Source organism: Humulus lupulus, chromosome X, assembly GCF_963169125.1.
Source record: "Humulus lupulus chromosome X, drHumLupu1.1, whole genome shotgun sequence".
Taxonomy (NCBI): Eukaryota; Viridiplantae; Streptophyta; class Magnoliopsida; order Rosales; family Cannabaceae; genus Humulus; species Humulus lupulus.
In genome coordinates, this window is record NC_084802.1 from 26,007,837 (window position 1) to 26,078,436 (window position 70,600).

At 39.2% G+C, this 70,600-nt stretch overlaps 6 protein-coding genes across 9 annotated transcripts; 3 read left to right on the top strand and 3 right to left on the bottom strand.

Annotated features, from left to right (window-relative positions):
• Positions 1-5,076: 5,076 nt before the first annotated feature.
• On the top strand, positions 5,077-8,400 carry LOC133805083 (uncharacterized). The gene is made up of 3 exons (XM_062243183.1): positions 5,077-6,363; positions 7,246-7,507; positions 7,666-8,400. The coding sequence occupies exons 1-3, from the start codon at positions 5,303-5,305 to the stop codon at positions 7,837-7,839; spliced, it is 1,497 nt and encodes a 498-aa protein (XP_062099167.1). The 5' UTR covers positions 5,077-5,302; the 3' UTR covers positions 7,840-8,400.
• A 3,666-nt stretch (positions 8,401-12,066) lies between these two features.
• On the bottom strand, positions 12,067-13,691 carry LOC133805084 (large ribosomal subunit protein eL43). Of its 2 annotated transcripts, XM_062243186.1 has the most exons (5): positions 13,587-13,691; positions 13,048-13,087; positions 12,572-12,660; positions 12,371-12,453; positions 12,067-12,289 (listed from the first exon to the last, which is right to left on the bottom strand). In XM_062243186.1, exons 1-5 carry the CDS (start codon positions 13,587-13,589, stop codon positions 12,226-12,228), a joined length of 279 nt encoding a protein of 92 aa, XP_062099170.1. In that variant the 5' UTR covers positions 13,590-13,691; the 3' UTR covers positions 12,067-12,225. The 2 variants fall into 2 exon arrangements, with proteins under 2 accessions (XP_062099170.1, XP_062099168.1); XM_062243184.1 differs by lacking the exon at positions 13,587-13,691 and having other exon boundaries at positions 13,048-13,093.
• Positions 13,692-15,507: 1,816 nt separating this feature from the next.
• On the top strand, positions 15,508-19,384 carry LOC133805085 (metacaspase-1). Its single transcript, XM_062243187.1, has 5 exons — positions 15,508-16,114; positions 18,069-18,399; positions 18,606-18,726; positions 18,820-19,038; positions 19,171-19,384. Exons 1-5 carry the CDS (start codon positions 15,724-15,726, stop codon positions 19,228-19,230), a joined length of 1,122 nt encoding a protein of 373 aa, XP_062099171.1. The 5' UTR covers positions 15,508-15,723; the 3' UTR covers positions 19,231-19,384.
• A 1,711-nt stretch (positions 19,385-21,095) lies between these two features.
• On the top strand, positions 21,096-26,087 carry LOC133805136 (uncharacterized). The gene is made up of 4 exons (XM_062243235.1): positions 21,096-21,733; positions 22,361-23,215; positions 23,299-24,246; positions 25,293-26,087. Exons 2-4 carry the CDS (start codon positions 22,361-22,363, stop codon positions 25,368-25,370), a joined length of 1,881 nt encoding a protein of 626 aa, XP_062099219.1. The 5' UTR covers positions 21,096-21,733; the 3' UTR covers positions 25,371-26,087.
• Positions 26,088-30,554: 4,467 nt separating this feature from the next.
• Positions 30,555-45,285, bottom strand: LOC133803433 (eukaryotic translation initiation factor 4G-like). Of its 3 annotated transcripts, none has more exons than XM_062241480.1 (4): positions 45,010-45,277; positions 42,528-44,446; positions 31,179-31,373; positions 30,555-31,077 (listed from the first exon to the last, which is right to left on the bottom strand). In XM_062241480.1, exons 2-4 carry the CDS (start codon positions 44,438-44,440, stop codon positions 30,849-30,851), a joined length of 2,337 nt encoding a protein of 778 aa, XP_062097464.1. In that variant the 5' UTR covers positions 44,441-44,446; positions 45,010-45,277; the 3' UTR covers positions 30,555-30,848. The 3 variants fall into 3 exon arrangements, with proteins under 3 accessions (XP_062097464.1, XP_062097463.1, XP_062097465.1); XM_062241479.1 differs by having other exon boundaries at positions 42,528-44,471; XM_062241481.1 differs by lacking the exon at positions 30,555-31,077 and having other exon boundaries at positions 31,347-31,475; positions 42,528-44,471; positions 45,010-45,285.
• Positions 45,286-45,841: 556 nt separating this feature from the next.
• On the bottom strand, positions 45,842-48,865 carry LOC133803434 (eukaryotic translation initiation factor 4G-like). The gene is made up of 4 exons (XM_062241482.1): positions 48,714-48,865; positions 47,216-48,315; positions 46,409-46,598; positions 45,842-46,307 (listed from the first exon to the last, which is right to left on the bottom strand). The coding sequence occupies exons 2-3, from the start codon at positions 48,307-48,309 to the stop codon at positions 46,505-46,507; spliced, it is 1,188 nt and encodes a 395-aa protein (XP_062097466.1). The 5' UTR covers positions 48,310-48,315; positions 48,714-48,865; the 3' UTR covers positions 45,842-46,307; positions 46,409-46,504.
• Positions 48,866-70,600: the final 21,735 nt, after the last annotated feature.

Sequence of the window (70,600 nt, forward strand, 5' to 3'; positions counted from 1 at the left end):
GCAACTCCTGTGACACCAAACTCACCCATACAATTAATGTGCATCTTGCTAACAAAATAATATTGAATGCCATTTTTATGATCAAACAAAAACATCAAAAATTGAATAATTTCTAAATGCTTTTTTATTTATATATATAAATTAAAATTACCAATCACAATATGAATTCAAAATTTCTTATTTTCATTTCCCAAAATATAAAAACTGTATTTTCATAAAGTTATTTAATTTTTTCTTAATTTTAAGTAATTATTGGATGGTGCATTTGTACAATTCATCTTTAATCTCACATGATTAGTGCTAAGTTTATGTTTTGAGGTATAAAATGAAGAATCGATATATCAAATTTTTTATGTATTAATCAAATTGGTTTGCATTTCTTATTATTACTAGATACAAACAACTTGCTTAGTTTTATGTATATACTTTTTTAACTATTTTTATTAAATTTATATTATTATCATATAAATTTCAAATAAACAAACAATATTATATATATAAAAAAATGACATAAATATATTAAATAAAAAATTAAACCAGAACATTATTTATAATTTTTAAAAATATATATATAGTATGATGATAACATTTTTAAATATAAATAAATTTTTGTTAATAAAAATTATGTATTATATACTATTGTTATAATAATATTTTATAAAATTTAAATTTATACTAATATAAGTTTTAAATATTTTGTCTTGTATTAAATATTATTATCATAATAATATTTTATAATATTTGAATACATATTTATATAATTAATAAAAAATTAAGATTACATATTATTATCAAAATAATATTTGAATTTGAATTTGAATTTAAATTTATATTAATATAATTATTAAATGCGTAATCTTATATTAAATATTATTATAATATTTAAATTTATATTAATATAATTAATAAATATATATTTTTAATTAATTTTAAAAGTATATTTTGTTAAAAATAATAAAAAAATCCATTAAAACAAAACTTTTTCGTTATCTACAATTTTTTTTTTTATATAAAGAGATATTACATTTGTATTGATATAAGTTACAAAGATAAGTTTGCATTTTGGGTCTACATTTTTTCTTTCAAGTATTTTTGTTTTGTTTTCTTCTTGGATAAGAGTTGTCTTATAAAATTCCATAGAATTTTTTTGCAAAAGAAAATTTCTAACCCATTTCTATATTTGGTGATGACACGTGCTCATTTAAACACGTGCTCATTTAAACACATAAATAGCTTAATCTTTATAATTGAATATTACTAAAAATAGTAGATGTTATTTACTTTATTTTTCAGTGCATGATAATAATATTTTAAGAATGTTATTTAGGATTTTAATCCCGAATTATATGATGAATACATTATTGTGATTTTTGCGGGTTGTCAAAAATTCCTCTAAACTATTTACAATAATATAACATGACACTTTTATTAAGGTTTATTAAATGTAGTTAACGAATTGCCGAAGTGATTCTTTATAAACAATTTTTAACAAAAAATTCAAAAAGTGTATTTTTTTTTTTAAATTATTTATTTTTGACAAAATTAAAATTAAATTCAGAAAATAAAAAAAAATTGAAAACTAAACAAATCTATTCAAATTCACTAAAAAAAAAATTATACATTTTCTTTTCCTAAACTTCATCTTCTCTGTCCCATTCTCTTCTCAAATCCATAATTTTTTTTGCTTTCTCAAAATTAATTTCCTAGACATAATTTTTTACCTCAGTGCATTTATACCATCCTCGTGATTAAGTAGTGTCAATATGCAATTTTCATTAGGCGACTGAGGTGTTCTTTTAATATTAAAACTTTGTTTTAAAAAGTTGGTAATAAATTATTACCATAGTGAGTGTAACCTCCACTGAATTTGTTTGAAGATTGTAATTATATGATACATATATCAGTAAGATTGTTAGATGGAAATCATCCAGAGGAAAAAAAAAAGCACTAGTTGCAATCCTTTAATATATCATCCAATTTTTGCTGGGTAAAGTTACTTAGAATGCAACTCCAGCGCCTTCGAATTCGTATGATGATGCACCCAAAACCAAAGAAATTTTCTTGAAAGATCTGAAAATAAGATATAAATCAAAGAGACTGAATAATTAGAACAATTTGAGAAATAATGAATATATGGTTTTATGATGAGATGATGAAATCAACTTGCCTGTGTACAGATTGATATACACAGTCTAAATCACAGTTATTAGTAATCAAACACCATTCAGATCTCTCCAGCCTTCGCGATCCCTGCAGAGCTTCAGATCTGTCGCAAAGGAGGCGAATCAAGCTCGCACATCTCGATGGTTTCAGAACTGGCGTCGGTCTTCAGATCCGCTCGCGAGCTCCTCCGCCGTCGCAGTGCCAATATCCACCATCGCAGTGCCCAGATCTGTTGGAAGAACGCGAAGAAGAAGACTAAGAGAGAGACGTGGAAGAATGGGAAGAAAAAAGTAAAAACATTTTTTTTTTCTTTTCTAAATTTAATTTTAATTTTGTCAAAAATAAATAAAATTATTTAATTTTTTTTAAGAAAATAAGTTTTTTGAATTTAAAAAAAAATTATTTTAAATTATTCCTATGTTACATAATTATGAATAGTTTAGGTAGAATTTTTACTGGTCCGAAAAATCAAGGGATACAATGGTGTATAGAGCTGTAAATACGTGTCGGGCTTTCTAGCACGGGACGAAACCGGCACAAGCACGATACGACACGAAAAAATATAGGCTTGGGCCAGGCACGACACGAATTGAAATTTGGCACGGCACGACACGACACGAAAGAACGAATAAACTAGCCCGAAAGTACGACACGATAAAAAAACCGACATTTTGATATTAATAATCATAATAAATTTTTATTTGTCAATTATTAATAAATTAAAATAATAATAAAAGTCTTATTTTTCTCAATGTTTATATTTTTATAATTATATTAATTTATTTTAAGATTTGTGAGTTAAATTTAACATTTATTAGTATGTATTAAAATTCTAATAATTATCTTGGATATAATTTTGTGTAAAATATTGTTAAAAAGTATATAAAAATATCTAAAATTATAATTTAAACAAACAAATGTATTTTGTTTGGTGGTAAGTCCATTGATGGTTAAAGAGGAGGTAGAATGTTCAATTCTCCATCCATATATTTTTTGGCAAAAATAAAGTGGGCTGGCTCGAATAAGGAAAGTGGGCCAGCACGAGCACAGCACGACATGGGCCGTGCTGACCCTACTCTTTCAAAATGGGCCGGCCCGGCCCGGCACGAATTAAATATGCCCAGCCCGAATTTACCGAAAGCACGAAAATGTGGGCCGGGCACATTTACAGCTCTAGGTGTATACTCCATAATTTGAGGACAAAAATCTTAAATATCATTTTAAGAAATGCCTTCATTTTGTTTTTCTTGTATCTCAGTAGATGCTCTACTCCATTTTTTAAAATATATCTCCAAAATATACATTTTTCTATTTTAACTCTAAGTTTTACATTATACCATACATCAACTTCTCTATATATTTCTCTACATAAAAAATAAAAAATAGATATATATACTAAATGGGGGAGAGAAAGCTTATAAAAAAAAAATAATAATATTAAAATATTATATAAATAATATGTAAATATAAATATGTATTAATTGGAGTTTGTGCATAACTATTATAAATATATGTATAAAGGAGCTGACATAAGATGTTTTTGTGAGTTTTAGCTAAATATTATAGAGAAAGTGTATTACAAAATACATCACTAAAATATATTTTTTTATAATTTACCTCAAAATTTTATATTATACAATACATCAGCTTCTTTATTTTTTTCTCTACATCATTTAAATATTATATATTTTTAAAATATTTTATTCATTTTAAAAAATAAAATAATTAAATATAATAATATCACACTTATATATATACAAAAGTTTATAAAAAAATAAAAAAATATTTATAGCTTGATGAATTGTGTTTCACTGCATATAGAGAAATATTATTCATTTAGGTAAAAAAATATAAGTTTACATCATCCATTGGAAAACTATTTAACAATTTTTTCTCTATATTATAAAGAATTAGATATTTTACCTCCTCCATTGGGAGTACTCTAAGGTCATATGAATGATGAGCTAGACATAATAATTTAAAAGGGTAACCTTAATTCACACGTTATACCTCTCTTTATTTTTGTTATATATATAAATACATAAAATTATACTATACTATAGATATTTAATTTGCGGGGCAAATCAAAGAGAGCCAACTTTGATAAAGTAAGTATTTTTTTCCCATTAATTGAACACACATCATTTAAATTTTGACCTACATATTTTGCAAATAAGAATGAAAATAGACCACTATTGAAAATAAAAGGTTAATAAAATGAATAAATTTGACTCAAAAATCTAGAATTATGCCTTATTTACAATTAAACATATAGAGATCATGAATTAGTCTGAACTCTAAAGTTGTATGAATAAAAATATATATAAAGTATAGAATTTAAAGTTGAAATAAAAAGTGTTAAAAAACATCAACTGAAATAGCATTTTGGTGTGCATGAATTTTTTGTGCAATAGTATAGAATCATCACAATAAAAAACATAAAATTAATCTACCAAATTTTCAGTACCTAAAATAATAAACTTAAATAAATAAGGGTAATCAATATGAATGTTTTTGCACTCTAAAAAAAAATCCCATTAATCCGATGTCATAGTAAATATAATCTCACTATATATAAGTTTTCTATAAATTAATAACTCATAAATAAAATTCATCTATTGTGGTCATGTCCAAAATTATTTTTTTCTAAAAAAAATCAATGTAACGGGCATTGTATATATTAATATTTTTACTATATTTAGAAAATTAATCCTAAATTAAAAAGAGAAGTAAATAGCATTTACGTAAATAACACAAAAGTCCAAGGTCATTCTCTAAGAAAAGTAATGTTTCTTCGCTCTCATCGGCTTCAAAATTTGATGTTTAAATTAATAATTTTAAATTCTTTTATTTAAAGATATTTTATTTTAATTATTATAATAATTATTATTATATTAATAGCTATTTTAAACTCAACGCACACAACGCTCTCGAAAAAACTCATAATACAACTTCCTCTTTTTGAGCCCAGAAAAGCAGACGAGAAAGAATCGCCAAACCCCACACTTCTTTACCCCAACCAATCGTTATTCCCCAGCCCTAATTTTCCCGAGGAAATCCCAGTAAGAAAATCCCAGAACCAACTAAAGAAAACAACAATACTTTCTTCTTTTTTTTTTTTTTTCAATTTCCTTATGTGATGCATCAGAAGAAATCAGAAGCTCAGATCGGAAAAGAAAGCAGCGGCGTCTCTTCCGATTTCAACCCAGCCCCTCCACTTTTCTTCCATTCTCATCATCAACATCATCATCATTATCCTCGCAATCCGTCTTCTTCTTTGTCTCATTCCTCAATCTCAATTCAATCCGTTACGAACGACGATATCAACGCTCAGTTTCACCCCAAAATTCAGTTACCGCCATATCCATCTCAAGGTCTTGCTCCTAATGATCTAACGATCCCTCCCACGACGCCGTATAAGCGTCCCCTTCTGACCCACAACGCTTCTTCTCTCTCTAAATCGCCGACTCTTTACAAGTTCCCCACTGCCAAGCAGAACCCATCTCTCAATTCCCTCTCTTTCTCCGCCAAGACCGCCGCTTTCCGCCTCGTTCGCCGCCTCAACCGCCTCCGCCGGCTCGTGATTCTTCTCTCTCTGCCTTTCTTTTATTTCCTCGTCTCCCATCCCAGCCACTCTTTCTTGCTTGATTTTCTATCCGCTTTCGCCTTCTCTGCTGCTCTCCTGTTCTCGCTCAATCTTGCGCTCCCTCGCCTTCCGTCGATTCGATTGTTCCTCTCGCGGTCTCTCCCGCTAAAACTCAAGTCCAGACCGCCTTTGCCGGTGTTTTGGTCAATTGGTTCTCGGCCGAAATCGGATAAGAGAGTGAATTCCGGTTGCTGGGTTCAGGTATACCGAAACGGCGACATTTACGAGGGTGAATTCCATAAGGGAAAGTGCTCTGGGAGCGGAGTGTATTATTATAACATGAGCGGGAGATACGAAGGGGATTGGGTTGACGGGAAGTATGATGGCTATGGGGTTGAGACTTGGGCTCGAGGGAGCCGTTACCGAGGCCAGTATAGGCAGGGACTGAGGCACGGATTCGGGGTTTATAGATTTTATACCGGTGATGTTTATGCCGGGGAATGGTCTAATGGGCAGAGTCATGGGTGTGGTGTTCATACATGTGAGGATGGGAGCCGTTATGTTGGCGAATTCAAGTGGGGCGTTAAGCATGGGCTTGGTCACTACCATTTCAGGTAATTCTCCCCATAAGTCTGTAGGATTCAATGTTTAAGTGGACAATTTTGGATATGTGATTGTTTGGATTTTTTTTGGTCTTGTTTATTTGATGATTTTTAGCTCTGATTTTGCCACAGTTTATTTCGATTTCGTTGATGTGCTTGATTGAATTTTTTGGTGCTGCTAATCCAGAAGAATTAGCACAAGCTTTCGAAAAAGAAAGAATCTTCCTGTGGTGTTTGGTGACTTCATGCAAGTATTTCTATTGGTTGCCTAAGTAGATATACATATTATATGATTATCTTTCCCATTGATCGTTTAGTTATCACTCTTTTAATAAAGACTACCAATCATGAAGGTGGTTTTAAATTTTATGCAGTTATTATAAACCTTAAAGATTTTCAGTTACTACCTTTTCTGATAAATAAACAGTGGCATCTCGCTAAGAAGGGAATGTACATGAATTCTCGAGGCATCTTATAATTATAGGACTCCTTTCCTTTTGAGGCTAAGTTAAGATTCTGTTTTTGGGCCCTACTCTTACCATAGTTTGAAAAAAGAACGTTTCATGTGTTTAATCCAGTGTGACATTTTGAAGTTGGGGCTTATTGCAATGGAGTGAATGAACTTTGTTTAATTATGCAATATATTATATATATTTTTTGTTATTTGGCTCAGCGGTGGCTGTCAATTTTAGTTTCTCCCTTGCTTACATTCTTGTTCAACATAACGTTGCTGTGTTAGATTTGCATTTTTTAATACGTTTCTATTGTAGCCACAAAATTGTTTGTGTTGGATTGAGATCAGTGTATGGTACTGCTGTACAACACTTGCCTTTATATGTTTGTATTAGATTTTTTTGTACCTTTTATACCAAGGCAGCTGCTTCTTTTATTCAGAAATGGGGATACATATGCTGGAGAGTATTTTGCTGACAAGATGCATGGCTTTGGAGTTTATCAATTTGCCCATGGTCACCGTTATGAGGGAGCCTGGCATGAGGGTAGAAGACAAGGCCTTGGGATGTACACATTCAGAAATGGCGAAACACAATCTGGCCACTGGCAAAATGGAGTGCTTGATATTCCAAGCACACAAAATACAACTCACCCTGTTTCTCCCGTTGCTGTTTATCATTCCAAAGTACTCAATGCAGTCCAGGTACTTGTTATGTGTATATAATATTGTTTCATTGAACTTTCTAAATGATGCTTGATATTGAAAGTGTAGTCAAGGAACCGTGATTTCAAACATTTTTTGTCTGAAAATGATAAAAGATTGTTTAACAAAATATGCTTTTGTTCCTTTTTTACAATCAGGAAGCAAGAAGAGCAGCTGAGAAAGCTTATGATGTGGCCAAGGTTGACGAAAGGGTGAGCCGGGCTGTGGCAGCTGCGAACAGGGCAGCAAATGCAGCTAGAGTAGCAGCAGTTAAAGCTGTCCAGAAACAAATGCATCATAGTAATGAAAGCACTCCTATTCCCGTCATGTGAGAACCCCAACAGAGTAACAGCAACTCTCGACTAGTAAAAAAAATCCATCACGTGGTAACATTAAGATTCCGGCTTCTGCGGTTTCTTTTTCCGAGTAGCTTCAGCTTCATGTTCTGTCCTCAGCATCTCGCTTTGAGAGGATAAAATTTGAGTGCCTCTCCGACTCGTTTGCAGTGAGCACGGAAATAGTAATCTGAAGAGGTGTAACAAAGCCCATCTATATTGCCTTTAGAAAAATCTTATGTATACAGTCAAAATATATAGAGCGAAAATGGCAGCCTCTACAAGTTCATAGGGAGAGGGATGGCGATCATGGCATCCTTTTTTTTATTATTTTTTCTTTTCTTCAAGTGTCACTAATTTTGCTTTTCAATATTTTGGTTCATTTTTGTAAAGATGAGTTAGATGTAATGTGAGGGAGCTGGCGCCTAGGTTAAGTCTGGAGTCAGCCACTGTTATATGTGAAATTGTTGCCATTTTAACCAGTACTGTTATATCCCAAAGAGAGTTATGAAATAATAACAATGGTATATAACCAAAGAGCATTTGGTTAACTGTTCATTACAATATCTTATACAACCTACCACGACAAAAATAGAGATGAAAACCTACCACAACAAAAATAACCAAGCAAAAGCATCTGACTCTTGATCTTTTAATCATTACAATAAACTTAGTGCTATGCTTAATGCTATGTTTGGTAGAGATGAAAAGAGTGGAATAGTAGAAGTGACAAGAGCTGGAGGTGAGGGAAAAGCCTAAACTCTCGTGAAGTACTACAGGAGAGGAAAGTGAAAGTCTGTTGTTTTTATTTTGTTTGAGAAAATATAATTGTTAGAGATGATAAGAGTTTTAATTAGAAAATATTATTAATTGTATAATATTTTTATATTTTAAATTTAAGATTTTGTATAATTTTTAAAATATATTTTTTTTGTGTACAAAAAAGATAAATCTAATTTTAATATTAGTGTTTTTATTTTGAATATATTTAATTATTTGTTGACCGATTTTTTCGTCAGACTATTAATTAGTCCTAGTCCACGAGTCAATTGTATTGATGATGAAATATTTGCGAAACTCATGTTCTCTAAGAATTTAGGCCTAGCCCTATTTATAGGTGGCTGATGGGGTTATGCTCATTAATGGGGACTGATTACAATCAAATATTCTCATAATGGGATTAGTTACACGTAAACAATGATTTCATTCCCAAAAGATAGGCTTGTGGGCCTTATTTGTTATTTTGCGGGCCCAATGCGAGGATGTCAAACTCACTCCTTTATTGGGAGAGCTGCTTTCTGATATTTGTCAAAAGGCTAGTTGCATGTATCCTCATATCAGGCAGTGTCTTGGGACATATTCTTTGTCGCTTGTATGGAACCAACAACACGATCTCTGTAGCCACTAGATGTGTCAGACACGTGTCTGTGGTCCCTAGTGCCTCTATGGCTAACACTTGACAAGAGTGTTCTCCTTAGTGAAGAAAAGTCCTCGGGGTTTAACAAGTTGATCACGACCTAAGGAGCTTCGTTGGGCCGATGTAACCACTTAGAAGGCAACTCCCCGTCTAGGCTCTCGAAGAGGTGACTTTCATTAATAATCAGTCGGGCATGTTCTTTGGTAGTGATATGAGCGACAACCACAATTTATGTTCTAGGTTTTGAAGAGGGCTAAACGACATAATCCGTTAACGCCACATTGTCATATGCAGAAAACACGAACAACATTATTGTTTTAAAAATTATATATAATAAAGTGATAAGAAATAATAATATAAACATATAAATATATATTTTTAAAAACTCTTTTAATTAACAAAATATTTATTGATAAATTATTAGAGGTAAATATATAAATTTGCTAGAGTATATAATTAGAAATAGACATGTAAAGGGAAATTTTAGTCTCTATGCTTCCTGGTACCCCATAATTTAAAAATATGCCAAGTTTAAAAATTCTCTCAAAATTATGTTTTTTCATTAAATTGGAATTAAAATATCCCTCTCACAAATTCTCTACTCTCTCACTCTCTTGGCACCACATCCTCACCAACACCAACATCGTTTTGGCCATTAACACCACCTTCTTTCATCCACCACCACCACCACCATATCATTCATTTATTTATGTTTTCAAAGATTAAAATTTCAATCCAAAACTTAACACACAAAAATGTTTATATAAAACACTAGTTTATATGTTTTCGAACACATCTGTGTATACATTTTTAGTTTTGATCATGATTTTTTCAAACCTAAAAATTTGAAATATGCATATTTTCAAGAAAAACGATAGTCAACGATAATTTATAATGGTCCCATGAAAATGTGGCCTTTAAAATCAAATTTTCATAAGACCATCGTTAAACTTAACCTCTTAAATCAAGTTTACATTGTTAACCATTGCTTTAGCATCATTTTGATCTCTAAAATCAAATTTTCATGGGGCATCATTAAATATCGTTGCATAAAATTTGATAAAAACTTTAGTGAAGCATAACTTTTCACTCGGTTTTCGGTTTGAGGTGATTTTTTTTTTTAATTTTGGTATTTTTTTTAGATCTTTATGTTTAGAATATTTAGAACCTTAAATTTGAAGTGTATAGAACATAAAATTTCAATTATTAAAGTCTCAATTTTCATTATGGCCTTAAACAGACAAATTTTGAAAGTTTCGTTTTACACCCCAAATTCAAGGTTCTACACATTCTAAACATATAAGTCTAAAAAAAAATACCAAAATTAAAAAAATAAATAACATCAAAAAGATAATCGAGTGAAAAATTATGCCTCACTAAAGTTTTTATCAAATTTCATTATAAACCATAGTAGGACCATCACAAACCATTGTGAACCCATCATTTTTTGCCTCTACAATAAACTTTTCATGGGACCATCATAGGAACATCACTAACCATCGATTTATAATTTTTTTTGCCTAAAAATCAAGTTTTCATGGGGTGATCACATGATTATCACATACCATTAATTTAGCATCGTTTTTGCTAAAAAATCTGAATTTTTTTCGAGTTTTAGATCTGGAAAAGAAAATGCAAACAAAACAAAAAAAATCTTATACTTTAAGTGTTCGAAATCTATGAATTAGTGTTTTGAGAGAAAATTTTCTTTAGTTTAAGTTTTGGATTGGATTTTTATCATTAAAACGTAAAAAAAAAAAGATAATGATTGGTGCTTCATTAAAGGTGTTAATGGTGGTGGTTTTTTTCTTCGATGGATATGGGTAAAGAGAAGGAGAAAATGAAGAAGGACATTTTGAGAAAGAGAGAAAGAGGGCTTTAAATGACAGGAAAATCTTGTCTAATTTTTTTAAAAAGGCTCAATTTTCCAATAATCATAGAGTTAGCATATTTTCAAAATAGAGGGATGCATATAAGGTCAAATTTCACTATATAAATTTGCTAACAAATGTATGTCTCTTTATCTAATCCTTCCTTCAAAATAGGGTACTCAAAATCCAAAACCAATGTCTCTTTATCTAATCCTTTCTTCAAAATAGGGTACTCAAAATCCAAAACCAATCTAATTATGCCAACCAATCCAAGTTGGCGGATTGGACATTGAAAATCTAATCTCAATCTATCCAATCTAACCTATATAGACATATATATATAATTATTTTTATATTATTTAAACAATAATTATATTTAATTTATTAATTTTGTATTGCCTATTACATATTTTACCCTACACCCTACCACACACAATAATAGGAAAAATCCTTTAAGTGTATCTCATTCATTTGATTTTACTAGAGCCTTCCCTCTCTCAATAGTCACCACCTCATCTCTTATTTCCAACTCTCATTTTCACTATACTCACCACATGAATGCTGAATCACGAAGGCAAAAGCTCCTTAGTTACAAAATTACCTTCTTAATAGCAGCTTGGATTAGATTAGATGATCACCCTACTTCAAAATATTAAGGATTAGAAATTTTTCTTTGAGAGGGATATATTTCCCTTCTACTCTTACCATTCCTACAAAATAACCAAAGGATTTAACACCTCCCGCCACTCTCCCTCAAAGGATTAATGTTACTGTTTTTCTACACTGCATTATCCCAAAAAAAAAAAATCTCTCATTCTCATTTTCAATTTCCTATCTTTTTTTCTTTTTTAACCTTCAATTTCATAATCTCCACCAGATATGCTTATTCAAAACGGAAAAGTTGTCGAAAAATAAATAACATAAAAGCTTATAAACTGAACAGCTTAAAGTAGACACCAATCATATATCAAAATCGAAAGCAATCTACATAGTCAATAGACAACAAAATTTGGTCCATTAGGTATTAAACTTCTTGCGACACAAATAAGACTTAGTTGGTGATCAAAAAACAAAGAAAAATAAATCTGAAACTTTCTAGCTCTCAGTCTGCTCCCTGAGCCTTCTGATGGTGCTCCTAACTGTCACAGCACTGGCGGTACTGCAAAAAATAAGGCAGGATGGTTAAGAAACTGATCTTAGAAAATTCATCCTAGAAAGGGGAAAAAGATTAGGTACTAACTTGAGGGTGTAGGCTCCTCCAGCTTTAACTTTGCCGCAGTCTTTGCAGCCCCAAATTCCAACAGCCTTCCTCTTCACTGCGTACTACAAAAGCACGGAAGTTTTCATTAGATGATTTGATGCATGTAAAACTAACGTTCATGAACTTCATGCATACGCCACCTGAAAATTTATCTTAGGGAAACAGGGATAAGAAGCCTACCTTCCCGCAAAACTCGCAGAAGTACTTGCTGTGCTGACTCACTTCCATCTTCTTAATCTGCTTCCTCAAACTAGCACCATAACGGGTACCTAAAATAATACAAGGCCATCATTAACACAACTGTAGTACATTCACACATTAATAAACTTAGCATTTAGATTATGCTATAGAAAATTCCAGTTTTAGGGGTAAAACAAAAATCTTTAATCTTAAAGAGAAGAAAATAGCGAGTTTTGATTATGTTGTCCCCATTGCAGGCCCCAACATGATCCCTATAATTCTTCTTTACACCGTAAACAAATCTCTAGCTTAATTGAATATTTGTAATAGCTCCCCATTATTATGCAATCATTCTAAAATATCAGCTATCAAAGTTTAATGTCCCACCCATCATTTATTTTTTAACAAAACTATTTCGTTAACACTTTTTCAGGACAGCTCAAAGAAAATGAAGATAACTAAGACAAAGCACTTACCATATTTCCCAACAATACCGGCCTTCTTGGTTCTCTTCGTCTGCATATACCATAAGATTAACTATGTTAAACCAGAAAGATAATAATATTACCAAAAATCTTTAGGCAAAAATCAACAACATAAAAACGCAAAAAATAAAAAACCCCACTTGCGCAATGTTTCATACTCCTAGCAAGCTCAAGCTCCATTATATATACAAGTACTTTTTTTTGGTGGCACAATGTGGCTTAAATTAAAATCAATACAAAAGCTGAGATATCCTTCACATATTTACAATTGATAACTAAACAATCTCTGTTCTTCTATTCAGTCCATTCTTTCTGTTCTGCAATTCCCATACCACTATTTTAACAACAGATTAAGCTGAATTTCAAACATTTCCAATAACTTAATTAACAACCTAAGAAATACCCAAAAACAAATTCAAGATCTAACACAAAATAAAGTATAAATCATGCTCCATAAACAACATATCAATCATAACTATACATCAAAAATTAAAATCTTAACTTCAAATAACAATAAAGAGAGAGGGTACCATTTTGGATATGGAATTCGGAGAAGCAAAAATCCTAGAAAACTCGGAGACTTTGAGCGGCCAAAGTGAAGGCTTTACAATTTCAGTACTACCTTATATATTGACTCCCAAAATTGCAGTCGGAGTCCGTAGAAGTTGCCCTAAAGTCCATGGGCCTGACTTGATTAGATGGAGGCCCATGTTGGTCTAAACTTGGGCCTAATAATAAGTCAGGCCCAAAATTGCAACGGCCACACGCAACCGCAAGCGCGTTCTTTCGTTTATACGTTTTACTTACGTCACGCGTTGTCTATTTTTTCCTAAGCATGCATTAATGCAATATATACCAAAATTCATACCTTATTTGAATTTTTCTTTGCAAGAAAAAAATACATTTGAATTTTTCATTATCCGAATTTTGATTTAAATTTTTGTAAATAAAACAATTGTGATAAATTAATTTACTTACGATAATATTTACCTAAAAAAATCCAAATTCAAATTTTTTTCTTATCATGCATGAATTATTGAGTGTTATTAACTTTTTTTTTTTGTATGACACATTTTTTATATGTGAGGAACCTAAATTTTTTTAAGGAGAAATACTATTTAATGGTTAAGTAGCAAAGTCCTAGAGGTCATACAAAGTTTAAAAAATTGTACAAATCTCACCAAAGAAATGACAAAAATAAAACAAATTACTTGTATTACAAAGATAGACGAATAACACAAAAAATAAATCACACTCCAACAAGAGACATACACAAATAAAAAGGATCACAACCCCCACAAAGACACATATAAGAGTAGTTCGCTTTTTAAAAATCTTACAATTAGGCAACAATGCTTTAAACCGACATCACCTCAATAAAATTAAAACACTAATAATTAAACTTTAATTTAGCTAAATATAAAATCAAGCATTTTTTTTAATATTAGTGCTAAATACTAAAATATATTCCCAGTGAATTATTTTTATTAATTTATACACTTTTTATGCTAATTCCTTCTTTTATAATTACTTTTCACCTAGGGGCCATTTGGTATGTAAAGTTCAAAATTTTCACTTTGCTGGGAAAGCTGAGCAAGGTCATCTGATTGTCTGGGAAGCTACATTATTGTGTTTGGTTGTGTACTGAAATCATGTCCTAATTTATGGGAATATTAGTTTTCTGTGTTGGGTTTGTGCACTGGAATGTTACCTTGATTTTTAATGATATTTGCTTTTTTTATGTTTTGTTAGACAAAATAATTAAATTTATAAAATTTGAGTATATATATATGTATATATACAGTCTTAACAAATTTTGTATTTCTTGAAAAAAAAATCAAACATATACCATATATATATTCTCTACAAATTTCACATATTTAGAAAGAAAAAAAAAAGAAATCAACTCACCTAAATATGCTGATTTTTTTTTTTAAATCAACCATATCTTGAGGAATAGAAGCCACAAATGCTGTTGAGCAAAAAAAAGATGAGAAATTTTTTTTTTAAAACAGATGGAATCGTCGATGAAGAAGAAAAAAAAAGTTCTCACCTTTGAAAAGGTAACGAGAGAAGGAGAAAGAGAGAATTGGATTCCTAAGCATTTAAAACTCACTCTTCATAATATTTTTACTTTACCTTATAAAAGAAAGACCGGAGTTTACTTTCTCAATTTTAAAAAATCTAAAAAGTGTACCAAACAAAGTATTGTTAACCACTTTACCATTCCCACTCACCTAAACTACTATAACAAACAAGCCCCTAATTCAATTGCTTATACATTGTCTTTGACCTCCACTTGGATGACAAATTATATAGTATTAACTTTATTTATATATAGAAATATAAATTAGTGAGTGATGTTTATTGAAGGCAATAATGCCTTTATTATTCTAGTTTATTTATTATATATATTTTTGGTTGCACATTAAAAAAGTGGTAGCTTAATTAATTCAATAGAAGTTTTCTTTTTGTTTTATTTCAAATTATAAATATTTATTTTGTTCCAATCAATCGATCCATCAAAACTAAAATCTCAAATTTTTTTTCTCTTTGAGCGTTCCTCTATCTAATCTTCCACTCTATTATCGGAAATATATTTCTGTTATTCCGATTCTGCCCCTGACCACTCCATTATTTACAGTCAACACCACCGCCGCCGGCATCATGAATCCTATGTTGCTGGTCAACTGCGCCGGCTGCCGTACTCCGTTGCAGCTACCGCCGGGAGCCCCATCCATACGCTGTGCCCTCTGCCACGCCATCACTCACATCGCCGATCCACGCGCAGTCCCTCCTTCTCAACCATCGTCGACCTCACCTTACGCGCCGGTACCTCGTCCCTCCTCCCACGCGCCCCCTCCTCCGTCTCCGTATGGACACGCGCCTCCGGGACCGCCCCCGAGCGCGCACGGGCGAAAAAGGGCTGTGATTTGTGGGATATCGTACAAGTTCTCGAGGCACGAACTCAAGGGGTGCATCAACGACGCCAAGTGCATGAAGTACCTGCTGATCAACAAGTTTAAGTTTCCGGCGGAGTCTATTCTCATGCTCACAGGTACGTCGTTTTGTATATGAAATTACGCGTTTTGATGGTTATGTGGTTCTTGGATCGAATGAGTATATATGTTGGGTTGGGTTAGAATTTGCCGGTGGGAATAAGAAGCTTTTCGATGATATGGGTCTTGAAATTTTTCAAAGAGAAAGGAACATAGAATCAAACAGAGGTTTAAACGTTAATGATTTACTGGTGTTAATATATATATATATATATATATATGTATATATAAATATATGCCCTTGATTAAGGTTTTAGGAACTTTTGGGTTGATGGGAATTTTTTTTGGAAGTATGGGTCATAAAAGTTTTGAATGAGATAGGCATATGGAATTAAATAAAGGGTTGATGATATAGTAAATTTTTATTTTTCGCTATTTCTTTATTTCATGGGATTCGATTTTGGGGTGAGCTTGATGGCTGTTAGTGATTGGTAGCAAGTTTGCTGAAAAGGGTTTTTCTTGGTTGGTTTGTTTGTCATTAGGAGTTTTCTTTTTCCTTTTCAAAACTTGAATAGTATTTCTGAAGTTACTACACGTTCTGTTGATGTTACTGTTATTTCCATTGAATTGGATTTGGGATTAGGAATTGTTCTTATAAGTACCAGAACTTATACTTTGTTCCGCTAATCAGCATCTTAATGTCTTATGATCACGTTTGGAAAGTAGGATTGGATTGGATAGGCATAAGTTACTACACATGCATATTTTGGCACGGACAATTATGAGCTGATTAATTAGATTTTTTCCTCTAATTTTGAACCGCACTTCTTGTAAGACAAGTAAAAACATGGAAAAAGATCACTGAACATTATAGAATAAGTTGAGTCCCCATAATCGACTCAATAAACTCTTTTTGATTGAAAAGAGCACAGATGCATTTAGATCTGATTAACTTGTAAATTTGTGCCATGGACCAACTGGTTTGCTCATATTCCCAGTTCCAACTGCACTGCATGAGTTTATGTTAGAATCATGTCGGTTCATATAAAAACTACTTTATGTTGAGCAAGAATCTCACCATTCAATTTTTCTTGAGGTTTTGAATACTTGGCTTTTATTGACTCCTTCATTTAGCTTCTCACACTGGTTAGAAGTCAAGTTAAATACCATCATCACATTACATAGGTGTTCAAAACTGAAAACACCATGCTTCATCTTGGAAACTTGGGTTTTAAACTTTAAAGTGGTTTGTACATAAGTTCCATGACCGGTGCTATATTCTGCTTCAAAAGGCTAATTATAGTATCCAATGGTCTGCTCTTTCTAGTTAATTTTGTTATTGAATTAGAGTAGTATATGAAATGTGTTATTGAATTAGAGTGCTTGAAAAGGTTGTTGCTTAAGCAATGGATACATATAATTGGTCATTTTTCATAACCTGTGTGATCTATTGTTTATCACTCGACTCTAGGAAATCTTTTTAACATACGACTGCAGGCTTGGATTTAACCAAACTAAGGTTATGATTATTTTATTTGCTATTGCAATCATGGTTTTCTTGTCCTGGTTAATCAATGTTCGTTAACTAGTTTTCCTTAAATAAAAACAAGAGAATCACGTAGGTCTTTTCATTTTTCGAAGTTATTATAAAAAAACTTTAGGTAAATTGTGTGATCATAGTTTTCTTTTTCCATCTAGTAAATTGTGTATCGGAATCCAGGGGAGATTTATATATTTATCACCCCAAGAAGAAGGATTATTTACCAACAATATATGAGTTATTTAGCAGGCTTCAGAAAGGCCCTGAAATAGTCATCTTTTTTCCCCCTGAATTACTTATTTTATAAGATTTTCTTGTGTGTTTGCTACTTGCTAGATTTAGAAATGATATATATCTTTTTTGTTTCTGCTAATCAGTTGAATCTATAGTAAAATTACTAGCCTTAGCACTTCTTTTTCTCTCATTCAAACATTGTTTCTGATATAAATTTTTACCCACAACTTGAACTGCAGAAGAAGAAACTGATCCATACAGGATTCCAACTAAACATAACATTAGGATGGCTCTATTCTGGTTAGTACAAGGATGTCAAGCGGGTGACTCCTTGGTGTTTCACTACTCTGGTCATGGTTCACGGCAGAGAAACTACAATGGTGATGAAGTTGATGGATACGATGAAACTCTGTGTCCCCTGGACTTCGAAACTCAGGGTATGATTGTTGATGATGAAATCAATACATCAATTGTTAAACCTCTTCCCCATGGAGTTAGGCTCCACGCAATAATAGATGCTTGTCATAGTGGCACTGTACTAGATTTGCCATTCCTCTGCAGAATGAGCAGGTTAGTTAACCAACACGAATCAATATTTATTACTTTGTTAGGAACGGGACAGTTTTCAATTCCTTTCTTCCTTTTTCTTGGGAGAATGGAAATCTGGATTTCTTGGCTGTGGCCAACAAGTTGTGTCTATGGGTACATAATGATTCATTAACAAAGAAAATGTCAAATTTCGTTCAAGGGCTTAGCTTTTCTTATCTTGTCAATAGGAGCGGACAGTATGTATGGGAGGATCATCGGCCTAGATCAGGCGTGTGGAAAGGAACAAGTGGTGGAGAAGTTATTTCCTTCAGTGGTTGTGATGATGATCAAACTTCAGCTGATACATCTGTAAGTATAAAGGGAATCCGAACCTGGTACCACTTTACTATTGTCTTATGTTTGACAAAAGGGACAACATTTGACTATGGTTTTATAAAACAGGCTTTATCAAAGATTACATCAACTGGTGCTATGACTTTCTGCTTTATCCAAGCCATCGAGCGTGGACAAGGGAACACATATGGGAGCATACTGAATTCCATGCGATCTACCATTCGGAGTACAGGTAGTGGTGGTGGGCTTAGCGGTGGCAGTGATGTTGTTACAACTCTTATTGGCATGCTTATGACAGGAGGCAGTGCTGGTGGTGGGCTAAGACAGGTATTGTGACTCATTTAGTATCTATCTGCAATGATATCTTAAATTGTTATTTTAAAGTTCATATCATGCAATTTTCAAGAACTCATGCTTATCAGTTCTAATCAGCAATTTTTTCTTTTTTGCTTGGAACAGGAGCCTCAATTAACTTCCTGCCAGCCATTTGATGTGTATACTAGACCTTTCTCCCTTTGATTTTTTGTGTCCATAAATTGATTTATTCTCACATTTACTGTATTCATGAGTAATAAAGTTTTTATTATTTTTTTGTTAATCTTTTCCTCTTCGGTTGACAAAACTGTCCGTTTTAATGAGAGTGAAACAAAGTGTGTTAAATTTTCCTGCATCATGACATCTGTGTAGTATTATTTTTATTTTTGGACAATCTACAAAGTTTTTATACTGTTCTCCATGAAATTTTGATAGAAAGACCCATAAAAAAAATGGAAGATAAGATCTAGTTACACATGTTCTGATTATATAATAGAAATCTCAGTTAAAACAGTACATTTACAAGTATCTTGTACAAGAGATAAACCAATTTAAAGATTTGACACTCCCTGGTCTTTAGATACAGAATTTTGATATAGATTAACCCATTAAATCTATTTCTTACATTTGTTTAAACATTGGAATTAATGTTGAAGTCAGATTACTATGTTTAATAGTTGAAACAATACTATAATAGCTATTTCTATTTGAAATCAAATTTTCAATACCCTAATACTAACAACAACAAAAAAAAAATAGTTGAGACATTCAAGAGATAATTTAAGGAATAAGTGATGATTATTCAATTAATTCACCACTGAAATGAAATAAATGGGTTCTTTTCATGAGTACTATTTTCTATTTTGGTAATCTATAATTTTCTTAACATATGTTCATTCTTATTCTTATTTGATGTGTTCATATTTCATGATGTGTTAGTCAATGCATAATAAGTAATCTATTTTGGCAACCTATAATTTTCTGAACATATGTTCATTCTTGTTCTTATTTGACGTGTTCATATTTCATGATGTGTTAGTCAATGCATAATAAGTAATCTTGTTATGCTAAAGCCAACTCTAACTAGGCATGCACATTTTTCCCGTGGGGACGGGGTCCTGTAGGGACCCGCTCCTAATGGGGCGGGGTATCCTCATCTAAATGGGAAACAGGGCGGGGATGACACTTTCCGTCCTGACAGGTCCTGTTTAAATTTTTATCTATTTTTGTAATATTTTTTATGTATTTTATATTGTTCTCTATGTGTTATGGTAGTATATCAGTAATTTTTTTAATATTTAAATTTTATTTAAGATAATATTTAGTATTTTAAATCATAAATATTGTTTGATATTTTAATTTATACTAGATACAAGCAACACGCAATGTACGTTTGCTTAGTTTTATTTATAAAATTTATTAATTATATTTATTAAATTTATATCATTGTCATATAAATTTTAAATAAATAAACAATATTATATATAAAAGAATGACATAAACATATTAAATGAAAAATTAAATCATTGTTTATGATTTTTTAAAATATATATAAACATAAATGATAATTTTTTTTATGAAAATTAAGATTATATATTATATATTATTATAATAATATTATTATAATAATAATATTTTATAATATTGGATTCATATTAATATAGTTAGTAAATAATTATGATTATATATTATTATTATAATAATATTTTATAACATTTAAATTTATATTAATATAATTATTAAATATCTAGTCTTGTAAATATCACATTTAAATTTGAATTTATATTAATTTAATTATTATATATGTAGTCTTATATTAAATATTATTATAATAATAATATATTATAATATTTGAATTTATATTAATATACTTGATAAATATTGTTAGTTTGAAAGGAGTATTTTATTAAATATTTAGAATATTCTCTTACAGTTAACAAATCAAACTGTTAAAACTAAAAATTTCTGTTATCTACACATTTTTTATATAGAAGAGATATAATTTACCAATTTTATTCTTAAATTTTAATTTAAAATTTATTTTTAAATAAATGGATTCCCTACGGAGATTCTCCACCCCATTAGGGATTCCCCAATGGGGAATAAACGAGGATGGAGGCGGGGAGAGGGGAGCACTCCCCACTAATTCCCCGCCCCGTATGCATCACTAACTCTAACCCAAAAAATAATAATTGTGTTAAATCAACACTAGACTAGACATCATATGTACGATAGCTTTTAGAGTTCCGTTGAATTCATTTTTGTGTGATTTTAACATAAATATTGTGTTTTAGTGTCTGGTTGGAGAATCCCTAAGGGAAATTTCACTTTTTATCTCTAATAATACCTAATATTACCAAAAAATCCCAACATTAATAATATTTTCAAATTAATGCTAAGCTTTTCCCTCATATCGAAAATACCCTTCCCATTCAATCTCAGCCTTCTCTCTCTCAGTCTCGGTTTCTCTCTCTTTCAGTCTCACAAAAATCCCCCAAAAACCATCGAACCCCCACCTCCGTCGAGCCGTCGAGCCGCCATCTCCGTCGAGCCGTCGAGCCCGCATCTCCGTCGAGCTCCCACCTTCTCCGTCGAGCCCCCACCTTCTCCCATTTCTCCGGCGATCTCGAGCCCACTGCAAACTCCCATTTTTCTGTCAAACCCGAGACCCACGGAGCATATTTCCTTCAAAGTTTAAAAAACTAAGGTAAAATCTTGAACCCAAGTCCATATTTGCTTTATATCGTTGTTGAATCTGTGATTTGTGGAATGGGTTGTCCGATTTTGTGGGAAATTTTTTCTGGGTTTGAACCAGTGGCTCGATAGGTTCGATTATGGTTCGATAGTAGGCTCGATAAGGTAGTTTGAACAGTTCGATGATGGATCGATTATGGCTCGATATGAGCTCGACATGAGCTCGATAGGAGCTCGATAAGAGCTCGGTAGGATATGTTGTATTATATTACAAGGGCTCGATAGGTTCGTTATGAGACTAGACTGTAGCTCGATGGTTATTTATCTAGACAGATAGATTTTTCATAGCTCGATAGGTTCGATAATGGTTCGATATGAGACTAGACTGTAGCTCGATGGTTATTTATCTAGACAGACAGATTTTTCTTAGCTCGATAGGCTCGATGCTGGCTCGATAGGCTCGATAAATTTAGGTTGTTGATATTTCTCGATGGAACTCGATAGTTTTTCGATAGTGCTCGATAGGGTATGTTTCAGCTCGATAGAGATCGATAGAGCTCGATGACAACTTATTTCAGTGTTTTTTTGAAATTTTTTTTATTCTGTTTTCTTACAAATTTTTTTTCATGTGTTGTTACAGATGCCTAAGTTGCTTGTTCCGTTCAGTGATCACTTTCCTGGTCGAGTGACATATCGGGGTAGTAGTACTTTAAATCACATCAAGACCAGGTTTTTGGAGCTCGGGCTGCTTGAAAGGGCTAAGGAATCCCCTTTTAAGCAATTCTTTTTGGCTTCGGAGTTTAATTTCTCCGGAGTCTTGGTGCATCAACTGTTGCTGAGGAAAATCGCCAGCAACAACGAAGATGAAGTGCATTTTTTCTTGGGGTCGAAGTCTTGTAGATTCGGCATGGGAGAGTTTGCCCTGGTGACGGGGTTGGATTTCAGTGCCTTCCCGTCACCAGAAGAGTTGGAAGGGCGTAATCTCAGCGATCGGTTGATAAAGGAGTATTTCAACGATGCTGAGAAAGTAAAGCTGCCACAGGTGGACCATGCTTTCAAGACTTGTACGGTTGTGGAAGATGTGTACAAGCTTGGTCTATGTCTATTTGTTGAGGGGGTTCTGAATGCCATTGAGGAAAAACTGCACATTTGGCGAGATATTCTAAAAATTGTTGAGAATGTAGAGTACTTCTTCAGCTATCCATGGGGGAAGTACTCTTATAGGAGGCTATTGCATTCTTGTAAGAAGGACATGGTGAAGCAAAAGGCCAACTATGATGCCAAGAAGGATGCCAAGGTGCAGCAAGAGTCCAAATACAGTATGTATGGTTATGCCCCCGCCTTACAGTACTGGGCATATGAGGCTATCCAACAGCTTGCGGTGGAGCTTGTTGTGAGCTCGGGAAACATGTTCCCGAGGATGCTTAGCTGGTCGCATCGGAAGAACAAGGATTTCACCAAGTCCGTCATCGCACCGATATTATTGAAGAAGAATGTAAGTTATGTTGTTTTTTTTTTATCTATATGCTTATATTTTATCATTATTTGAGTTAACCAAATGTTTTATGTTGTTTGCAGTTAATTGTTCTTCCGATGTTGAAGCCTCGGCCAGCAGAAAAAGACTATTACTTGTCTTTGACTGAGGGAGATCTTCCCCTTTATCCTGGGCTTGGCCAGGATCCCTCGGAGACTGATGAGGAGGAGGATGCGACTTTTGAGAAAATGGCAGAGAAAGTTTCTCAGGCTGCCGAGGCAGCCAAGATATTTGTTGATGCTGCCCCGGGGGAGGAGGTTGCAGGTCCCACCCCTCCTATTCCCCCAGCCTCAGCCCCAGCCTCAACCTGTGCCCCAACATCAGCCCCAGCCTCAGCCCCAGCATCAACCTGTGCCCCAACATCAGCCCCAGCCTCAGTGTCAGCCCCAACACCAACCCCACCACCAGCCTCAGCCTCAGCCCCTGAGCTGGCCGACTTGATTGAGCGGTTGGACAGAGTCGAGGGTCGACAGGAGACCCTCTTGAAGAACCAGTCAGTGATCTTGGACGTACTCAGTCAGATCCTGACATTTGTTAAGGAGAAACCGAGGGGGTCCAATGAAGATTCAGAGTCAGAGTCATTGGATCTTCCGCTAGACTATGTTGATGATCCAACGACGCCCCCTACCATCATTGTGACACCAGATGCTGAGACTCCGGGAGTCGTTATTGTCAACCCTGAGGATGTTGCTGGGGTTCAGTTTCAGAGGGCTAGACGCCAAAGACGCAAGCCAGATTGGTTTGAGGACTATACGGATCCCACGAGGAAAAGACCTCGCACTGCTGCAGCTGCACCAGCAGACGAGGCTACACAAGAGGCTACACATGTGCTGGACCCTCTCAAGAAGCCAGATCCCAAACAGTATAGGACAATGTGCAAGTGGCTTCTTGGAGACATGCCCAACAAGACCCCGCGAGATGTAAAGAGTGGGAGTCACGGTCCAGCATGGTTTCTGACGTTGAAGACACCCCAGTCGTGGCTCAATGATGGGGTAAGCAATTTATACCTAATTATGGACTGTTTTCAATTTTACATGTTTTATTTTTACTGACTCGATGTGAGCTCGATAGGAGTTCGATAGTAGTTCGACATGGATGTTAAAATAGGGGTTGTTCTTTACTATTTCAGAGTGGCTCGATGTGAGTTCGATGGAGCTCGATAGGTAGTTCGATAGGGATGTTAAAATAGATTGTTTTTTTACTGTTTTAGAGTGGCTCGATGTGAGCTCGATATTAGTTCGATAGGGATGTTAAAAGCTCGATGTGAGTTCGATATGAGTTCGATAGTGAAAATTCCCTTAACAAAGTGGCTCGATGTGAGCTCGATGGAGCTCGATAGGGAGTTCGATAGGGATGTTAAAATAGGTTGTCTTTACTATTTCATGATGGCTCGATGTGAGCTCGATAGGTAGTTCGATAGGGATGTTAAAGTAGGTTATTTTTACTGTTTCATACTGGCTCGATGTGAGCTCGATAGGAGTTCGATAGTAGTTCGACATGGATGTTAAAATAGGGGTTGTTCTTTACTGTTTCAGAGTGGCTCGATGTGAGCTCGATGGAGCTCGATAGGTAGTTCGATAGGGATGTTAAAATAGATTGTTTTTTTTACTGTTTTAGAGTGGCTCGATGTGAGCTCGATATTAGTTCGATAGGGATGTTAAAAGCTCGATGTGAGTTCGATATGAGTTCGATAGTGAAAATTCCCTTAACAAAGTGGCTCGATGTGAGCTCGATGGAGCTCGATAGGGAGTTCGATAGGGATGTTAAAATAGGTTGTCTTTACTATTTCATGATGGCTCGATAGGTAGTTCGATAGGGATGTTAAAGTAGGTTATTTTTACTGTTTCAGACTGGCTCGATGTGAGCTCGATAGTAGTTCGATGGTAGTTCGATAGGGATGTTAAAGTAGTTTGTTTTTTTACTGTTTCATACTGGCTCGATATGAGCTCGATATGAGTTCGATGTGAGCTCGATGGAGCTCGACATCAGCATTTTATGATGGTTTTTGCTAATTTTTTTATCGTACTCTCTTTTGCAGCATATTGATGCGGCAGAACACATGCTTCGTATGCGTCGCAAGTATTTTCCCAATATATATCGACAGAATGCAGTGTGATGAACAGTTATTTCTCACAAGTGATACCTGCCCGATATGATCAGTTCAAGAAAACAGCCGACAAAACAAAGTATTATTGGGAGGTTGACATTATGTCCATGTTGACCGGCATCGAGCAGCAGTTTCTGGCATCTTGGGGAGGAGTTGAGGATGTATATTGGTGCCAGAACTATGGACAACAACATTGGTTTGCCATTGAGGCTTCCATTTCTAGTTGGACTCTGACTGTTTACGATTCAGACAACTCGGTGATTAGTGACGCAAAGCTTGAGGATATTATGAGTCCATGGTGCTTTATGCTACCTTCTCTGTTAATGCAGAGTAAACTGTTTACTGATAGCTTGATGTTGAAGATTCCATCAGCAGGAAATAGGCCGCATCAGTTCACATTGCGTCGCAAACAGAAACACGAGCTCCCTCAGTCAAAGAGAAGGTAACAAACATCATCTTCATACTAATTTTGTTTCTAACTAAATTTATAGTAATGTGCACTTAATATATATATATATTTTTACAATGGGGATTGTGGTGTGTATGCTATCAAGTATATTGAGCATCTAATGGTCGGTCTTCCATTGGAAGCTATCTGCGATGAAAATATGGAGGTGTTCAGGAACAAGTGGACCACAGACTTGTGGTATCAAAATTTGTTACCTTGATGATTGTATATATACAGGGTCTTTACATGTACAGTTTGTTGTTCACATTTTTTTATAATTTTCATGGGCTGTTATCGAGCTAATATCAAGCTATATCGAACTGTTATTGAATTATCAAAATTTGTTACCTTCATAAAAAGAGTTTATTAATACAACAAGTTCAAATGGGAAAAAAGAGTTTAAAGCCTAGCTTTGCCATAAACATAACTTTTCAGAAAAATCAAATAAAAAGAGTTTATTAATACAACAAGTTCAAATGGGAAAAAAAAGTTTAAAGCCTAGCTTTGCATGTAGCCCTGTTGTGGCCAAGACCACCACACATGCTACACTTGCGATGACTGGGAATGATTTCTCCATTCGATGGAGTGCGGTTTGTCTTCCTTCTTCCCACCTTATTCTTCTTCAGTCGACCAACTGGTTGTTTTTCAACGGGAACCCCAACTTGCATTTTCTCTATGTTCTCGGGAACTTCCCAATCATCCTCATTGCCAGTTGGGTAAATTGTTTCTTTGTAAGACTCCCTCCACATCTCAGTAGTGTAATATGGTGAACACAGTGAGTAAATGTTGACATTGCGCAACATGGCCGCAGCCACACCATGAACACAAGGGTAACCCATTATTTGAAACTGACCACAAGAGCATGATTTGGTCATCAAATTCACCTCACCATCACCTTCTGGGTCTACCACATGAAATTCAAACTGTCCAAGAGGATGGACTTTCAAGTACCTTGCATCATCCGCAATGCCTGAGACATCTTTCTCATATGTTGTTGCTAATTTCGATGTGCACTTCTCTACCTCCTCACGACGCGCGGCAAACCATGACTGAATTGTGAAACGAATGAATTCCACAAAAGTAGTGACTGGGAAGGTTCTTGCGTCTCTGGTTTTGTTGTTGAAACTTTCAGCGTAGTTGCTTGTCATTACATTGTATCGATTCCCAGGAAAGTATACACGAGTCCACTTATCGAAGCCAATACCCTCGAGATATTGAGCTATGGCAGGATCCATTTGCTTTATATTATTGAAGAACCTGTGAAATTTTGACTTCCGAAATGCATATGCCGCATTATACATCTCCTTGTGACAGTGATCGGTCTTGAACTTAGCGATTACATTCATACTTATGTGATGGTAGCATGCGCCGTGGTAGGCATCAGGGAAGACCAACTCAAGAGCATGAATAATGCTAGCATGCCTGTCTGAAACAAAAGACAGATTATCAACAACTCCAATGGCTTCCTTCAATTTCATCATGAAATACTTCCAAGAAGCATGATTCTCACTGTCAACAATCGCGAATGCAATTGGATAAATGTGGTTATTCGCATCCAATGCGACAGCACACAACATGTGGCCACCGTACCTTGACTTTAAGAAAGTGCCGTCCACACATATAACAGGACGACATGATGTAAATCCCCTTCTACAAACTCCGAGTGAGAAGAAACAGTAAAGAAAGCGACCGTCATCTGTGACAAAATCAGTAATTGTACCTGGATTCTTTTGCTGCAGCATGTACAGGTAAGAAGGTAACTTGGAGTACGATTCTTCAGGTGTCCCCCTAACATAACCGAGTGCCTTCTCTCTGCATCTCCAAGCCTTAATATAACTCATATCGATCCCAAAATTATTCTTCATATCCTCCTTTATGCTGTTTGGTGGATAGCTAGTGCCATCAGTAGCATATTTGTTCTTGATAAGGTGCCCAATGACAGAAGGTGCTGCTTGACGGTGGTCTTTTTGTCGCAATTCTAGTGAGCAAGTATGTACACTATTATAAACAGTGATCTCAAACATCTCTGATCGCGCTACTTTTTTCCCTCTTATTCTCCAACCACAATCAGGATCCTTGCAGGTGATATACAACACATCAGTACCAGACTTCTTAACCATAAACTCAAAATTATTCTTCATTGCAAAGAGAGCCGCTTTGGTTTTCAATTCCATCTTGTTCTCAAATGTCTTCCCAAGATGTAATTCCCCCAACGCTATACCGGATGAGGGTGATTCAGAACGACTACAAGCTATGATATCTTCTTTTGTAAACATGGGAGCACTCCATTTTCTGTGATCTTCTGTTGAACATATTGAAATGTTCCCTGTATAGTTATATTCTGTTCCACCATGACGACTAGAGCTGGTGCCAGGTGTTCGGCGTCCTTGACTTGGTGGGTTCGTCCGTGCAATATGACGTATTGGTTGTTCAAGTGCTTCTTCTACTTGCAAATGTTCAGCTAATAGATCATCATCCACCGAATTGTCTCCTAATTCCTCATTGTGTTCGGCTACCGGATCGTCATTCACATAGGGGTTGTACTCATACTGGTTGTCCCTCAGGTCACCAATAGGAAATCCTAAAGTACTGACTGCTCCCTCAGGTCCGGGAGTGGAATATGGGTCTGCAATGACAATCTTTTTAACAGGAGTGACACACAAGGCCAACCTTTCTTTAGATGTTACTCCTATGAATGCACGGACACCAAGATCACTTTCAACATGAACGGGTGTAAACGGTTGGTCGCCACAAGTGTAAGGAACCTCCAATTTCAACTCATACATCTGTTTATCAACTTTAAGTTCCTTGTGCAATATGTCAAGAAGTTGCAAGTACGTTACAGTATCCTCCATCGGTATCACCGTGCATTGAGGGTCCTTGAAAATCCACTTATTCCCTTGTAATTCCCAAACACCATTGTAGGATACAAAAACGTAGACAATAGAGCCTGTGTTGGAAAAAAAAACATTAACATTGTCAGGAAAACTGTCATTTTTCCAGAAATGCAATAAAAAATAACATTATCGAGCTTTATCGAGCTATTATCGAGTTGGAATCGAGCTACCATTTCTCAAAACAGAACACAAACCTAACCAAACCCTCCATCGAACCCCTATCGAGCTATTATCGAGTTATCATCGAGCTACCATTTCTCAAAACAGAACATAAACCTAACCAAACCCTCCATCGAACCCATATCGAGCTATTATCGAGTTAGCACGAGCTATCATTTCTCAAAACCGACCATAAAACACAACCAAACCCTCAATCGAACCCTATCGAGCTCATATCGAGCTACTATCGAGCTCACATATTATAGATCCATTCGACCCCTTATCGAACCCTTATCGAGTTTCCATCGAGCACTAAACCGAACCTATCGAGCTATTATCGAGCTAACATCGAGCTACATCGAGCTCTTACAAAGACCTTCTTCTACATACCATCGAACCGTTATCGAGCTTCTATCGAGCAAAAAAATTGCAGAAAACCCAGAAAAACACAGATCGCGGAATCTCTCAAAAAATCCCGAAAAATACACCAATATAGGCTCAGATCTGTTCAAAATAGCCAAAAAAAATGTAAACAAATAATACCCAACACAAAATGTAAAATCTCATTACCCATGGTTTTTCTCCTCCAAAAACTCTCAAAATAGATGTTGCCTTTGATATTAACGAATTCACAGAAACAATGGAGATAACTAACAATGATTTTGACAAGAAAATTATACAAAACTGTAGGTTTTATGGAGATTTCGTGAGAATTAGAGAGAGAGAGGGAGGAGAGTGGAAGAGAAGGTTTTGTGAATTTTTGATATAATGGGAGGGGTATTTTGGGTATGGGAGGAAAGTTTAGCATTAATTTGAAAATATTATTAATGTTGGGATTTTTTGGTAATATTAGGTATTATTAGAGATAAAAAGTGAAATTTCCCATCCCTAATCAATGGCTAATTAATAAATCCAAAGATATACTTATTCCTAATTTTATTAGAGGCGAGATCATAATTAACAAATTAATTGAAAATAAATATAATAATTAATATTTAGTAAGAATTACAATTTTCCTCAATAAGTTTTCATATTTTAAAATGTTGCATAATAATCTCAATAAGTTGTGTGGATTAAGATGGAAATTTGTGGATATATATATAATCCCTTGCTTTTTTAATTCCTATTTTAGAAAGTTAGTTGTTTCGGTTACTTTTCCCTGCTATTTTTAGTGGCCGAGGCTCTATCTCACTTATGTGTATGAATACCCTTTGACCAGAGGTTTTTGACAAATTAAATAAAAGCCTTGTAATTTAGTTGAGAGTTTTGAGAGCCAAGTTTGAGAGAAGAGTGTTAGGAAAACTTGGCTCAGTGTTCAAGATCATTATTCTTGAAAGTGTTGCAAGCTAGTTTATTCTTCTCTGTTTTGTGGTGTTGTGACAATTGGTGATTGCAATTGAGCTCATGATAGTGAAGAATCCTCGAGAGGAAGACTAGAAGTAGGCATTTTGGTTTGGTCGAACCAGTATAAGTTTTCTGTGTTGATTTCTATATGCATTGATCCTTAATTTTCTGCTTTTATTGTTATGTTTTGCTGAATTGATTCTTGTGTGCATTTGAGTCTTGTGTTGTGCTTTTACAACATAAAATTAAAATGGTGCTTCAGTCCTAAAAGCATACGAGTTTTGCTTTTGCAAACCATAAACTACACTACTGGACTTTTAATTACACCATTAAGGAGAAACTACATAACACAAATCAAAGTTTTTAATATCACACCAACAGAGTTCAATATATAATAATACATACATTTCAACCAAATGTGATTCCAGACCAACCAAAGAAGAGGCAATTATAAAGACAACCTTTTCCAAACCTCATAAAAATTCCATCTATCCAATAGTTAAGTATCTTAACAGATCTAAACAAGATTACAATGAGCATTGCTACCAATCCTGAATGAATCTCTCTAAAGTCCTTGATTTCAAAGGATTTGCCGGTAGGATTGTCTCCAAATGCAGATTAGAGTATGAGATATTCTCATCAAAATAGTTCTCTGATACTCTCCAAGATATTTCCAAGAACATCAGCTGCAATCCCAGTGTTTACAAGACTGCCTGGCTCCTCTCCACCATTGTGTATTAACTGACCAATCTCTCCCAATGAAGCCACATTTGCCTTGATGATTTTGGCTAATATTTGACCAAGGTACTTTGGTGCTTTAGGGGTATCAATTATGATATCCTCCAAAGTTACCAAAACGGATTCCAGCCTGCCCAGAAGAAGCATTAGTAGTAGAAAGAGCCTCTCGTGTTAACTGAAAGCCAACAAGTTTTTTATCAATACATGCTAAATTGATAAAAATTTGCATACCCTTTAATGAGCTGTGACCGACTCAAAGTATCGGTGTGAGACTTGGTAAGAGTGACAAGAAGTTCTGCCAAAAGATCTATTTCCATGTCCTTTTCCTCAAAAGAGTCTGTGATCCATATAAATACCATTGTTGGGTGGAAGCTTGGGGAGTTTAACTCTTTAATGCATCGAGTAACTTCCTCAACATCCCTAGCACTGTATCAATTATACAATGCAGTCAAAATGCTAAAAGGAAAAAACCAGGAAGAAAAACTGCCAATAACCGTCTTGCTGCTACCCCTAGCTATTAGTTGGAGCCTAAAATATCCATTAAAAAAATCAGTATCATTATCTTGAATGGAACAAAACCAAATGAGGCAATCTTAATAGTATGATATGCAATAAGGGCTTCAATGCTACCAAAGCACTACTTAGTGAATATAAGGGTATGGGCATAACTTAATAGAGAATTAAAATAATGTGTTTAATTATTTTAATATTTAATTCACCTAATATCTTTAACTGAACCGATTCTTTAGTCATTAGTTATATATTAATTCTTTTTATAATTAGATTAACTTGTTCCTAGTTATTTAGTTATAACAAATTGATTCTTTATGTAATTTTATATATACACAATAACATCAATGAAAGGTAAATGCCATTGTTCATTTTACTCATATGCTTGTATATGCTTCTATATGGTATCAGATTATAGTTGGTCCTAACCCTTTATCATCATTCTTCCACCAAACCATGGCCACTAATCCTCAGATTATAGCAATCCCCAACCCAGGAAATCCAATCCAAAATCTTCAACTCATTAACATCTCACATCCATCTATCATCAAATTGACCTCCACAAATTACCTTGCATGGAAACTCCAAATTGAGGCCATTCTCATCGGGTATGATCTCTACAAATACATTGACAACACTCATCCATGTCCTCCTCGCACCATCACCACCAATAATGTTGAAGCTTCTAACTCGGCTTTCCTCCCATGGATTCGACAAGACAAATTGTTATTTGGCGCACTTGTCGGCTTACCAACTTCTTTTTGTGTGAAGGATCTACTGACAGGGGCCACGTTGCTGGAAGGACAACCTAAAGATGGTGTATGAATTGCCGATTTCAAACCCAACTTCTCGTCCTTCAGTCTTCATCAGTACCAAAGTGTCCTCCTCTGCCTGGCATCATTGTCTTGGTCACCCATTTGAGTCAATCCAACGTCATATCGTATCTAAGTTTAGTTTTCCTTTAGATTTCTCTAGTTCCAAGCATTTTCATTGTAAAGACTGTTTTTGCAATAAAATTCATAAATTACATTTTTCTCAATCATCTATTGTGTCTACTTATCCTCTTCAAATTATATATTCTGATGTGTGGACCTCGCCTATTTATTTTATTGATGGTTACAAATATTATGTCATTTTTGTGGATCACTTTACTCACTATCTATGACTTTACTTACTATCTATGGTTAAGAGGTTTCTCAGTGGGCAAGGATAAAGTCGATGTGAGCCACCTTCAGTTTGCAGACGATATGATTTTCTTTGCAAATGATGAGGAGTCCCTGGTGGTCCTCTTGGACATTCTAAAGGTCTTCGGTGTAGTTTCTGGGTTATCTATCAATTTGCAGAAATGTCAGCTTCTGGGAATTAATTTGCGGAAAGAGTTGGTTGATCAAAAAGCTAGTGAGATTGGGTGTGAAGTGGGTGAGTGGCCTATTCAGTACTTGGGCCTTCCTTTGGGGGCTTCCCCTCGTTCCAAAGGGTTTTGGGACCCGGTGATATCTAAATGTGCTAATTGGTTGGATTCCTAGAAGAGTGCTTTTCTGTCTAGAGGTGGGAGGTTGACTCTTATTCAATCTGTTTTGTCTTCCCTTCCCGTGTACTACTTGTCGCTTTTTTGTATTCCTAAGAATGTGGCGATGGTAATTGAGAAATTGATGCGCGATTTCTTATGGGAAGGAGCGGACAAGTCCGGCGCCGATCATTTGGTCTCTTGGGACGATGTATGTAATTCTCGTAGTCACGGAGGCTTGGGGATTGAGAATTTGGTTTTGAGAAATAAGGCTTTTCTTATGAAGTGGTTGTGGCGTTTCCCCTTGGAAAAAGTGTCTTTAAAGCACAGGGTGGTCAGAAGTACGTATGGTGAAGATGCTGGCTTCTGGGATACAAATGGTGGGGGTAGATTTTTTGTTCGTGGTCCGTGGAGAGACATTTCTTTGTTGTATGAGGAGCATAGGCGTAGGGTCTTCTTCAAAGTGGGGAGGGGTGACAGGATTCGCTTCTAGGAGGATAAGTGGTTTGGTGACTGTTCCCTGAGGTCACGGTTCATTGATTTATTCAGGGTGTCCGAGGCAGCGAATGTTTCGATCAGAGACATGTTAGTGGTGGAAGATGGTAGTAGCTCAAGAGGACTAGGTTGGGACTTCAGATTTAGAAGGAATTTATTCAATAGGGAGGTTCCTAGCTTGATTGAGATGTTAGATTTGATTAAGGATGTGCATCTGCCGGATATCTTGGAAGATAAAAGGATCTGGAAACCAGACAGTAGCGGGGTTTTCAGTTGCCAGTCGGCCTTTCACAGTTTGGCCTATGATCAGTTAGGGCAAGAGTGGCCGTGGGCGAAGAGGTTATGGAAAAGAGGTGTCCCCTACAAAGTTAAAGTGTTTGGATGGTTATTATTCTTAGACAAGTTAAGTGTCCATGATAATTTGCAGAGGAGGAGACCTTTCCATTCCTTGTCGCCAAATTGGTGTGTTAACTGTAATAACAATAGCGCGTCAGTGGGTCATTTATTTCTTCGGTGCTCGTTTGCCACTTTTCTATGGAATAAAGTTTTACAAGAGTTCGGCGTCGATTGGTGTATGTCTTGTTCCTTTCTCAATTGGAGGGAGGTAAGAGGTTGATGCGCTTATGGCAGTGTACCGTCCTCGCTACATTTTGGGCTATTTGGTTGAAGAGGAATAGTAGGATCTTTGACGAGTCCTCTTCTTCAGTGGACTCTCTTTGGGATAAAATCAGGTTTTGGGTAGCCATGTGGGTGTATAGAACGAAAGATTTTGAGGGTGTGTTCTTTTTGGACCTTCGTAGGGAGTGGGTGTATTTATGGTCATAATTTTTGTTTTCTCTTTCCCTTTGTTACTACGGTATTCCTCTGCCATAAGTAAAGGTTTTCAATGTTATTGAGAGGAGGTCTCTTTGACCTCTATCTCATTTTTTCAAAAAAAAAACTATCTATGACTTTACCCCCTCAAACGAAAATCTGATGTTGCCACTATTTTTTCTCGTTTCAAAGCTCTTGTTGAAAACTTTTTCAAACAGAAAATAGTCACATTTTACTATGACAATGGGGGGAATACATGGTGTAGAATTATGTAAATATTTTATATTTATTTTGTATCAATTATTTAGGGAAACAGAATAATCTTATATCCTAATATATTGTATATCCTTGATTTTTAGGAGATTAGTTGACCTAGGTTAATTGTATAGCTTTGCAATCTGCCTATTAATATGTAATTCTTTGATGAATAAAATTATTCCAGCCATTATTCAAAAATCTACATGGTATCAGAGCACGTTGAAAATTCTATGCCCTAATCGTATTTTTTTTTTCTTCTTTTCTTCTCTGCCCTAAACGCACCAGCCCCTAAAATCGTACCAGCCTTTCTCATCTTTTCAACGCATCACATTCTTCATGGCTACTGGAAAAGAAAGCCTAAACTCAGACGCATCCTCCTATCCATCAACCCTCTCTAATCCACATGCATCAATAGGTTCTTCATCTCACAGTAATGATGCTGTTTCTCTGGTCACCAGCCACAAGTTCAATGGCCATAATTATCTTCAGTGGTCACAGTCAGTAATGATGTATATCGGTGGAAAGGGGAAGGAAGAATATCTCACAGGGGAGATTGAGACTCCAAAACCAGACGATCCAAAGTATAAAAATTGGAAAACAGATAACCACATGATCAAATCTTGGCTGGTTAGTTCAATGAATAATGATATAGGAGAAAATTTTCTTTTATATTCGACAGCCAAGGAACTTTGGGATGCTGTCAAAGACTCGTATTCTAGTTCTGATAATACATCAGAATTATTTGAGATTGAAGCTGCTCTTTATGAACTCCGCCAAGAAGATACTACAGTCACACAATATTTTAACACTCTTACTCGTTTTTGGCATCAATTAGATTTATTTGAAACTTATTCTTGGAAGTGTGCAGATGATACTGCTCTATACAGGAGTATTGTAGAGAAAATGAGAACTTTCAAATTTCTTCATGGTCTCAACAAGGAACTTGATGCTGTCAGGAGTAGGATCATGAGTATCAAGCCACTTCCAACCGTCAAAGAAGCATTCTCAGAGGTTCGACATGAAGAAAGCAGAAAGAAGGTCATGATGGGCGCTTCTCCTCTTCCTTCTACTCAAGAGTCCTCTGCTCTTGCTGCAAGAGGACAGCAGAAGGGTCGACCATGGTGTGATCACTGTCGCAAACCTGGGCATTTCAGAGAAACTTGCTGGAAACTTCATGGAAAGCCTGCCGATTGGAAGCCGAAATCATGGAAAGACAAAGAGAGTCACGGGAACGTCGCTGCCACTCTAAATACTGCTGCTGTTATAGGAAATGGGGACACATCTGATTCATCACCATTCACTAAAGCGCAGCTAGAGGCACTTCAGAAACTCCTAAGTCAGTCACACATCACTGCAAAGCCTGATACTACATCTGGTACAGGACATTTGGCCATGAAAGGTAACCTTTCAGTAGCTTTTATTGTCAATAAAAGAACTACTAACCCTTGGATTCTTGATTCGGGGGTATCAGATCATATGACAGGAGATGCAAATATTTTTTCTGAATTTCACACAAGTCCAGAGCATCATACAGTGAAAATTGCAGATGGCACGTTCTCTAAGGTTGAGGGTTTGGGTTCAGTCAACATAAATCAGAACCTAACTCTCACTTCTGTTCTCTATGTGCCTAAACTGGATTGTAATTTACTGTCTATTAGTAAATTTACTCGTGACCTAAACTGTGTGACTAAGTTTTACTCGAATTTGTGTGTGTTTCAGGAATTGGATTCGGGGAAGATGATTGGCAGTGCTAAGATGTGTTCTGGGCTCTATATCCTACAAGATTACACTCCATCCGTTAGGATAGCTCCGAAATTCAGTTTGTTTTCTTTAAATAATCAGTTTATTTCAAATAAAGATAGTGATATTATGTTGTGGCACTATCGTCTTGGTCATCCAAATTTTCTATATTTTTCAAAAATGTTTCCATCTTTATTTACTAATAAAAATCCGAAACTTTTTTGTTGTGAAATCTGTCAATTTGCAAAACACACTCGAAATACCTATTCTAGAATACCATATAAATCTTCCAAACCTTTTTCATTGATCCATAGTGATGTGTGGGGTCCCTCACGCGTAAACAATATAACTGGACATAGATGGTTTGTATCTTTTATCGATGATCATACTAGATTAACTTGGGTGTTTCTCATGAAATCAAAATCAGAAGTAAGTGAAATTTTTAAAACTTTTCATTCTATGATTCAAACTCAGTTTCTTACTAAAATTCAAATCCTCAAGACCGACAATGCCAAAGATTTCTTCAATTCTATCCTCGATCCTTATCTCACACAACAAGGCATTCTACACTTAAGCTCTTGTGTTGATACTCCTCAACAAAATGGGGTTGCTGAACGGAAAAATAGACATATTTTAGAAGTTGCTCGTTCTCTCATGTTTTCTACTCAGGTCCCCAAACATTTCTGGGGTGAAGCTGTTCTTACAGCCACCTATCTAATCAACCGAATGCCGTCTCGAGTACCTCAACTTTCAAACTCCATGTCACACGGTTTTGAGAGAATTCCCTCGTACAAAATTCATTAGTCTTCTTGATCCTAAGATCTTTGGCTGCACCGCCTTCGTTCATCTTCATTCTCAAAATCGTAGTAAGCTAGACCCTAAATCTATCAAATGCATTTTTCTTGGTTATTCCTCTCATCAAAAGGGTTATAAATGTTATTCACCTATAACTCGGAAAATGTATAACACTATGGATGTCACCTTTTTTGAAAATCATGCTTACTACAAATCTGAGATTCAGGGGGAGAATGCAGGTGAATCTCATCTTTGGGACACTATTCCGAGTATTAATAATACTTCATCTCCTAGTGTTCACCATGAGGATTCTTCCGACTCTCAAGTCATAGAAAATCAAGTTTCATCTTCCTCTAAACTCATGGGTTCCCAAATCATTGAAAATTGTCCAAGTCCACCCATGGCTCTTGCACCTTGTCAAGAACCAGAAATTCGTGTCTATACGAGAAGGAAAAACTCTGGTAAAGATATAGAGCACACAACACATCTGGAGGACCACCATGCATCGGAACCGGATCCTCATTCTCCAGAAACTCATTCAGGTTTAAGTAACTCTAACCATGATAAGGTTGTGCAAATAAATGATGATTTAGATTTGCCGATTGCATTGAGGAAGGGAGTTCGCGCATGTACAGAGCATCCAATTGGTAATTTTGTATCTTACAAAGCATTATCACCATCCTATCAGGCATTTGTCTCTGTTATTGATAACATACAGATTCCTCAAACAATTCAAGAGGCTCTGACTGATTCTCGATGGAAAGAGGCTGTAGCAAATGAGATTAGTGCTTTGGTGAAAAACAATACTTGGACAATCACAAGTCTACCACCTGGGAAGAGATCCGTGGGTTGCAAGTGGGTCTTTACCGTTAAACATAAAACAGATGGGAGCGTTGAGAGGTTTAAAGCTCGCCTTGTTGCTAAAGGCTTCACTCAATCTTACGGAATCGATTATCAAGAAACGTTTGCGCCTGTTGCCAAGCTTAACACTGCACGTGTTCTATTATCCCTTGCTGCAAATAAAGATTGGCCCCTCCATCAACTTGATGTGAAAAATGCATTCCTAAACGGCGACCTTGAAGAAGAAGTTTATATGGACATTCCGCCAGGCTTCGAGAACTCCTCAAATCAGAAAAAAGTGTGCAAACTCAAGAAATCTTTGTACGGTCTTAAACAATCTCCACAGGCATGGTTTGGTAGATTCACTAAAGCAATCACACAGAATGGGTATACTCAGTGTCAAGCAGATCACACTTTGTTTGTTAGATTCTCGTCAAATAAAAGGATAGCTATCCTAATTGTCTATGTGGATGACATAATACTTACAGGTGACTACAAGGAGGAAATGGAGAGATTGAAAGAGTTCTTATCTAAGGAATTCGAGATTAAAGATCTTGGTTATCTTAGATATTTTCTTGGCATGGAAATTGCTCGATCAAGACATGGCATATTTGTTTCTCAACGTAAGTACGTTCTAGACTTATTGAAGGAAACAGGAATGCTTGGATGCAAACCTGCCCCAACTCCAATGGATTCCAACAAGAAAATGGGTTCAGGAAAGGACATGACACCAGTAGACAGGGGGAGATATCAAAGGTTAGTTGGACGCCTGATCTACCTATCTCATACGAGACCTGACATTGGTTTTTCAGTTAGTGTTGTCAGTCAATACATGAACAATCCTACTGAAGAACACATGGAAGCTGTTACTAGAATCTTAAGATACCTCAAGATGAATCCTGGGAAAGGTCTTCTATTCAAGAAAAGTGATAGCAGAGAGATCAAAGTCTACACTGATGCAGACTGGGCAGGAGACGTAACAGATAGGAGGAGTACTTCAGGATATTGTTCTTATGTTTGGGGTAATCTAGTGACTTGGAGAAGTAAGAAACAATCAGTGGTTTCCAGAAGTTCAGCTGAAGCAGAATTTAGAGCTTTTGCTCTAGGTGTTTGTGAAGGGATTTGGCTAAAACGATTACTAAGTGAACTACGACTATTTGCAGGAGAGTCCATTAAAATGCTTTGTGATAATCAGGCTGCTATTAGTATCGCTAAAAATTCTGTTCATCATGACAGGACAAAACATATTGAGATAGATCGACACTTCATCACTGAGAAGATTGAGAGTGCCACAATTCAAACTATCTATACTCCATCAAGACTTCAAATAGCCGATGTTCTTACCAAAGCCCTTCCCAGAACTGTCTTTGATGAATTAGTGTGCAAGCTGGGAATGTTTGATATACATTACCCAACTTGAGGGGGAGTATAGAATTATGTAAATATTTTATATTTATTTTGTATCAATTATTTAGGGAAACAGAATAATCTTATATCCTAATATATTGTATATCCCTGATTTTTAGGAGTTTAGTTGACCTAGGTTAATTGTATAGCTTTGTAATCAGCCTATTAATATGTAATTCTTTGATGAATAAAATTATTCCAGCCATTATTCAAAAATCTACACATGGGTCTCGCCAAATCCACTGGTCTTGCCACATACTTATCCACCCATGGGATTTCACACCTTACCTCACCACCTCACACTCCAGAACATAATAGTTTCTCCGAACGTAGACACCGTCATGTTGTTGAAATAGGTCTTTCTCTTCTCTCAAAAGCTTCCCTACCACTAACCTTCTGGTCATATGCCTTCTCCACTGCCACTTATCTCATAAATTGTCTTCCAACTCCCACTCTCCATATAATTTCTCCCTATCACAAACTCTTTGAGTCGCCACCAAATTATTCCAAGCTTCGAGCCTTTGGTTGTTTGTGCTATCCTTGGCTTCGTCCATACTCTCCTCACAAACTTGCCCCTCGCTCCACACCTTGTGTCTTTCTTGGTTATTCACTCACTCAAAGTACGTGTGTGTCTCGATCCTAGTACTCAAAAGATCTACATCTCACGTCATGTTCGATTTGTTGAAACTGAGTTTCCCATGTCTAACATTGATCCCCATCTTGCTCGTCCTGATGACTCGACATGTGACAGATGGCTACCTCAACATGTCATTCTCCCAATTTCATACACATCATCCGAAGGTAGTGCCAACAGCTCTTTTCCAGTTGACTCCAACACACAAATGGAAATGGTAGATCAACAAGACTTGTCTCTAGCCCTCTCCTTTCCGTTTACAGACCCACCTACTACTTCTCCAAATGCCTTACCACCCCTATTACCGACCCCCACAACTGAATGTGCGCCTAGCACAACTTCACCTGTCTCTTTGACTTTACCTCCACCTGTTCTTGACCAAGCCTTAGAAATACCATCACTCCCACCCTTGATTCGCGCCTCGCCTATTGTCACCCGTTCCCGAAATAACATCCACAAACCAATCACCAAACTCAGCCTCTCAGCCCAACTTGCCTCAGAAATTGAACCCACATGTGTAACTCAGGCCATCAAAGATGATAGATGGAGTCAAGCGATGTTTGCTGAATTTGATGCCTTGGTTCGTAATGGCACTTGGGAACCGGTACCTCCCAGTGGTGTGCAAAATATTGTGGGGTGTAAATGGATTTTTCGACTTAAACATTTACTTGATGGTTCTATTGATAGGTATAAGGCTCGCTTAGTGGCAAAGGGCTTTCACCAACGACCTGGAGTAGACTATCATGAGAGGTTTAGCCCAGTTGTCAAGCCGACAACAATTCGTCTCATCCTCTCCCTTGTTGTCAGTCAAGGTTGGGATTTTCGCCAACTCGATGTCAACAATGCCTTTCTCCAAGGCACACTCACTGAAGATGTCTTCATGACCCAGCCTCAAGGTTTTGTTGATGCTGACAATCCACACCATGTCTGCTAATTGCGAAAGGCGATATATGGTCTTAAGCAAGCTCCTAGAGCTTGGTACAATGAACTTCGCACGTCTCTACTTGCATCTAACTTTTCAAACTCAGTTGCCGACACCTCTTTGTTCATTCTCAATGCAAAGGTGTAACTATCATGTTACTTGTTTATGTTGACGACATCATCATCACAGGTAACAATGCAGCATCAATACAGGCTTTCATCTCAGCTCTTGCTCATCGCTTCTCACTCAAAGACCTTGGCACTCTTCACTACTTCCTGGGTGTTGAAGTTGTTCCTCATCCTCACGGGCTTCTTCTTTCACAGTGAAGATACATTGCTGAGTTGTTGGCTTGAACAAAGATGACTGATGCTCAACTAGTTGCTACTCCGCTTGCCACTTCTCCCATCCTTACTCTTTAGTCTGGGATGACTTACTAACCCAACCGAAATTTGAGCTGTAGTTAGTAGTCTTCAGTATCTCTCACTTACTCGTCCAGACATTGCCTATGTAGTCAAAAAATTGTCACAATACATGCATCGTCCGACTACCGAACATTGGAATGCTGCCAAGCGACTACTTCGATATCTGTGCGGCACTATTGATCATGGCATCTTGTTGCATCGCCAGTCACCTATCGCCTTACATGCTTGCTTAGATGCCGACTGGGCTAGTAACAAAGATGACTTCACCTCCACTAGTGCTTACATTGTCTATCTAGGGAGAAACCCAATATCATGGAGTTCAAAGAAGCAACAAACAGTAGCTCGCTCCTCGACTGAAGCTGAGTACCAGTCTGTTGCTTCAACAACTGCCGAGGTGAGATGGATCACATCTCTTCTTAGTGAACTTGGTTTCACATCCTCACAACAACCGGTCATCTACTGTGATAATGTGGGTGCAACAAATCTCTGCTCCAATCCGATCTTCCATTCTCGCATGAAACATGTGGCTCTCGATTTTCATTTCATTTGTGAACAAGTTCAAGATGGCATCTTACGAGTTACCCATGTCTCTTTGTCGAATCAACTAGCCGATGCACTCACCAAACCATTACCCCGCATGCGTTTTCAAGACTTGTTGCACAAGATTGGTCTCACCCCAAGGAGCTCCAACTTGCGGGGGCATAATAGAGAATTAAAATAATGTGTTTAATTATTTTAATATTTAATTCTCCTAATATCTTTAACTGAACCGATTCTTTAGTCATTAGTTATATATTCGTTTTATATTAATTCTTTTTATAATTAGATTAACGTGTTCCTAGTTATTTAGTTATAACAAATTGATTCTTTATGTAATTTTATATATACACAATAACATCAATGAAAGGTAAATGCCATTGTTCATTTTACTCATATGCTTCTATATAACTAACATGATACCAATAAAATAAACACTATGTTTGTGTTATTGGATTGCATCAGCTGAGCAATCTCAATCGAAACAGTGGTTTGCAGGCTAATTTATTGATGACAGTCACAATTAACAGAGTACTCAAATAAAGAAAAGTTATTTGCTTACACAAAAAAAAAGGATGCTGTTTATCTGTTAGCACATTCATTAGCTGAAAGTACACAGTTAGTCTTAACAAGCAGAAGCAGAAATTAAAAATAAAAAACAAAAGTGAATGAAAGAAACATACATAGCAGATGAACAAACCTGTAAAATTCTTTAATAGCTGCCTTTGACTTCTCTTGCAGTTCTTCGAGCCACATCCTTGGAATGAGATCCTTCCTAGGACTATCAGCCAGTGAAGAAAATGACGGTGAAAGTGATCCTCTACTGGACACTACTCTAGAAATACCATCTTGGGACAAAAAAGTACTAGCATCACCACAAACTGGTCTTTTAGTTAAGGGAGCTGATAAGGTCGTGGCCTCAAAAGGCTGCCCCACATCTAAATGAACATTCTGACTGCCTAGCTGAAAACTGGGAGAGAATAACACAGCCGACCCTCTTGTAAAATGATCCTTACTAGGCTCCCAGCTTCTTGATAGATTGATGCCTAGACCACAGCCCTGCCTACATGATTTTTCCTGTCGACGTTGAGCAACATCGTAGTGAATTTCCTGAATCTCCTTTGGCCCTTCAATCCTCCTTCTTTGTTGCCATTGATTCTTTCTGAGATCAATAGCATCCTTCAACATGAACCTAATCCTAGATGTTAGTTCAATATTATTTGATAGAGTTTCCATCTTCTCTAAATATTCATCAATCAACGCCTTTGACTTTGGTTGGTCAATGATCTCCCCTATTGTGCTTATCAGTATGCATAATGCTTCAAGATTTTCCTCATGTGGAGTGTGGTGTTGATGCAACAGTTTTCTAATGCAGTGATGCATTATTCTCTCAGTCAACATTTTCTTCTTGTACAGCTCCCCAACAAACTTGATATGACCCAACATTCTTCTCTTCCCCTTAATTATCTTTGCTTCTCTTTCCTCTTTAGATTGCTTTACTTCACTCTCCTCATCAACCTTATTGGCTTCTTCTCTTAATCTTTCTCCTTTCTCAAACTCCTTCTGACACTTAATGGCAAGTAATCTTTTAAAAGATATATTCTCATTTTCTTGACAAAAACGAAGCAACTCTACAGAAAGATGATAGCAGAAGTTAGCATACACCTCACAAAAAGTAGGCTCCATGGGGGCTCTGTCAACAATTTGTCCTACGAGACCAAGGAGCGTCTTAGCATTATCCATTTCAACATATATCACTTGCTTAAGCAGTTTGCTAAATTTTGTAGGAGTTAGTTTGTTTAATATAGCCCTCAACTGCCTCTGCTTGGCCTCTTCCTCGTCTCCAGTTTTACACACTTCTACTCTCCTAATTTGCTGCCATTTATTCTTTCTAAGATCAATGGTATCCTTCAACATTAGCCTGGCCTTAGATGATAGCTTCATATTATTTGATAAGATTTTCATGCAATCAAAATAAGCATCCATATGCTCCTCAGCTTTTGGATGGTCAATGATCTCCCCAATTGTGCTCATCAGCACACATAAAGCTTCAACATCTTCCTCATCAGGAGTTTGATGTTGACCCAACAGTTTCTTAATGCATTCGTGCATTATCCTCTCAGTCAACATATTCTTCTTGTACAGCTCCCCAATCAACCTAATATTACCCAACATCCGTCTCCTTGCCTTGATCCTCTTCTCTTCTCTTTCCTCTTCAGATTGTTTTTCTTCGCCCTCCTCATCAGCTTTGTTGGCTTCCTCTTGCTCTCTTTCTCCTCTCTCAAATTCCTCCTGGCACTTATTGAGAAGTAATCTCTTAAAAGTTATCTTCTCATTATATTCACTAAAATCAGGCAACTCTCCAGAAAGGTGAAAGCAAAAGTTAGCACACATCTCACAGAAAGTAGGCTCCATAAGAGATTTTTCATAGATCTGTGCAACAACACCACGAAGTGTGCCAGCATTATCAATATCAATAGCCTTCACTTGCTCCAACAACTCTTCAAAGTTCAAAGGAGTTAGCTGCTTTAATATACCCTCAAACTTCTTTTGCTTGGCTTGTTCGTCCTTTTTCGTTTTACCCACTTCATACTTCTTAGTTTTGTGCATCATCAGTTGCTGAAACAATTTTTCAGAACACAACCTGAAGTTAAAGAATTGAAAAGTTTAATGATTAAATACATATTTACAAAATAAGGGTTAGCATAATGTCACTTGAAGATTAATCAGATGAGGTTTCTTTACAAGTTCATCACTTTCTTCTGTTTTCAATCAAAATTTTCACTTGGGCACCTCTATTTCATTCTCTTCTGCAATTCCCACACCACTATTTTTTTTAATTAGAAAAAAACCTTCTTTAGTTTTTGTAGCTGAATTTTAGACATAGATATTGGTAGTAACTCATTTGATATTCTAAATCTACATCAAGATCCCCAATCTATACACAAATAACTTATCAAAACTATAAAACAAAATCCAAAATTATTTGTGCCTTAAAAAATTAACTAAAACTATAAACGAAATTCACCAGTATCAATGGCTTAAAACAATACTGAAAAAGAATCATATATATGTATTCATATAATGAGAAAGTGGTTACCTCTTTGAAACTGGGGTTTCTGAAGAAGCAAACAATACTGAAAAAGAATCATATATATTTACACAATGAGAAAGTGATTTACCTCTTTTGGAACTGCGGTTTCTGAAGAAGCAAAATCCTAGAAACTTGGTATGGGATGTTAAAATGAAAGTTCAGTCTAAGAAAGAGTAGTATTGACTATTGAGCTCTTCCTCTGGATTGACTATATTGTCTTTCTACTTTTGAGATAGGCAGACTGAGTAGAATCCCAATTACTTCCTGGGAAAGCTAGAATTATTCCACAAGTCAGTTTCATTTAAAATTGAGCTACATGGCAGACTTACTTTTCTACACGTGGCATTGAAATTTAAATGATATAACATGTCCACCTCTATATTACTGAGTTAACTACACTGTATACAAATAATATTGTGTATTCCACCTCACGCATAAAATGCACCAATGTGATATTAGTGCACAATTCTTTTTGTAAAAGTATGGGTTTTATCACTTTCAAAACAGGAAATTGCTTTTTTCGTTTCTAAAGATCATTATATCTATGGATTATATATTTATTTGTTATCATATTACTCATAAATTACAAAATCAATTTAAAGTGAAGAAATTTTTTAATGTGATTAAATTGTTCAATTATAAGTAATATTATATTAAATTATTTGAAAAAATCACACTAATACATATTTTATTCTAATTGATCCATATTATAATCTTTTAATTAATTTAGTATTAATAATAATAACTTTATAAAATAAAACTAAAGTTAAAGTAAAATAAATTAAATCTATTCTAAAAATAAATAAATAAATTTATACATTTTGGATTATGTAATTTGGTCAATTATCGGTTTAAACCCATTTTTAGAAATTCAATTTTGAACCTTGTGTTTTTATAAAAAAAAGAAACAACAAAGATCCTAAGATCAAAATATTTTCAAATATGACCAAAATACTCTGAGTTATCCTATTTTGGTCCATTATTTATTTGGACTCTACATTTTTTTTAATTTCATTTCCAAATCTGATATAAATTCAATCATTACAATAATTAATAGCTCCCAAACATATTACAATGATCATTGCTATCCTTGATTTCAAAGGATTCAACGGTCGGAATGTCTCCAAATGTAGATTAGAGTTTGAGATAATCTAATCGAAATAATTTTTTCTGATACTCTCCAAGATATTTCCAAGAACATCAGCTGCAATCCCAGTGTTTACAAGATTGCCTGGCTCCTCTCCACCATTGTGTATCAACTGACCAATCTCTCCCAATGAAGTCACATTTGCCATGATCATTTTGGCTAACAATTGACCAAGGTACTCTGGTGCTTTAGGGACATCAATTATGGTATTCTCCAAAGTTCCCAAAACAGATTCAAGCCTGCCCAGAAGAAGCATTAGTAGTAGAAAGAGCCTTATGTTCTAACTGAAAGCCAACGAGTTTTTTAATAATACATGCTAAATTGATAAAAATTTGCATACCCTTTAATGAACTGTGACCGACACAAAGTATCGGCGTGAGACTTGATAAGAGTGACAAGAAGTTTTGCCAGAAGATCTCTTTCCATGTCTATTTTCTCAAAAGAGTCTGTGATCCAATACCAAGGTTGGGTGGAAGCTCGGAAAGTTTGACTCTTTAATGAATTGAGTAACTTCCTCCACATCTCTAGTACTGTATCAATTAAACAATGCAGTCAAAATGTTAAAAAGTGAAAAAAAGACACCCCAGCTATTATTTGAAACCTCAGATATCTTTTAAAAAAATACCATTATCTTGAATGTAACAATAACAAATGAGGCAGTCTTAAGAGTATGATGTGCAATAAGGGCTTCAATGCTACCAAGCCATTAATTAGTGAATATACTTAAGTACAACATGAAGACTTGCATAGATATAGATGTTTGCATAACTAACATGATACCAATAGAAGAGAACTTCTAGTTCTGTGTCCAGCAAATAGAAACACTATGCTTATGTAAATTCTCCACTGAATAGTAATTAAAGGACAAAGATACAAGTGCATTGATGTCTAGAAAATCTAGAAAATATAACTTTTCAGCTGCAAAATCTCAATCCATTTTTGGCTTGGGTTATTGGGTAGCATCAATGGCCATACAAGTTAGTAAAGGTTCCACTTCTATCCCCTTTTTTGTACACTAATATCAAACCATTGAAACAGTGGTCTGCAGGCTATTATATTGATGACAGTCACAATTAACAGAGTACCCAATAAGAAGAAAAGTTATAAGCAGATGAACAAAAGAAACATACATAGCAGATGAACAAACCTGTAAAATTCTTTAATAGCTGCCTTTGATTTCTCTTGCAGTTCTTCAAGCCACATCCTTAGAATGACATCCTTCCTTGGACTATCAGCCAAAGAAGAAAATGGGAGTGAAAGTGATCCTCTATTGGACACTACTCTAGAAATACCACCTTGGGACACCGAAGTACTAGCGTCATCACAAACTGGTCTTCGAGTTAAGGGAACTGATAAGGCGATGGCCTCAAAAGGCTGTCCTGCATCTAAATGAACATTCTGACTGCCCAGCTGAGAACTGGGAGAGAATAACACAGCTGACCCTCTTATACCTGTTGATTTTGCCTGTTGATAATGAATTTCCTGAATCTCCTTTGGCCCTTCAACCCTCTTCCTTTGTTGCCATTTGTTCTTTCTGAGATCAATAGTGTCCTTCAACATGAACCTGATCCTGGATGACAGTGTCATATGATTTGATAAAGTTTCCATCGAATCAAAATACGCATCCATATGCTTCTTGGCTTTTGGATGGTCAATGATCTCCCCAATTGTGCTCATCAGTTCACATAAAGCTTCAACATCTTCCTCATCAGGAGTCTGATGTTGGCTGTCCAACAGTTTTTTAATGCACTCATGCATTATTCTCTCAGTTAACATTTTCTTCTTGTACAGCTCCCCAATCAACCGGATATTACCCAACATCCGTCTCCTTGCCTTATTCCTCTTCTCTTCTCTTTCCTCACCCTCCTCATTAGCTTTGTTGGCTTCCTCTTGCTCTCTTTCTCCTCTCTCAAATTCCTCCTGGCACTTATTGATAAGTAATCTCTTAAAAGTTATCTTCTCATTATCTTCACTAAAATCAGGCAACTCTCCAGAAAGATGAAAGCAAAAGTTAGCACACATCTCACAGAAAGTAGGCTCCATAAGAGCTTTGTCATAGATCTGTGCAACAACACCACGAAGTGTGCCAGCATTATCAATATTAACATCTTTCACTTGCTCAAACAGCTCTTCAAAATTCTGGGGAGTTAGCTTGTTTAATATATCCTCAAACTTCCTTTGCTTGGTCTGTTCTTCCTTTTTCGCTTTACCCATTTCATAATTCTTAGTTTTGTCCATCATCAGTTACTGAAACCATTTTTCAAAACACAAATTGAAGTTAAAGAATTGTACAATTCAATAAATAATGTCACTTGAAGCTTAGGCACTAAAATTTCTTTACAAGTTCATCACTTTCTTCTGTTTTCAATCAAACTTTTCACTCTATTCCTTTCTCTTCTGCAATTCCATACCACTTTTCTTTTCTTTTTTTAACTTCTTTATTTTTTGTAGCTGAATTTATACTTAATAACTCATTTGATATTCTAAATCTATATCAAGATCACCAATCTATCTACAAAGAGCTTGAGAAAATTATAGAACAAAATCCAAAATTATTTATGCCTTAAAAAACCAACTAAAACTATAAACGAAATCCACAAGTATCAATGACTTGACTTAAAACAATACAACGAAAAAGAGATTACCTCTTTGGAACTGGGGTTTTTGAAGAAGCAAAATCCTAGAAACTTGGCAGGGTATGGGATGTCAAAATGAAAGTTGAGTCTAAGAAAGAGTGGTTTTGACTATTGAGGTCTTCTTCTCAATTACTAGAAACCCAAATTACTTCCTAAGAAAGGTAGCTTCTAGCTTTTTTCCAAAAGTCAGTTTCATTTGACAATAACGTCATTTTTAAAATAGGGGAATGCTTTTTTCATTTTCCAAGGAAAATTAAATCTAAGATACATAATTTAGTAAAATACAAGTTATTTTAGTTAGTTTTTTTAAAAGGGTTTTTATTAGTTTGATAGTAGATAATTTTTTTAATAAATTTTATTAGTTTGATAGTAGATATTTTTTTTAATAAATTATGTTGATACAATTCAGTATCCAAAATTAAAAATAATGATAATATATGTATATATTAAAATATAACGATTATAAGAGATGTAATAATTTTTTCATATTCATATGTAAATATTAAATCTAATTCTTTTATAACACTATTTTCGTCTAAACATATAGTTTAGTAGTGTAGAGATTATTTATTTACATTTCTTCCATTTTAGAAGTTTCTATGAACTAGGAGTGAACATTTGACCTGCAAAATCTGAAAATTCGCTTGACCCGCAACCCTAAAACCCGTTGTAATGTCCTGGATAGCCAAGACCATTACATTCTGTATTTTAAATAGTGCAGGACTTGCTAATCAAGTCATTTAGACATAAACGTGTTACTAAGGTAATTAACGGGTTAGGGTTAAAAGATTTTGATCATAAAGTAGTTGTTTTTCATTAAAAAGTAAGAGTTTGTACACGAGATCTAACCAAGGTGTTTACAAGGAAATTACAACCCTCAAAATAATTACAACTGAAGCCAGTCTGAGTGGAAAAATACAATTTGGCTCTAGTCCCTGTCAATCCCTCAGCCATGGCGGTCGAGCAGCTGCTGATGTACACACCGCCCCTAAAGCTCTCCAACTCACGGCTGGTCAAGCTTCCCCTTTCCCTTCTCTGCACTACGTAGCACCTGTGAGCCAAGACTTAGCAAGAAAACTTAATTCACAAATACAAACGAACAACAATATATAAACTGTACACTTAAATCGTTCAATTCAATAACAACAGGTCACAATCAATAAGCTAGGCAACAATAATAATAATCTGCTCAGTTCAACATATAATTCAATCATAACATTTAGCACAGTGAGTCAAGTGCAAATAGGTATTTCTGTTTATTTAGGAACGTTCAGGCCCGACGCCCTTAGGCCGAGCCCTTTGGTTATTTAGCTGACCCCGACACGCTTAGACCGGGCTGCGTTCAACACACTTAACATCAGTCCCGACTCCCTTAGGCTGGACTTTCAAATCAAATATAACAAATAATTAGATTGCGCACAATCGATTGCAGCACAAACAAGCATGCCTATCTAGATATACTCTGTACGCCCTGTTTTTCCCACGGGCTGATTAGCAGGCCGAGCTTCGGACTAATCATGGTTAGTCCGTAAACATCCCCCAGGTCGGAGCTCCTGTCTTGAGGTCGTACCCCCCTTAGCTCGAGGAATCCTCAAGGACTCGCCAAGACTCCCAAGACTGGAGCAAGGAATCGGAAGGCCGAAGGTCGGGTCAGATGCACAGCTCGTGGTACGAGCTGGATATGGAGGCTATGACCCCTTGTAAAGTCAACACACGCAAGATAAACGTGCATATATCTGACATCACGTGTTCGATATCTCCCTGACTTCTCGGACACGCTGCAAGAACGTGCGTGTTCAGACACCCACGGCTGGGTTGAGCCGTGCGGCCCATTATCTCCTTACCCATCGATTTGACCATACTTATGTGTCAGGTTTAGGAATTAATCATGAATGTCACAGAGTTGATATGACAAATAAGAAGGTCACGGGATGACCTCCTTACCAACTTCCAGGTGCCTTCTCCTATAAATATGGAGACCCTGGGAGTTGATAAGGGTTGGGAAAAAATAGTCTCTGGAGAGATATACTTTGTAACCAAATACCCAGAATATATCAATAATATTGACTAGTGGAGTAGAAGGATTTTAACCTTTGAACCACTTAAAAACGTGTCTTGAGTCACCTATTTCATTCACTAAGATCTTATATCTGTTACAGTTCTACATTCAGCGCTAATCCCTTCCTCTCTTTCTCTTAATTACCTGTTGCCGAAGAACCGCGTCAACAGTTTGGTGCTTTCATTGAGAGCAAGTTCGATTAGTGCTGCTGCAAACATCCAACTATGGTGACTACTCGATCCAGGCATGGCAACGAGATAGAACAACATGATGGGCAGGAGGCTCAGCATACCGCCATCCCTGATGAACAAATTCCTGAAGTCCAGCAGCGGCCAGGAAAGCAGTCGGCGGGCCAAGACGATACTGGTAGTTCGGCGCCCCGGCCACCTAATCCGAACCCGTGTTATTATACTATGGTGGAGATGGAGAACGCTCAGCTGAGGAGCCAGTTAGCAACAGCTAGTCAGCAAATCCAGGATATCCTGGCTCAACTACCCCCTCTCACAACCAACGTTAACATTGGAGAGAGGCAAGGTGAGTCTCCTAAGTCTCGCCGGGGTAATCGGTCCAGGCATAGCCATTCGGATAGACTTCCAGCAGCCAACTCCACCCCTTCATCGCACCATCGAGACGCAAACTTCGGGGAAATGCCTGGGACTGGACAACGGCAGTACAGCCGTTCGATTAGGACGTCGACTCCTAGCTCTCAACCATCCTCGAGGACGTCCAGGAGAGCTCAAGGAAATTCCCGAAGGAGATCCGGGGAGGGCCCGCGACGTCAGCCTATCCAGCCGGAGTCATTGGACCGGCAGTCGCCGGAGTGATCTCTCTGGAGGAGACCTGCGTCAGCGATTAAGTTCGGCACAAAGTCAACAGACCACCCAGGGAGGCGACCTTTGGGATCACCTCAACTCTCACAGAGAGGGTCGAGCTAGAGATGGTAGTCAGGCTCGCTCGGGGGGGGCCCGATCCAAAGTACGTAACGGAGGGAATGTCCCAAACAACCTATCTCAAGATAGGAGGGGCAATAACCCACCTAATATGTACAATGGATCCGGAGCTGTTGAGCAGCCCCGGAATAACCAAGGATCTCAGGACCAAACCCTCGAGCGCCTAACTCAGATGGAGGAATTGATGAGGAAGCTCCTATCAGAAAAAGAAAAAGACGAATATGATTCGGGAGACGAGATGGAACTCTTCGCCCCCAACATAGCAGCGACGGCATACCCATCTGGCTTCCGTATGCCTCACTTGTCGAAGTTCAACGGGGACGGAGATCCGTCGGACCATTTAGGGATGTTCAACACCCTAATGATGGCCCATAATATTGGCCCAGAGCTGAGATGCTTGATCTTCCCCTCCACACTGATCGGACCTGCCAGACAGTGGTTCAAGCAAAGTAAAAGACAATCGATCAGCTCCTGGAAGACCTTCTCAGCTGACTTCAAAAGGGCATTCCACGCCTCCCAGGCCGCCTGTGTTCAGGCCGACTCCCTGGCCAATGTGAGATAGCAGCCCGGCGAGACACTGAAGGCCTACCTGAGCAGATTCGCGAACTTCGCTGCCCGAGCTAGGGACGCGGATGAAAGCTCCAAGCTCATGGCCATGAGAACCGGAATACTTGTTGGAGGAGATCTTTGGAAGGATATACAAAAGAAGGGATTCAGTTCGGTCAACGAATTCCTTAATAGAGCCCAAGAATGGATAAATTTGGAAGAAGTCAAAGCCTCAGCCACGGGAACCAGCCAGGTTCCCGAGTGTCACGGGCCGGCTATTTGAGTATTCCAACTAGACGGAACGTGCGGCACTTGCAGACTCTTCAAGCTAGCAAGTCAGCCTACAACACACACCTACAGGCAAACAAACTCAGCGGTTAGCCACATACACATCTCGGACATGCAACGGGCGATAACGAAGTATGAGCAAGCACAAAGCAAGTCATTCCTAGGAACGTCCACACAACACAAAGCACACAACAAGGCAAGTGGCACACAATGGCCCAACGAAGGTAACAAACAAGTAACACATAAGCAACAAGGACGCACACAGGGACAAGTATGGATAAATGTTATTTCATTAATATATAGCCTTGATAGGGCAAGGGAGTACACAGCTTTGGCCCCTATCTGCTGATGGCCATGGTGCTTCTCTAAGTCACCAGGTCACCTCCCCCTAAGGAGCCTTCTAGGGAAATAAAGTCTTCCCAGGAACATATATGATTTTTGTCTGGGAAACATATGCAATATTACAAAACTGCCACTACCCTATCCCATGAGGTTGCTTGGTGCAAGACTTGACTAATGATCAAGCACCAAGGCATGCTCATTACAAAATGGCCCCATGTGGGTGTGCCAAAGGGGCAGCACGCCACACTCTCCCCCACTTAATCTTTCGGCGCCCTCGACGAAGTAGCTTGTAGATCTTCAATCTTCTGCGTGAGCTTCTTCAAGTCTTCCGCCCTTTCCCAGCTGATTTCTTCATCAGCGAGCCCCTTCCATTTTACCAGATATTCCTTATGCTTTTTACGGTCAGTGGTGACCGTTCTTTCCGCCAGGATTTCTTCAGGTTGACGCTTGCTCCTTGGCTGAACACTGACTCCTCCTCTGGTTGACTGGTTGCGCTCTGGATTGGCTGGATCTTCATGATACGGCTTCAAGTTGCTGACGTGAAGGACTGGGTGTATCTTCATCCAAGCGGGTAGGTCGACTTTGTATGAAGTTAGGCCAACTTTTGAGATGACTGAGACTGGACCCTCGTACTTGCAGACGAGTCTGATGTCTTTGTCCCCTCGGAATCTCAACTGTTCGGGCCGCAGCTTGATTAACACTAAGTCACCTGCTTTGAACTCCAGTGGTCTGTGCTTCTGATCTGCCCACTTCTTCATTCTTCTTGAGGCTTTCTCTAGATAAGCTCGGGCAATCTCTGTTGTCTTCTTCCAGTCTTTGGTGAAGTGAAAGGCTCGCGGGTTCCGACCGCGATATTCGTCCACTGTGTGGGGTAACAGTGGTTGCTGTCCATTAACAACTTCAAAAGGGCTCTTATTCGACGAAGAACTCTTTTGAGAGTTGAAACAAAATTAAGCTACATCGAGTAGTTGCGGCCAATTCTTCTGATTGGCATTGACAAAGTGGCGCAAGTACTCTTCTAACATCCCGTTGAATCTTTATGTCTGCCCATCTGTCTGCGGATGGTAGCTCGAGGAAATATTCAGTTGTGACCCCAAGAGATTGAATAATTCGGACCAAAACGTCCCCGTGAATCTTCCATCTCGGTCACTGACTATGTTCTGGGGCACTCCCCAATATTTGACAATATGTTTGAAAAATTTTCTGGCTGTCTCTTCTGCCGAACAGTACTTCGACACTGGGATGAATGTTGCATACTTCGAGAATCTATCCACGACCACCAAGATCGCACTTAAATCTCCTGTCTTCGGAAGGCTGGTGATAAAGTCAAGCGACACGCTCTCCCACGGTCGGCTTGGGACTCGCAAGGGCTCCAACAACCCAGGTGTCTTGTTCCTATTGACCTTGTCTTGTTGGCAGACCAGACAGGTCTTGGTGTACTCCACTACATCGTCCCGCATTTGTGGCCAGTAGTATCCCTGCTTCAAGAGGGCATGGGTTCTCTGCCACCCTGGATGGCCTACCCACAGAGTGTCATGACACTCGCTTAGTAATGTCCTTCACAAATCTCCAGCTTTTGGAACATACAAGCGCCCCCCTTTAGCCCACAGAAGGTCATCCTCCACCCAGAACTGGCGAGTCTTGCCTTCTTTTACGAGCTTCAGGATGGTCCTGACAACTGGGTCTTTCTCTAGGTTTTCTTTAATGCGTTCCTTGAGTGGAGTGTTCACCACGCTAGCCGATAAACTAGCCATGATCTTTAGAGTCGCCAACTCCGCTTTGCGACTCAAGGCGTCAGCTGCCTGGTTCAAGCGTCCTGCCCTGTGCTCAAAACGGAAGTCGAATTCCGCCACAAACTCCTGCCATCGAGCCTGCTTAGGGGTCAGCTTCGGCTGAGTAAGGAAATGACTCACAGCTGCATTATCCGTCTTCACCACAAACTTTGACCCCAGCAAGTAATGCCTCCACACTCGCAAGCAATGTATAACTGCGAGGAGCTCCTTCTCCTGGGCAGTATACCTCCTCTCAGCTTCAGACAGCTTGCGACTTTCGTATGCAACCGGGTGGTCCTCTTGTACTAGTACCCCTCCCAGAGCATAATCTGATGCATCTGTCTGTACTTCGAAGGGCTTGCTAATAGTTGGCAAGGCAAGAACAGGATCCTTCATCATGGCTTCTTTCAAACTCCTGAACGCTTCAGCACACTTGTCAGTCCACGCCCAAGTCACACCCTTTTTCAGAAGCTCGGTCAAGGGTGTCGCCCTTCTTGAGTAGCCGTCCACAAATCGTCTATAGTAGTTGGCTAGGCCCAAGAAGGAGCGGAGTTCTTTCACGTTTGTGGGGGCTTTCCATTCCTGGATTGCCCTCACCTTCTCCAGATCCATACGAATACGGCCACGTTCCACCACGTGGCCTAAGAACTTGATGCTCTCCTGTGCGAACGAGCATTTCTCTCGCTTCACATATAGCTGGTTCTCTCTCAACTTCTGAAACACTTGAGCCAAGTGTTCTTGATGCTCTTCAATCGAGGCGCTATAAACCACGATGTCATCCAAGTACACCACCACGAACTTATCTAGATACTCGTGGAATACTTGGTTCATTAGTGTGCAGAAGGTAGCAGGTGCATTTGTCAACCCAAACGGCATTACTCGAAACTCAAATGCTCCGTATCGAGTAACACACGTAGTCTTTGGTTCATCCCCATCTGCAATCCTCACCTGATAATAGCCCGATCTCAAGTCCAACTTCGTGAAGTATTTGGCTCCACTTAGCTGGTCGAACAAATCAGCGATTAGAGGAATGGGGTATGTGTTGCGAACTGTCACCTTATTGAGAGCCCTATAGTCGATGCACAGTCTCAAGCTCCCATCGTGCTTCTTCTGGAATAGCACCGGTGCGCCATATGGTGCCTTCGATGGTCTGATGAAGCCTGCCTCCAATAGCTCTTTTAATTGCTTCCTCAATTCTTCTAGCTCAGGGGGTGCCATTCTGTATGGCGCTTTTGTTGGAGGTTTCGCCCCGGGCACCAGCTCTATCTGGTGATCAATCCCCCTCTTTGGTGGCAAGGCTTTGGGTAGTTTATCTGGCATCACATCCCCATACACCTTTAAGACCCTCGTAATTTCTAGTGGAACAATTTCTTCCACTACTTCTTCGAACACGGTGGGTACAGCTACATAAGTGAGCTCTTGCTTCCTCACACCCTTCTTGAACTGTAAAGCTGATAGAAGCTTCACAGCAGGGGGTGGTTTCACCTTTGCAGGTACCATTGAAGGAGTCTCTCCCATTATGAGTAAGCTTCCAGTGGCAGGAATTGGAATGGCACCTTTCTCGGTTAGAAAGTCCATTCCCAAAACTACATCGAAGTCGTCCATATGGACGACCACCAAATCAGTTTGTCCTTCCCACGTGTCGATTTTCACTTTTACCCCTTTAGCCACACCAGTTGTGGCCAAGGCTTTGGAGTTGACCGCCTTCATGCGGCCTGCATCTTTCTCCAGCTTTAGTCCCAGTCGCTTTGCTTCGAGTTCAGAGATGAAGTTGTGGGTGGCGCCAGTATCAATCATCACGCTTTTGGCAAGCTTGCCATTGATAGCGGCATCCACGAACATTAGCCCTTTCCCCAGGGTCTTCTTCCCTTTCTCGCCATGCTTCTTGAGAGCGTTCAACAGGCGGACAGCGCCCATGTGCGCGTACTCTTCTTCTTCCTCTTCTCCTTCACCCTGTTGTTCTTGGCCGATGAGGGCATTCAGCTTGCCCCAGAATTGGCAAACTGCCGACTTGTGTGGGCCTTTGCAAATCCAACAAGCTAGCGGCTTCTTCCCTACAGCAGCATCTGTCCCACTGGAAGAATTGGACTCAGCTGTCCTCTTCTCTCCCCCACTCTTACCCTGCCAGGACTTCCCAGACTTCTTACTCCCGGCGCTACTTGAGCTGGCTGGAGGGGTAGCCCTTTTCGGCAGGCTACTCTCTGGAGTGTAGTCTGTTAAGCGTTCGGCAGCAGCTTGAGCGGTGGCCAGATCGGTCACCCGCTGTCTTTGAAGTTCTTGCTTAGCCCACAGTTTCAATCCCTCGAGGAAGCAGAAGAGCCTGTCCACTTCGGACATGTCTTTAATATTGAGCATCAGTCCCGAAAATCTCTTTACATACTCTTGGACTGTCCCGACTTGTTTAAGCTCTCGCAACTGGCGACGAGCTATGTAAGCTACATTTTCTGGCAGAAACTGCGTCTTTTATTCCCTCTTCAGGTCCGCCCAAGATGTGATAGTACACCTGCCATTCTCTATATCATCATACTTGGTCCTCCACCACACCTTGGCATCCCCCGACAAATACATGGTAGCCATGGCGACCTTTCCATCTTCCGAATCGGCCCGCACGACTCTAAAGTAATGTTCCATGTCAAAGAGGAAATTCTCCAAATCCTTTGCATCTCTGGCCCCATTATAGGGCCTCGGCTCGGGTACTTTGGCTCGGCCATATTCCATACCTATCGGCCCTGTTGCAGGGGCATTCCCAACCGCTCGCATGGTCAGGTTTACCTTGGCAGATAGCTCAGCCATTTCTTCTCTGAGCACACCGACTGCCTCCCTGCAATCTTCCGTCGTGTCATTTATTGAAACTTCTTGTTCCTTTAGCATGCGCTCCACTGCCGTGATGCGCTCTTCCCACCGAGGGGAAACAGAAGTACTTGTTGGAGTGTTTCTTTTCTCCAACGCGATAATTCTGGATAGAAGAACATCATTCTCCTTCTCCAACGCAGCTATGCGATTGTTTGCATCAGACGAACCCGAGTCCTGACTTGCAGAGGAAAGATCCCTGACCCTCTCGTCCAGGCCATCTAGTTCCCCTACTCGCTTCTCAAGAGCTTCGATCCTCTGAGTGTTGCTCACCATAGTGTGTTTTTGCCAAGCGCTTTCTAACTTGGCTCTGATACCAACTGTCACGGGCCGGCTATTTGGGTATTCCAACTAGACGGAACGTGCGGCACTTGCAGAATCTTCAAGCTAGCAAGTTAGCCTACAACACACACCTACAGGCAAACAAACTCAGCGGTTAGCCACATACACATCTCGGACATGCAACGGGCGATAACGAAGTATGAGCAAGCACAAAGCAAGTCATTCCTAGGAACGTCCACACAACACAAAGAACACAACAAGGCAAGTGGCACACAATGGCCCAACGAAGGTAACAAACAAGTAACACATAAGCAACAAGGACGCACACAGGGACAAGTATGGATAAATGTTATTTCATTAATATATAGCCTTGATAGGGCAAGGGAGTACACAGCTTTAGCCCCTATCTGCTGATGGCCATGGTGCTTCCCTAAGTCACCAGGTCACCTCCCCCTAAGGAGCCTTCTAGGGAAATAAAGTCTTCCCAGGAACATATATGATTTTTGTCTGGGAGACATATGCAATATTACAAAACTGCCACTACCCTATCCCATGAGGTTGCTTGGTGCAAGACTTGACTAATGATCAAGCACCAAGGCATGCTCATTACAAAATGGCCCCATGTGGGTGTGCCAAAGGGGTAGCACGCCACACCGAGCAGCCCGCTGGAGTGGGGACGGAGGTCGTGGTAGCGACCCCAGACGTCACACAGAATAACCAGCCCGGCGGAAGCAAAAGAAAGGGGAATGGTGAAAACAATCAACACGGCCAAAAGAAGAATAAGTCTGTAGACAAGTTCAAGCCCGTGTTCACGACATATACCAAACTCACCCAGTCCAGGGAAAGTATCTTCCTCGCCAACTCTACTCGGGTCCCCTGGAAGAGGCCGGAACCATTGAAAAACCATAAGGGAAAGAGAGACACTTCCAAATTCTGCCGTTTTCATAACGACGTCGGACACAATACCGACGATTGCAGGCATCTCAAAGATGAGATAGAGACTCTCATCCGAGCAGGCCCCTTGGCTCAATACTCACGGAAAAGGGTCCCAGCGAGTCGGCCTGCTCCAGACGCCCCAGCCAGTCAGCCCGGGACTCGGATAGATCAGGACGTCCCTCCTCCCGTGGTCGGAGGAGAGATATCCACCAACTCTAGAGGCCCGCACATGGCTGGCACGAGCAGAGGCGCCCAGAAGAGATACGTGAATGAACTAAAAGCTCACAACGGAGTGGAGTTCGTCCCGGAGCAGCATCAGTCAAAACAGCAACGGTTAGAGAAGCAACCGATCACTTTTACGGAGGAAGATGCAGGCCATGTCCAGTTCCCTCACAATGATCCCTTGGTTGTAGCAGTCCAGCTCGCCAACCGGAAAGTAAGAAGGGTGCTGATAGACAATGGGAGTTCGGTGAACCTTTTATTCCGATCCACCTTAGAGAAGATGGGTCTGACTGTCGCCGATCTTAAGGCAACCTCCATGATGCTGTATGGCTTTTCGGGAGAAGGATCAGCAGCGATAGGGACAATCGAGCTGGTGATCACCCTAGGAGAAGAGTCTCGGACAGTCTCTAAACTACTCGAGTTCGTGGTCATTGACTGCTCCGCGGCCTACAACGCCATTTTGGGCCGACCTACACTCATAGCTTTCGAGGCTATCACTTCCATTCGACACCTCGCCATGAAATTCCCTACTTCAACAGGAATCTGCACCATCAAGGGCGATTAGCTCGCTGCCAAGGAATGCTACAGCATCTCCATGAAGGGAAAATCTAAACCCGGGCAGCTAGCTATGGCCATTCTGAGTGAAGAGGAATCCCAGGAACCCTTGGCGGCTCCTGAGATTGAAAAACCTCAAAACGCGAAGGGGGAAAGTGTCGCCCTTAGTGGGGACATTGACCCCCGAATAGGCGAAGACAGGTCCGAGCTCCAGGCTATTGAGGAGCTTGAGGAGGTGAACCTTGATCCACAAAATCCATCATGGATGGTCAAGCTCGGGAAAAACCTCTGTAGCAAGAGGAAGACGGAACTGATTACGTTTCTCCGGGCTAATTTAGATGTATTCGCATGGTCGCACGAGGACATGGTAGGGATTAGCCCGAGTGTTATCATGCACACGCTCCACCTGGATAAAAGCGTTCCTGCCAAGTCTCAGAAGCAAAGACGTCTAGGAACGACCCGAGCTAAAGCCCTAGAAGAAGAAGTGTCCCGACTCAAAAAATGTGGCTTTATCCGTGAAGACAAATTTTCGATTTGGGTCGCCAACCCCGTGCTAGTTCCAAAGCCCAACGGGAAATGGCGGACCTGCATTGACTTCTCCGATCTGAATAAAGCCTTCCCCAAGGATTGTTTTCCACTGCCAAGGATCGATCAACTGGTGGATGCCACGGCGAGGCACGAGCTCATGTCCTTTATGGACGCGTACTCAGGCTACAATCAGATCGCGATGAATCCGGCGGACCAGGAACACACCAGCTTCATGACCCCGACTAACGTCTATTGCTACAAGGTCATGTCGTTCGGTCTGAAGAATGCCGGAGCTACCTACCAAAGGCTAGTAAACAAAATGTTCGCGGACCAGATCGGAAAGAACATGGAAGTGTATGTTGATGACATGCTCGTCAAGTCAAAGACTGCCGACAACCATGTTTCTGACCTGGAAGAATGTTTTAAAATACTACGAGAATATGGCATGAGGCTCAATCCCCAGAAATGCACTTTTGGTGTCGCATCCGGGAAATTCCTGGGGTTCATAGTTAATACCCGAGGAATCGAAGCAAACCCCGACAAGATCAGGTCACTGCTCGAGCTTCCTTCACCTAGGTCACGGAAAGATGTCCAGGGCTTGACAGGGAGAGTGGTCGCACTGAACCGGTTTATTTCTAAGTCAACCGATAAGTGTTTGCCCTTCTACAACAACCTGCTTCGGGGAAACAAGAAGTTTGAATGGACAGTAGAATGCGAAAGCGCATTCCCCGACCTGAAGGCACATCTGGCTGAACCGCTCGTGCTATCCAAGCCCAAGGCAGGAGAGCCTCTTTTCCTCTACCTGGCCGTCACTGAGGACGCGGCTAGCGCCGTACTAGTACGAGAAGAGGACCAAGTCCAGAAGCCAGTCTTTTACATCAGCAAGAGACTCCTCGGGGCAGAATCACGATACCCGCTGATGGAAAAATTGGCGTTCTGCCTAATCACGGCCTCGTGAAAGCTCAGGCCCTACTTCCAATCTCACTCGGTACACGTCATGACCGATCAACCTCTAAGGCAGGTTTTGCAAAAGCCTGAAGCATCGGAACGTTTGTTAAAATGGGCGGTCGAACTCAGTCAGTTTGAGATTTTCTATACTCCGCGAACTGCCATAAAAAGTCAGGCCTTGGCCGACTTTGTGGCAGAATGCGCGGGATTCCAGGAGAATCCAGCGGAGGACTCATCTCAGCTCACCTTGCCCCAATCGTTGTGGAAGATCTTTGTAGATGGTTCATCCAACGAAAACGGCTCCGGGGCCGGAATCATTATGATATCCCCCGAGGGACATAGGTTCCACTCGGCGCTAAGGTTCGGGTTCAAGGCCTCCAACAACGAGGCGGAATACGAAGCTTTGCTGGCCGGCCTAAGGATAGCCAGGGAGTTAAGGGCGAGTTCTGTCCAGTGCTTCAGTGACTCCCAGCTCGTGGTTAACCAGGTCTTGGGCGAATATCAAGCATGAGGACCCAAGATGGCCGCCTATCTGGCGAAGGTAAAAGCCGAGCTGTCCGCGTTTGGGCGAGGATCGATCGAACAGATACCTCGAGAACAGAACGCCAATGCAGATGCTCTTGCCAAGCTCGCCACCTCGAGAGAGACAAAAACCCTGGGATTGGTGCCAATAGAATTCTTGGAAAAACCAAGTATAGAAGGATATCGGGCAGAGGTCGAGATGATCGACGCCAGGCCAACCTGGATAACCCCCATTCTTGAATATCTCGTCGAGGGCAAACTGCCTGAGGGACATAACGACGCGCGACGAGTCCTATATCATGCTCCGAGATATACGATAGTCGATGGAGTGTTGTACCGACGTAGGCACTCTTTACCTCTCCTCCGGTGCGTTCTTCCAAGTGAAGCGAAGGCCATCCTGCAGGAAATTCACGAAGGATTTGTAGGATCTTAAAGTTTAAATCTGGATGCATGCTTCCTATTATTTTTCCAAACACATAATAGAAACATAGAATAACACGACATACATATGAACATTAGATTCGTAAATTAACATAAACACAATGATGTAGAAACTTACGAATACGCAGCGGACCTGGAACAACTCCTTCCTTCAATCTCTCTAACCCTTGATTCCTTTCTGTAGCAGAGTATTATCAAGAGATTGAACAAGATCAGCAACACAGTCTTCCTCACCAAGCCTTTGATCAACCTAGAACTAGTGTGGGCTGGTTCTCAACACATGAGATAGAGATCTTGCAGAGAAGAAGAAGAGAGAGTGGCTAAGAAATGATTAGAGTGTCTAGGTTTTCACTTACCCAAATCAACTGAGACTGACTTTCGAAAACCCTAGATATCATATTCCTTATATAGACAACTTAATGGGCTTTATTTAAATTTAAATTTAAATTTTGAATTAATTAAAATAATAAACAAAAAGATAAAAGCCTTCCCACAAATGGACTTGGGCCCAATACTTTTATTTTGAATTTAAATCCCAATTGGGCCTAAATTCAAAACCATTTATTTATTTTAATTAATTAACTAAATCCTTATTCAAATTAACTAATTATAATTTGAAACTTGATTTAATTTTTATTTATTTATATTGACACCAATTTATCAATATTAATAAATTTACCCAAAGATTCTCTTTTATTCTCTAAATCTCATATCTCTATAAATTTTCCAAAATTGACCTAGTCAACTTTAAAAAAATCCTAATTGATAATTAAATCAATTAATTGAGACATTCTAGATGATTTACTCAAAGGTGATGCGGGGACCATGGATCCATGAAATCAAGCTCCAATAAGTTACCGTGAATTTATTTACGAATAATTTCACTACCTTATTAATTCCTCGTGACTCCACTATAGACTTGGAATTGAACTCTTGAATTCATAGAACGTATTTTCCAAATCATAAATACGTTATCCATTGTTATAACCATTACAGTTAGTCAATCCTCTATCGATGACTTACTAACAAGCTGGGTGAAAATTACCGTTTTACCCCTCATCAGTATTTTATCCTTAACTCCCACTAAGTTCCTTATAAATGATATTTCCGTGAACTTAATCACAGAAATGAGATCTCAATCATTTAACCTTTTGAACAAAGCAATTAAGGAAATCATCTTTTCACTTCTCATACAGAAGTTATAGATTTCATATCTATGAATAATACTCCCACTCAATTTCATTACTAAATCTCCAAGATGTAAGTATGGGCTAGACCGTAGGGTAAGCTGGTAACGAACAAGTCAAAAGATTTAAATAATATAATTAGAAGAATATTATCACTCAGAATTATGATCGACTTAACCTATGGTCAACATTGTGACATTGATTGGATTTGATAACAACGATACTTATTTATCAATCAATAATCAATATCGGTCCTAGTCCGATGTAACTAAATACATCCGATCTTATCTACTTGGTCGATGCCTTGGACAAGACATCACACCCTAAATGTGTAAGTAGATCATATCGTAGATTGCCTAATCAGTGAAAATCCAATGCACTGATCTAATCTTAGGACTCGTTCTTTTGAACATATAATTACAACTATAATCCACTGTGACCTAGTCACTATAATTGTAACTATCCATATGTTCAGGATTTTATAAATGTTTGTATTAATTTCAATAATCATGTAATAAAACAAGCAAGCAACACAGTTGTCAAACTAAATGATTTCTACTACTTTTATTGATAATATGAAATCGTGCTACATGTCCGACATGGTTTTATAAGGGCATAAAACCCAACAGGTGTAACGCCCTGGCTACCCCAGAACAGTTACGGTGAACGGTGGACCGGAAATTTGACTCATTGCCTGAGTCCTTTGGTCAAAAACGTGCTCTAAGTATGATTAACAGGTTAAGGTACAAAACCAATAAAAAGGAAATGGAGATTTTATTACAAACTGCTCTGCAGAGCTAAACAAAACATTTACAAGTGGTTCTCAGTACAAAATGGTCATTACAGTTTTAAATTTACAATCCCGCTGACCTAAGCGGCAAAAATAGGGTAAACCCCCTAGTTCCTCTGAGAACACCATGACCGTGGCGGTCAAGCGGCCGCATATGTACACACCACCACATCAGCTCCCCACTCAAGGCTAGGTGAGCTTTTCTTTCCCTTTACCTGCACCACATAGCACCCATGAGCCAAGGCCCAGCAAGAAAACATAACATTTTTCAATAACACTATCGAATGATTATCATTATAATCATACTGAACATAAAGCTTTCAACAAGCAAATGAACATCACATGATTTTAGCGGGAGAGTGGCTGTTGAGTAAGCCACTAGCCTCCAAGCTCTCTTTTCTAGCGGGAGAGTGGCTGCTAGGTAAGCCACCAGCCTCCAAGCTCTGTTTTGTAGCGGAAGAGTGGCTGATGGGTAAGCCACTAGCCTTCAAGCTCTGTTTTCTAGCAAGAGAGTGGCTGATAGGTAAGCCACTAGCCTTCAAGCTCTGTTTTGTAGCGAGAGAGTGGCTGATGGGTAAGCCACTAGCCTCCAGGCTCTGTTTGTTCATCGACCCTCAGGGTCGGTCAGGCATTAATGCTCCTTGAGTCATTCAATGCTAAAGGTCGATTAGATCTAATCTCTGTTGGCTTGCGTGATTCACGCTAAGGCCGTTCTGACAAGTAAGTCAGCGCTTCCTGACCTGTGTCCAGTAACACTGCCGAGCCTGACAAGTAAGTCACAGCCTCACAGCTGATACTAACACTTTTGTCGATTCTGTATTCAATCCATGTCCATATTTATACAATCAACATGCCTCACAAATATCCATGCATGTCACACTTTGGGTGCAGTTTTCTTACCTTTGAGTCGAGCTAGAATGAACAAAAGAACAACCTCTGAGAACGGTTTAGCTTTTAGTCCTTTAGCGGTTACCTAATCACAACACATTTGGGATACCATTAATAATCAAGATAATCAAGGGTCTCAAACCATTATCTAACCTCCAAGAGATCAATCCAAGCTAATCCAAGTAGCAAGGACACTCCCGAGGCCTAAAACTAGGTTTCCGGGGTCAAAACGAGCAAACGGGGCGAAAACAGGGCAAGGGCTGCGGCCCTAGCACCTTGGGCCGCGGCCCCCAGGGTTCCCAGAGGCTAGGGCCGCGGCGCCCTTCATCAAGGGCCGCGGCGCCCAGCAGGCACAAGGCCTCCACCTGCTTCTTCAAAGAAGGGCCGCGGCGCCTCAAGAACAGGGCCGCGGCACTCCACCCTGGGCCATTCCCAACCGCGTTTCTAACCCTCCAAAGCCTCCAAAATCATCCCTAAACATTCCCCAATCATCAAGACAAAGTTCCCAAGCTTCCCCATGCATCAAAACCCTCAAAACCCAAGGCTCGAACGAACCGAAAACTCGACAATTCACAAAATCAATTCAAAGCTTAGAAACTCGGAAAAACTCAAAACTTAAACTTCGATTACCTTCAATTGGGTTGTTTTCCGTCGAATCCTTCGGTTAAGAAGCTTCTAATCTTCCCTAGGATCGCTATGCCTCGATCCTCACTCGATTCCGACTCCTAGAACTCAAGATTTCGTCAAAAAGGCTCAAACGGTGAAACGAACTTTGAAAAGGAAGAACGGAAGGTTTTCTATCGTATGTTCTATCTGATAAGCTACTTCAACCTTAAGTAACCTCAAATAAAACCTAATGCTCGGGGTCCCGAAAACACCCCCGGGGACATTATAGTCAAAACCTCCAAAATTTCACCCTGATCTCAAATATTCCCAATTTATCATCAAATGAACATTTCTATTACCCCAAAATTGACCCCATTATGGTAAAACCGCTAATCCACTAAAAATAACCGTCTCATGTTTCTTAGCTCGAATATATCTCCATAATAATAGAATCTCATTCACAAATCAAGTTATGCACCCAAATACACAAATTACCCTCAACGGGCCAAATTATCATCATACCCCTATAATTGTAAATATGGACTCATATGCATGCATTTCACATCATATCATAATATAATCAACATATACATGCATTTAATCGATTAATAACATAATTAAGCAAGTATGGCCCTCCCGGCCTACTATTCATGCCGTTAAACTCATCGGGGAATTCGGGGCATTACAACAGGATTCTGCAAAGACCACACTGGGGGGCAAAGCTTGGCCTTAAAGGTTCTCAGGCAAGGTTATTATTGGCCAACTTTGTCCAAAGACTCGATTTCATACGTACAGAGCTGCGAAAAATGCCAGCGATTCACTTCGGTTACCCGAGCTCCTCCGGTCGAGCTAAAAATGATCTCGGCTCCTTGGCCGTTTGGGGAATAGACTTAGTGGGCGCCCTGCCCACTGGAAAGGGCGGGGTCCGTTATGCCGTGGTCGCCATCGACTACTTCACTAAGTGGGCCGAGGCAGAGCCGTTGGCAACAATCACGTCTAAAATGGTGCTTGACTTCGTGGTTAAAAGCATCATCTGTCGATTCGGCCTGCCCAAGAAGATCGTCTCCGATAACGGCACTCAGTTCGACAGCGACCTGTTCACCGAGTTCTGTGACAGGCATGGAATTGTGAAAAGCTTCTCTTCCGTGGCCTATCCTCAGGCGAACGGCCAGGTCGAGGCTGTCAACAAGACTCTAAAGGCGAGCCTCAAGAAAATATTAGATGAAGCAAAGGGAGTCTGGCCGGAACAGCTCCCCCAGGTCCTATGGGCATACCGGACCTCGCATCGGACTCCTACGGGTCATACTCCTTTCTCCCTAACCTTCGGGAGTGAAGCAGTCCTCCCCGTGGAAGTTAAGGTTCTGTCGCATAGAGTCCAGTCCTACGACCAAGGTCAGAACCATGAGCTCCTATGCCATTCCCTAGACCTAGTTGATGAAAGGCGAGAAGATTCGCAACTCCAGCTCGCCCATTATCAGCAGAAGATCACTCGCTACTTTAACACCAAGGTCAGAAAACGCGCCTTTAGCATTGGCGACTTGGTCCTAAGGAGAGTTTTCCTGGCCGGAAAAGATCCCAAAGATGGAGTCTTGGGACCGAACTGGGAAGAACCCTACCAGGTCATCGAAGTCATCAAGGAGGGAACTTATAAGTTATCTCGACTTGATGGAGGGACCGTCCCACGGACTTGGAATGCCATCCACTTAAAGAAATATTATCAATGATCCACTTGTAAGGCCTGGAAAGCCACTTTCTATGTATTAATAAAAATCAGCTTTTTACGCATATTTGCAATTGTAATCTTAAAGTAACCACGAAAGACCCTTTCCCAGTTACTTGGGGGGCATATGGTACCTGGATATAACCAGGTCTCCTTAACGACTTAGATGTTGATCCTTATCTATGGATAAGGGTTAACGCTAACTAAGTCCTATCCTGGTTTTAACCGGGTCATAAAACTTAGAAGTTGATTTAAATCTATTTCTCCTTGTTCTTCTTGAAGAGCTTGAGATATGGATAAAGTTAACACGAACTAAGTTTTCTAAATAAGCTCCTGGTTTTAACCGGGTCACAAAACTTAGAAGTTAATATAAATCCATTTTTCGTTGTTCTTCTTAAAGAGCTCGAGATACGGATAAAAGTTAACACGAACTAAGTTTTCTAAATAAGCTCCTGGTTTTAACCGGGTCACAAAACTTAGAAGTTAATATAAATCCATTTTTCGTTGTTCTTCTTAACGAGCTTGAGATATGGATAAAAGTTAACACGAACTAAGTTTTCTAAATAAGTTCCTGGTTTTAACTGGGTCATAAAACTTAGACGTTGATGTAAATCTATTTATCGCTCGCTGTTCTTTTCAAAGAGCTCGAGATATAAATAGCGGTTAACACGAACTAAGTTTATCAAAAAGATATATATATTGTAGCCAAAAGCATGAAAAAATATGAGTTAAAGGTGTAAGGCAAATTGTCTCGAGGTGAAAACACCTCATGCAAAGGTTACATACAAAAAAAAAAGAGAACTTAAAAATACTCCAAGGCAGAAAGAAAAAGTGCCCTAGGCCCCGTCAGTTGGCCCTTTGGAGGTCGCTGTTTCACCCTGCTCCGCCGCGCCAGAGGCCTCCCCAGTTTCTGAGGGCGGTGCCTCTTTCTCAAGGCGAGCTTGAAACTTCACCACCAAGTTCGCCCAAAGGCTCGGTGACATGAAGGAGAAGTCAGCCTCCAGGTTGAAAGCCCAGCAGTGATAGAACAGGTCCTGCAGGGACTGCTCCGATGTGGCCCGTTTGGCTTCCAGGGCAACCTGGACCTCAGTCTTCGCCACCTCGAGGTCTGCCTGCGAGGTGGCAAGGGAGGTCTTGAGCTCCTGGACCTTCGAGCGGGTCTTCTCCAAGTCGACCTGGGTCTTCTCCAACTCGACCTTCGAGGTCGCCAGGGCATCCTTAGTCGCCTTAACCTCCTGAAGGGTGGCCTGGTGCTCGGTCCTCATGTCATCGAGCTGAGTTCTGGCCCTGATGATGCTCCGGTGAAGGGCGACGACACCCTGTGAGGAATGAAAGATAAACTGGCTCAGAGGAAAAATAAGGCGGAGTGTAATGGTAAAAGCTTTAAAAGAATAGGGCAGCTTACCGTTATGGTCATGCTCATTGAAGAGTCCATAACGTCAACCGGGCTCATTGTCTCAATAGTCCGGAGTTCCTTCTCGGTGAACTTATAGATATGGCTAACGGCATAGTTCGCCGATTCGTACACCGTTCCCCGGAAGGCCTCTGGGATCTTCTCCAGGTCTTGGGGATTGACCGGGATGCGTACATCGGAGGCCACCGCAGACGGAGTCCCGAGCTCCGTCCCTGCGTCCTGGGTGACGGTTGGAGTTCGCTGAGGTGGCGGAGGCATTTGGCCTGCTCCGGCAGCAAGAAGAATCGCTCCCGCGTCCTGGGCTGGTGGGGTTTTCTCCTTCTCCTTTGCCGGGGACTTGGTGGAGGTCCCAGCAGTGCTCCTGGACCCCCGGAGCCTTTTCAGTCTTGGCCCGGCTGAGGGGTTTCCCCTGAAGACTGCGCCTCGCAAGCTCCCCTCGGGCTGAGACATCTCTTCTGTCAAGCAAAGAGCATGGTTATTACAAGTTAACAATCATACACAGATAAAGACAAAATGTTAAAGCTAAAAAAGTATACGAATACTAAGGGAACCCTACCCCCCGAGCTGGAAGAACCTAAGACGATTATTTCCCGAACTGGCGCAGGTTCTGGCTCCGGATCCGATTCCGGGCTAGATTCTCCTACGTACTGCCTAAGCCCCGGAGCATAGATACCCCTTTGGAGTGATGACCATGTTCGTAGGTTTTTCCCATACTCTTGGAAAAGGATCGACCTAAAGGCTAGGGTATTGTCTACTACTACGGTACCCCTAGGCCGGCTCTCTTGGTGATCTAGCACGAGCCGATCGACACAATGGAGCAGAAGTGTGTTCAGGTCCGGATTGCTCCTGTGACGATGGACGAGCTGCCTAGAATTGAACCTAGCCAGCCGGGGGTCTGCAGCGGCCCTATCTAGACTCCTAAACAAATAAGGGATACCTTGGCCAGAAGGACCCGCGGCTGCTCCGGATTGGATCCTCTCCTCGCCCGTCCTCTGGGCGACCTCCAAAGTCCTCTTCCTGCTCCTCACGAGCGGAACTTCGTCACCTCGTCCTCCTCGTCTTCATCTTCCGCGACCTCCTCCACGTTGATAGGCCTGGTGTCCCGAGCTGGAGGCGGCCCCCGGGGCCTCTTTAGGTTCAAGGTCTGATTTGGAAAAATCAGCTTGCAGAACACCATCGTCTCGTCCGTCACGAGCGCGCGATAATCCTTCTCGCTGGGGGGCAAGCCCGCCAGCGTGTCATATTGGCCCCCGAGGGTCACTGACTTTTCGGTCCTTGCGAAGATGGCTGGAAGATTAGTTTGAGTCAGAGTGGAGTATGGGAGGAGCTAAAATAACGCTTAAAAGGCGAGCTAAAGACGGAAGCACTTACGAGGACGATTGAAGTAGTGGTGCTCGCAGTTCCGGAACCCAGTTGACATGAAGAACTAGTCCTTGAAATCATTGGGGTGACTGGGCAGCTCGATGACCGCCGCCGTGTTGGGAAAACGGGTTAAATAGTAAAACCCGTCGCCTCGCCCCCGCTGGTCCGGGCTGGCTTTGAGGCAAAAGAAATATAAAATATCCACAGGAGTGGGGACCTCCCACTCATGCTTCTGGAATAAGTACCTCAACCCTGCCAGCAGACGGTAGGAGTTGGGGGGGAGCTGAAATGGGGCCAACCCCACGAAGTTCAAGAAATCAGCAAAGTACTGATCTAGGGGAAGGAAGGCCCCTGCCTTAAAGTGTTCACCGCTCCAGGCCGCGAACGACTCGTCGAGCGGCGAGCAGCTCCGCTCGCCCTCTGCAGCAGGTCGGGCTATGACGAAGGCTTTCCCCAGAGCGATATTGTGAGTGAGGAAGAGTTTGTTAATCTTCGTTTGATCGGTTATCTTGGAGACGATTCTCTCCTCCTTAAAGAATGCGTCAGGGGCCACCTTGACCTCCTTCTCCACTGCCGGCCCGAAACGGGGGATCGGGGAGCTAGGCATCACCGCCTTTCCTTTCTCCTGCTGGGAGGCCGAGCTTCCAACGTTCTTCTGGGGAAGATTCTTTTTTGGAGCCATCTGGTC

What these genes read in the sequence shown, in the direction of transcription:
- LOC133805084 (XM_062243184.1), bottom strand. Translation starts at nt 13,093, where the DNA reads ATGCAGACGAAGAGAACCAAGAAGGCCGGTATTGTTGGGAAATATG. An exon ending in CGGTATTGTTGGGAAATATG is followed by an intron (nt 12,661 to 13,047) that starts GTAAGTGCTTTG and finishes GTATTATTTTAG; the next exon opens with GTACCCGTTATGGTGCTAGT. An exon ending in TCTGCGAGTTTTGCGGGAAG is followed by an intron (nt 12,454 to 12,571) that starts GTAGGCTTCTTA and finishes GTGCTTTTGTAG; the next exon opens with TACGCAGTGAAGAGGAAGGC.
- LOC133805136 (XM_062243235.1), top strand. Translation starts at nt 22,361, where the DNA reads ATGCCTAAGTTGCTTGTTCCGTTCAGTGATCACTTTCCTGGTCGAGTG. An exon ending in CGATATTATTGAAGAAGAAT is followed by an intron (nt 23,216 to 23,298) that starts GTAAGTTATGTT and finishes TGTTGTTTGCAG; the next exon opens with TTAATTGTTCTTCCGATGTT. An exon ending in AGTCGTGGCTCAATGATGGG is followed by an intron (nt 24,247 to 25,292) that starts GTAAGCAATTTA and finishes TCTCTTTTGCAG; the next exon opens with CATATTGATGCGGCAGAACA.
- LOC133803434 (XM_062241482.1), bottom strand. Translation starts at nt 48,309, where the DNA reads ATGATGGACAAAACTAAGAATTATGAAATGGGTAAAGCGAAAAAGGAA. An exon ending in GCTATTAAAGAATTTTACAG is followed by an intron (nt 46,599 to 47,215) that starts GTTTGTTCATCT and finishes TAATTGATACAG; the next exon opens with TACTAGAGATGTGGAGGAAG.
- LOC133803433 (XM_062241480.1), bottom strand. Translation starts at nt 44,440, where the DNA reads ATGATGCACAAAACTAAGAAGTATGAAGTGGGTAAAACGAAAAAGGAC. An exon ending in GCTATTAAAGAATTTTACAG is followed by an intron (nt 31,374 to 42,527) that starts GTTTGTTCATCT and finishes TAATTGATACAG; the next exon opens with TGCTAGGGATGTTGAGGAAG. An exon ending in CGGTCACAGCTCATTAAAGG is followed by an intron (nt 31,078 to 31,178) that starts GTATGCAAATTT and finishes TCTTCTGGGCAG; the next exon opens with GCTGGAATCCGTTTTGGTAA.
- LOC133805083 (XM_062243183.1), top strand. Translation starts at nt 5,303, where the DNA reads ATGCATCAGAAGAAATCAGAAGCTCAGATCGGAAAAGAAAGCAGCGGC. An exon ending in CTTGGTCACTACCATTTCAG is followed by an intron (nt 6,364 to 7,245) that starts GTAATTCTCCCC and finishes TCTTTTATTCAG; the next exon opens with AAATGGGGATACATATGCTG. An exon ending in AAGTACTCAATGCAGTCCAG is followed by an intron (nt 7,508 to 7,665) that starts GTACTTGTTATG and finishes TTTTACAATCAG; the next exon opens with GAAGCAAGAAGAGCAGCTGA.
- LOC133805085 (XM_062243187.1), top strand. Translation starts at nt 15,724, where the DNA reads ATGAATCCTATGTTGCTGGTCAACTGCGCCGGCTGCCGTACTCCGTTG. An exon ending in GTCTATTCTCATGCTCACAG is followed by an intron (nt 16,115 to 18,068) that starts GTACGTCGTTTT and finishes CTTGAACTGCAG; the next exon opens with AAGAAGAAACTGATCCATAC. An exon ending in AAACTTCAGCTGATACATCT is followed by an intron (nt 18,727 to 18,819) that starts GTAAGTATAAAG and finishes TTTATAAAACAG; the next exon opens with GCTTTATCAAAGATTACATC.